A 71,879-nucleotide genomic window follows, 5' to 3' on the forward strand; every position below is an offset into this window, starting at 1 on the left:
TGAAAGACAGAACCCTATACAAGGCCCTGGGGAGTTGGGATATATTTCTTAGGCCAGAGAAAAGGGTGCTTCCTACTCAAATCAAATTTTATTGGCACTCCAACATCACTTCCAACTGCAACTGGTCTCCCACCCAGGGACTGACCAGGACCAACCCTGCTTATCTTCAGAGGCAAGCCAGCAGTGGGATGCAGGGTGGTATGCTGCTGGTTTATATCAACACTTTGTTAACTTCCATTAACTCTTTCAGAGTGAAAAATTAATGGGAGGTGCCTCAAAATCATATTTCCCAGCATGAAACTAAGAAGATGACTTCCAAAGAGTGGCTGGGGGACCAATACACGCATCAACTTCGGGACACACTTGTGACTTGAATGATGCAATTCAGTTTCCACTTTTAAATACTAAAACAAGCGTGAAATTCAAATGAACAAATCCCCCTGATCTGTTCCCACACAATCATGTCTCGGAGCTCTACTGATAATTCCTTTGACCTCGTGGCTTGGTTTTTACTTTGACATGCCCTGTCAACTGTGGGACCTTATATAGACAGGTGTGTGCCTTTCCAATTCATGTCCAATCAATTGAATTTACCACAGGTGGACTCCTATCAAGTTGTAGAAACATCTCAAGGATAATCAACGGAAACAGGATGCACCTGAGCTCAATTTCAAGTCTCATAGCAAAGGGTCTGAATACTTATTTGGGTATTTCTGTTTTTTATTTGTAATATATTTGCAAAAATGTCTAAAAACCTGTTTTCGCTTTGTCATTATGGGGTATTGTGTGTAGATTAATGAGGAACATTTTTTATTTTATCCATTTTCGAATAAAACTTTAACGTAACAGAATGCGGAAAAAGTGAAGGGGTTTGAATACTTTCCTAGTGCACTGTATGTATTCATTTGTGCTTAATTTGCAGTGCTTAATTTGAACACATAGTGAGAGCGAGAGGGGGTTATCGAGGCGGCTCTGTGATACTGGAACACATGAGAAAGTGACAAACACAATGCAGCAGCGCAGAGGACAGAGTGAACACCCAAGTATCCTACTATCAATGGTGGTGAAACGGACAGCGCTCTCCAAGGTGCTGATTAATTTGCAGCATTTTAGACATCACTACAGAACACCCGCCATACGTATAGTCTACAGCAGGGATGGTCTGCTTACCCATATGTGCGTACCCTAATTTTATGCAATTCTACTCATTTTGCCATGGGGCAGAGAGGAAAATTATCTGTTTTTTAGCAGAACACGCATTTGAGAATATATAGACCTCCTTCCTATGTGGTAATATGAAGCACATATTCAGATTAACGTCACAGTACAGAACACGTTTGTAAATGAAAAATATGTTCCTACCTTAGTTTTCAAAACCTTCCACAACGTCTCTCCCCATGTCAAGTTCATTTTAACTCCTGACAGTGAATTTCTTGCTCAAAGCAAAAAATGTGGCTATGATGGTTAGCCTCCTTGTAAGGCTGTTTGGAACACTGGCTGTAGTGTCTATTTTTTCATTTTGAGTGTTAACTATAACCTGGGTGTCCTCTTTAGCCTTGTCTACCAGTCTTTTCTAGACCCAAGCTCCCTACCTTTTTGCATGTTGTACAGCCCAGCTTTGAAATTTGCATGACAAGCCAGGGGTTATAAGTTTGTTTGTTCTTGAACTGAGCCTTCGTCCAAATCGCACCTGCTCCAAGCACTATGTCGGTGGATACACAGTGAAGAGCAGGTCTGGAATCAGTGTGGCAGGATAGGGTGATTACACAGAAGGATCCCCGCACTTTTACGTGATGTTATTTTGGGGGAGGGAGAAATAACGAGGAGGCAACTTGATTTAACTCTGGTCGCTTTTCAAAGAATTTTTTCAATTAATAAATCATGAGGGACCGGATCCAGGCAAATAGGTGTCGGAACGAAACAAGTCAAATCTGAGAGATGCCGGATCCTGTTCCGGCAGGATCCAGCTCAAATTAAGCACTGGGATAAGGGTTAGAAGTATACTTATTATTATTTATTTTAAGTAGCTAAAAAAGTAGTAAATAGTTGCAAAGTTGCTAATTAGCTAAAATGCTAAAGTTGTCCCTGATGATATTCACCCATTGACTTCGACCAACAACTTTACCTTTGTTTTTGCCTTAAGATTCTGTGTTATCTAACCATACCAAACGTAACCATATCATACTAATTTGAGTGTCCCAGGTTTACATTTACAATATTACGTCTAGTCTATGAGAGCAGGCTGGAAAGATTTTCAGGGTGTGGCATTAAACAGCCTATTTTCACAATACTGCATTTGTGAAAAAATATAAGTGCTGTGAGTTCTATGCAAGTGCTACTGAAAAAACACTCCATCTAACATACATGCAAATTATGAATGAAACATTTGCATGTTGTTTTTAATTATTTGAGTGTGACAATGTAGCAAAGCACAATATTATGGAAAACTTAATTGATTAATTATTTTCCTTATTTTGGTGGGATAATAGTTATCTTTGAAGAGATCTTGAATCTGTTTTAGTTGAACCTTAGGAAATTGGTCTTAATGGCCAATGTCTAGATTTTATTTCACAGGCTGACAGTTTATGGGCAAAATATGGAGTCTGTTAGCAAAACAAACCGCAAAGCAAACCCCCTCCAAGTAGAGATTGACAAAGCAGGGAGTTTGGGAGAAAGGAGGCTGAGAACAGAGGACAATCAAAGGCTGTTATTTTAATCTGGGCTGCCTCAGAGATTAGCAGACCACATTGTTTTAATTGTTTTAACGGGAGGGAGTGATGCGCTCGCTTATTATGGGGGGATCCTTTGCGTAAATCTCCCCAAGTTCAATAGTTTCAAAAACTTGAGCCCTTGGACCCCCCTCTTTTCCCTCATCCCACCTAATCCAGGCTAATACCTTTCTTTCTATTGGCTAATGGTTGAGTGGAGCTGGAGTAAATGCTTCTTAAATAGTCGTGGGTTGGTGGGTGAGAATGGTTTTCGGAGAATTAGATCCATGCCGTGGCGTACGAGGATAAGGCCTGCATTTCGAAAGTATTGGACTGTATAGGTGGACTTCTTTGACTCTAAAGCGCACGAGAATCGGTTACATTTCTGCTGTTTTGTGAGCTTTTCAGGTAAAATAAAAAATACTGGAACTTTTACACACTTCATCACTGGAATATTTTTTTGGGGTCTGATCTGTATTTTGAAAATAGTTGTATGTTGGTAGCCTACTGCAGCAGATTGCCACTAAATCAAGTGGCAATGGTTTATGCTTAGAGAAGAACAACTTTCAATTACCTTGAATTATCAAGAAAGTTGAAAATGTATATTTACCGTTTACTGTATTTTTTTGTTGTTGTTGTTGTGAGTTTAGACTGTAAATCAAAATTGCACCGTGCAATTTTGCACAGTGCAAGCGTCCTACATTTACAGTAAGCTATATAGGCGACATTGTATGCTTAGTTATTATGGTGTAATGCCAATAAAATAAAAACTGTTATTTTCTCTATATTCATTTAGGGGCGCTATGAATGCTTTGAATTTCTGCGGGGGATCCAACAGTGGAGTCTATCCTCTACACAGCTTCAACTCCGTCTATTTCGACCACCACCAGATGGCAGACCAGTACCAGGTTTATTCATTGGCCAATGCCTCCTCGGTTAACACGTTCTCTGTTGCTGAAAGACTTGCAGGTATTTAGACTAGACTACTTTAATTTATGACAGTGTCTGCAATCGATGCATGCAATCAAACAAATGCAGATGGCAACATTTTTCACACACACAAAAAAAACATTAAAAAACATTTGTAGGCTGCCAAAATGCTGGTATTTTCACGTTTAGCCCGATATCTGAAATGCCAACTGGCTGGCTGTTTCACCAGTAATCTTGTTGTGGCTTTTCCTCTGTCCCCACAGAGTTGATCCTGGAGGCCCGTTATGGGAACCAGCAAAAGCAGCGTCGGAGCCGCACAGCCTTCAACGTGTCCCAGCTACAGGCTCTAGAGAAAGCCTTCCAGCAGACCCAGTACCCTGATGTAAGCATGAGAGAAAGACTGGCAGTCTGCATCAACCTGCCCGAAGCTCGCATTCAGGTCAGTAAAGGTCGCTCTTCAAAAAGGCCAGCCAGTGTGCATTTATTCATTCATTCATTCATAATATTTATTTGAACTGCTGCTTTTACTAATGTTATTCTTGTAATATACAGTGCCTTCGGAAAGTATTCAGACCCCTTGACTTTTCCCACATTTTGTTAGTTACAGCCTTATTCGAAAATGTATTAAATATTTGTATTATTATTATTATTTATTAATATTTCTCAACAATCTACACACAATACCACATAATGACAAAGCAAAAACAGGTGTTTTTAAATTTTTGTTAATGTATTAAAAATTAAAAACATGAATACCTTATTTACATAACTCTTCACACCCTTTGCTATGAGACTTGAAATTGACCTCAGGTGCATCCTGTTTCCATTGATCATCCTTGAGATGTTTCTACAACTTCATTGGAGTCCACCTCTGGTAAATTCAATTGATTGGACATGATTTGAAAAGGCACACACCTGTCTATATAAGGTCTCGCAGTTGACAATGCATGTCAGAGCAAACACCAAGCCATGAGGTCAAAAAAAATAAAAACATTTCTGCAGTATTGAAGGTCCCCAAGAACACAGTGGCCTCCATCATTCTTAAATGGAATAAGTTTGGAACCACCAAGACTCTTACTAGAGCTAGCCGCCCGGCCAAACTGAGCAATCGGAGGAGAAGGGCCTTGGTCAGGGAGGTGACCAAGAGCCCGATGGTCACTCTGACAGAGCTCTAGAGTTCCTCTGTGGAGATGGGAGAACCTTCCAGAAGGACAACCGTCTCTGCAGCACTCCACCAATCAGGCCTTTATGGTAGAGTGGCCAGACGGAAGCTACTCCTCAGTAAAAGGCACAAGACAACCCGGTTGGAGTTAGCCAAAGGGCACGTAAAGACTCTCAGACCATGAGAAACAAGATTCTCTGGTCTGATGAAACCCAGATTGAACTCTTTGGCCTGAATGCCAAGTGTCACGTCTGGAGGAAACCTGGCACCATCCCTACGATGAAGTATATTGGTGGCAGCATTATGCTGTGGGGATGGAGAGACCTGAAAATAGCTGTGCACAACTCTCCCCATCCAACCTGACAGAGCTTGAGAGGATCTGCAGAGAGGAATGGTAGAAACTCACCAAATACAGATGTGCCAAGCTTGTAGCATCACACCCGAGAAGACTGATGCTTTCATTGCTGCCAAAGGTGCTTCAATGAAGTACAGAGTAAAGGGTCTGAATACTTATGTAAATGTGATCTTTTATTTTGTATAAATTAGCTAAAATTTGCATTGTCATTATGGGGTATTGTGTGAGGGGGGAAAAACAATTTAATACATTTTAGAATAAGGCTGTAACATAACAAAATATGGAAAAATTAAAGGGATCTAAATACTTTCCTGAAAGGAACTGTATATAAAAGCTGTAGTGCTTTCAGATATTACTTTTTAAAAGCTTTATAAACACTTCAACCCTTCACCAATAACTAAATGATATGCTCCTCCAGGTGTGGTTCAAGAACAGAAGAGCAAAGCTCCGTAAGGGACAGCGATGCTCCCCTCTTCGCAGAGAGCAAAACCTGGAGGAACCACATCAGACCAAGGCAGGAGGGGAAGAGAGCACTACTAAGGACTCCAAAACACAAAGCAAATTCGCTCCTCTCTGGGAAGTCAGTGATGCTCCCACCATTTCTTGTCCTGGAGACGCCATTGCAACTCAGGTCCACACAAGATTACATTATCCTCCCGTTTTTCCCTTTGTGTATGGAGAGCGGAACCAACTTCCACATCATCATGCTTTAGGGATGCTGTCAGCTGGCCTAGATTTCACCCCCAAATTCTGGCCCATTCTACAGCAACACAGTCCGGCATTAGGAGTTGCCCCACCGGTTGGTAAAAACTGCAGCCTTTCCCTTCAGACTTTCTTTCCCAGTAAAGCTGTACCCCACCCCAACCTGGGTCTATAACTTTTCTGCAGTGTGTGATGGCAAAAAGGGACTGGTACACTGGTGCACTAGTATCAATACGGACACATAAACTACTGATTGTATACTTTGACACTGTACATCTGTATGTATGTATGAAGGACCTCTGACAAGTGATTATGTCTGTAGATGATTAGATTGATTAAGAAAGACTCAAGACATGTTGTGAGCATTCAGGATCGCAATCAGGAGTGGATTGCTACATACTTCATTTGCATAGAGCTGTTACAGTCAGTTTTTACTCACTTATGACAAGCACTTAGGAGAATAGAGAATTGAGATGTGGTTTCGGGCACTTTTTTCACATCATATATTCATTTGTTCAAGACAATTTTCTGTAATGTCTCAAGGTATGATTTAAAAAATTTTTTAACTAGGCAAGTCAGTTAAGAACAAATTCTTATTTACAATGACGGCCTACTGTGGAACAGTTGGTTAACTGCCTTGTTCAGGGACAGAACGACAGATTTTTACCTTGTCAGCTCTGGGATTCAATCCAGCAACTTTTCAGTTACTGGCCCAATGCTCTAACCACTAGGCTACATGCCGCCCCAGTGAATCTTTAGGCCTATCCTACATTAATTTCATGGTAATACACAATAAAATCATAATTCAACTCTGTGTGAAAACAATTATTTTTAATGTCTTTTTAGTTTCTATTTGTTTATTTTTGCATATAGAAAAATAATAACCCAGATGAGTTTGGGTCTCTGGTCTAGGGCAGAAGAAGGCAATAACTCAAGCAATGGGTGGTCAAGGTGTTAGAACAGAGGGTAAATGACTGGGATGTGCTCCAACAGATTCTTTGCAGGGAGGGAGTGCCAACCAGATACCCCTGTGTCAGGACAGCCAATAAGCCTGGCATGGGAGGCTACCAGCCAGGTGACCAGAGGTAGCAGATGGTGGTTTTAGGCCTACAGCACACATCAACTATAGAGCTTCAGATCGAAGATTGTTAGATTTACTAGTCAAAAGCACAATAAAAGCTTGAAATAAGGGTCATGGCAGAGGAGGACATATTTGACCAAATTCTCATGCTGTGTAAATCAGTAGGACATGCCAATTACTTGTATGTCTAGTATGTTATATAGCCCCCTCAAGACACCAAAGTTAGACAAACAAATGCTCTTGATGTTTCATGATTTTGACCAAATGACAGTCCAGTAGTTCACAAAAGCTCAGAATTTGTGCTTCATAAATTGTATAGCTGGAAACTGAGCCACAGCATCCACACTCGAATATTTTCATGGGTTATTGAGCTGTATGGATTTTGGTTCTATTCTTCAAGCAAGGTGCGCTAGTTTACCAGCGCAAGGATAACGGTAGGAGTGAAAGATGACGCTGAATGCTTGCTTATCGGCTGGGAGACTTAAAGAGACAGCAAGACCTAGCGAGGGAGAAGAGATAAAATCTCGTAAATACATGACCATGTTGATACATCCACTTTGAAAATACCCGTTGACAGGTAAAATACGTTTCTTTGATGATGCATGGTTAAGTGGGGGAGCTTTTTCCGAAGGCAATCGCTTTAGCCGTAAATTAACGACCTAGCTGCAAACTGGATTTATGTTGTGGGGATTAAGGAGTTGCCCACTGATATGTTTGGGAACTGAAAACAAACGCAGCTAATTTAGGTGAAATGAACTTTGTTAATTCGCTTTTACGTACTTCGTATAATGTGTTTGCAATATTAGAAGGGTTTGTCTTGATTAATGTGTAATTAAGGTTATGGCAATGAATATTTGATGTTCTATGCAGTTTAGCTTGTTCTACTCGGCATTAGCTTGCTAACGTTAGCTAGTACGTGACTGATCAGTGTGTGTTGGGAACAAGTAGCTACTAGGCCAGGATATGTTCGATGAGTAGCTAACTAATCAACAATTTGAATAGTTTGACAAGAAAACAAGCTGGTGATAATGTATCAGTATTGGCCACTTCCAATTACATGTCAGCTACCTCACCTCAGCACGCTAGTACTAGTAGTAGCTAGTTCGCTAACGTTAGCTAGGTAGCACTACGGACGGTACGGTAGCTAACGTTAGTTATCTAGCTTGCAAGTCTGAAACGATTTCATTATTATTTTTTTTCAGACTCCCGTTTCTGTAACTTCTGCGGAGTATTTACGGAGTTGACAAGTAGAAAAATATGGGAACTACAGACTGATCACAAGCATTGTCATCTTCGTACGGGTACCAGGTTAAACTACCTTTCCTAAATGGGCCACACAACTGACAGCAACTGCCATAGAATCAGACTAGATAACTCGGTAGCTAGCATGAACTCTGCACGACGAAGAGAATGAGCTAGCTAAATTAGCGAGCTAGCTCGATGTGAGGCCTTCATTAACCAGTGGAGTTGCCTTCATCACATAAGCTAGTTTTATATTTGGTCAGTAATCTTACTTGTTAGCTAATTTACTGCAGACGTTATTGTTTCGTTTCTGTTACTGTTAGGATTCAACTATTTGGAAAGAGAATAAAGCAGGTTACTAAGGCAAATAGCTAACGTTAGCTAGCTAACACAACATCTCGTGAAAATTAGTCGCGCAAACATTTGACCAGGCATTTATTGTTTCTTCAGTGTCAAATTGGCTACCAAATAGGATTAAATGCAATGGTTCATATAGGCTATATTATTCATAGCTAGTTAGTATTTTTATATTGCTTGAATGATGACTATATTGTAAATACATGCTGGCTAATTTATGTATGAAAGGCGGTGATTACACTCGTAACCACTTTGGAAATTTATGCCAGGTAAAAAAAAATGTGACAAGGATATTCAACTGTTTAACTAGTTCCTAGTTCGTCAACTGTTATGTTCTGTTTCTGTGGCTTTTCAATTTCTCAGTTAAACAAAGTCAGTTGGAATAGATGGATGTATTAGCACACTGACTCAAATTCTTTTATTTTTACTGTCCGATTTTAAATATGGTTTTCCTATTAAAACCAGCCGCACTTCCTACCCCACTATGTTTACATTACTGGGATGGAAGTAGTTTGTATTCAGTGCTCTCACAATTTCATAATTTGTGGTGGTGGATACATTTAGCAAGTAATGGGGTTTCCATTTCATTGATAGACCTTTTAATGACCAAGACTTGTCCAACTACATAGAGGATACAGTGATTTAATAATTGACCTTATCTACTCTGAACACATGCTTCTGTTTGTCTTTGCACAGGTGAAGGCACACACACACATTCCTACATCTAGCCTATTCTACTCATGTAAATTCGTTTATTCTACTACTGCAAAAAACTTGCACTGGGTATTGGCCAAGTTAAATTGGTTAATGTTGTGTTTTACTGCTTTTTTTACATGCTATTTCAATGATGAACACATATATATATATATATATATATATATATATATATATATATATATATATATATATATATTAGTTAAGCCCTTTGGCTTGCCCTCTCCATTTCTATGTATCCCCTTAACTCTGATGTGAATCATTTTTCAGTGAATCAGTTTTTTGGCAGTCATTGATCATTTTAAGTGCATTTCCTGAGGAAAGCATAGCTGCCTGCTGATATTGCTGGCATTACCTGCTCTCCATAAGTATCAGCAACATCACAGTTCCCAAGGGAAGGAGAGGGAGGAAAGCTAGGCCTCAGGGTTATACAGAAACTTCCATGTATGCTATTAACTATTCAAAGGCTTTCAAATCACACTACCAGTGAAAACTGATATGTTGTGGATGAGTGTGCCAAAGGATAGGCTAGGTAGCACACTCCAGTTGAATTTGTCAAATTTTACATTCCTGTGAATCAGTCACGTTAGATAGTCTTTACAGCTAATAGTCAAGGAACACCATTTGTCCAAAGCCATAGCCCTATAGTGTTGGTTTTTGGATGTTCAAAACTGATACGTCCTGGAAAGGGGTGCATTGTTCTCATCACAACACTCAGTCTAGTTTGTGATGTTTCCACCCGTATTGATTGCTTTATTGAATTCACTGCATGTACCACTCAGAAAATGGATCCCATTTCTACTTCAGGCTAGAAATGTATGAATTACCAGTAACATACTAGGCTTTATAAAATTGTATCTCAGACTATTGTTGCATGTAGATTGCTGCATTTTTAAGGCTTGCAATTAGAAAAGACATGTCATTGATATCTGACCATTGCAAATGTGTATTTGGCAAGATGTTCTGTAATGGATTGTTACACCTAAGGGCTAATTCAGTTTGTTTGTGTTTTTCAGATATCCAACTTAACAGAACAGAACTCTACTGCAGTATCTCATCATTGTTGACTCTGCCTCCACCATTGCCTCTTCCGCCGTGGCACTGGAACATGAAGAATGTCTGCTGTATTACCAAAGACTGACCAGAAGGACGCAATGAGGGGCTCCGGGGAAAGTTGCCAAGCTGCATTGTGGATCCAGTAGCTGGGATTCAGAGTGCTTGTTGTGTTTGTGTGTGTGTGTGTGTTTGTGTGTGCGTGGGTGCATGCTAGCACAACCTGCTCACTTCAGGCCGGGACATGCTACTCTGAGACTGGAGTTGGACAAACAGAGAAGAAAGGAGTCGACCACCATAAACAAGAAGGGGAGAGCACGCGGTACAACATTGGCAGATAGACATACTGTGTGTTTTGGTTGCAGTTTTACCCCTGTGGAAGTGGCTTTTAATACACTGCATATTTCTATACAACACCTTTCCTCTGTCTTTGTATCGCCTTCCCCCTCCCCTAAGAGTCCTTGTTGTTTTGGCCCCTCTGTGATTTGCATGGCCGGAGAGTAATCGTGGAGAGGCCAGGGTATCACAAGCTTATGGATTTTGACAAGAAGGGGAGTAAAGGAGAGACAGAGGAAGGGAAAAAGATGTCTAAGGCAGCTGGCAGCAGGACTGGACATGGGGGCCGGGGTACAGGGACCAATTCTGGGGTTCTTATGGTTGGCCCAAACTTCCGTGTCGGAAAAAAGATTGGCTGTGGCAATTTTGGAGAGCTGCGGCTGGGGAAGAACCTCTACACCAACGAATATGTGGCCATCAAATTGGTAAGGCCAACATGTTTGACTAAACGGCATGGCTGTGGTGTGTTTCTGTTTGGATGCACTCCTCCATTAATCATCCTCACCACTGTCTTTTTCAAATTACATACTGTAGGTCTATATTTTGCCATCCCCTCCAATCTAACATTCCTCTATGCTACTTCACTACAACTAGTGCAGCTTGCCATTGGTTTGCTGCATTGTGACATTCATTTTTTGTTGTTGTGTTATTAGATTTGTGTTACTGTAGTTTGGCCAAGGTAATTGAATCCAGTTTCCTTACAGCAGCAGAACACCCCACCCCTGATGACTTGTTGACCTTTAAGAGACAGGAAACATTTTAGTGCTGACAATCTCTTTCTCCCACAGGCAAATATTTACTTATCTGTAGCTTGTCCCATGCACTGTTAATGAGTCAACTATGCTCAATTTGTATTATATTAAAGAGAAGGAAGAATAATTAACTTCCCAGGTCATGATATACACACCAGAGAAACGCCCACTAGAACTCCTTGAGGGAGGTAAGGGAATTGTTGCACAATATCACTATGAGAACAAGTCAACTACAGTACTGTCTCATGGTGTGTGCATGCATGTACACACACATCGGGGTTCTTACCTTTTAGCTCAAAGGTGAAATGGAATCTCAGAGTAAACCAGCGTAGGGGGCTCAGAGGTTGCAAGTCAAGATTTTAATTCTGCAGCCTGCAGAGAGTGGGTCTGGGAAACCACATGAAATGGCAAGACCCATTTATTTTCTGATTGGTGAAGGGAGGCCTGGCCAGAAATTGAGCTTCCTCTGCAATATATAGAGCGTGGGTCTGGGAAACCACATGAAATGGCAAGACCCATTTATTTTCTGATTGGTGAAGGGAAGCCAGCCAGAAATTGAGCTTCCTCTGCAACATTTTAAGTTTCTGCTTTCCTCCAGTCATGTAGAAGCCTGAATGTCACCGTAAACGCTGGTATATCCATATGTTTTAATGGGGTCATTTAAAGTTGCCAATTAGAAGTCTCTTGGAAAAAGGCCTTGGTGTAATTCTGCACTCTACCTCGAGAGGTTGTTTGTCATAAATGGCGTCTGAACGCTGCACTCGAGTGTGGGCTTGGCGTCAACACCTACACAGCCACACTGGACCGTGTATGATTATCTTTACATTTGTATTTCCCAGGGAGGTCATTATCTCTGACTAGACACATATTGAAGGCTTTGCTAACCGCATTGAAAGCCGAGGTTAGCGCTGTAATTTAATCTCTTTTACTTCTGAAATCCTCCGCTGCGCTGCTTCTCTCTGTCTGAAACGTTCCATCTGTTTTGGGTATTTTTATCCTCATGTCCATTTTATATCCGGCTCTGGCATTATTTCCGTAACATCGCTGGATATTGTGCCACTGTTGCTCCATGAGTACATTTGAAGTGAACCAAAGAATTTGTTTCAATGGCGCTAGTTACTAGCTAGCTACTCTCACCTTTCCTAATAAGGGCAATGGCATTGTGCCCCGTTGATTGATCTCATCAGCTAGCTAGCAACATAGACCTGTTCAGCCAGGCAACAGATAATGGCATTACTGAACTGTTACTGGGCATCCCTGCCCGCAAGACTGTTTTTCTCCAGGGAACTTTAGGATTTTATGTGCTGCTGGTTTGACTTGTGTCCTCTCCTCTGAGGCTTTGACCCATGTGAACTCCTCTGACCTAAGTTTGGGCATGAGTGGCGTGTTTTGCTTTAGCTCCCCTGGCTGACCTCCAGTCTAGTGCAGCTCTCCACATGTTTGTGCGTTCCCCTCCCTGGTCACTCAAACATGGGTTCTTCCACCTCATGCACAAGGAAATAGGATTTCGAGACCCACCATCTCAGATTGTGCTAAAATAATTTCTGTAGTTAGAAACCGATGAGATTAGCATTCCTGAAACATTATTTTAAAATATAATTTGATCTGAGAAATTAAGATAGTTGATTGTACCTAAATCTTAATTTATGGGATTCATAAAATCATCTTATTTTTAAACCATCATTCTTCCTAACAATGAGTAAGGGCAATTTCAGCATTACGGATATGACATTTACACACAATGTCTCACAAAATTGACTTATCAGGCATAAATGTTAATTTCTACAGTGCATTCAGAAAGTATTCAGACCACTTTTTCCACATTTTATGTTACAGCCTTATTCTAAAATGGATTAAATTGTTTTCCCCCCCTCAATCTACACACAATACCCCATAATGACAAAGCAAAAACGTGTTTAGAATTTTTAGCCAATGTATTAAAAATAACTATTACATTTAGATAAGTATTCAGACCCTTTACTCAGTACTTTGTTGAAGCACCTTTGGCAGCGATTACAGCCTTGAGTCTTCTTGGGTATGGCTCTATAAGCTTGGCAACCCTGTATTCGGAGAGTTTCTCCCAATCTTCTCTGTAGATCTAGAAAGATGTCTGGTTGAATGGGGAGTGTCGCTGCACAGCTATTTTCAGGTCTTCAGAGATGTTCGATCGGGTTCAAGTCCGGGCTCTGGCTGGGCCACTCAAGGACGTTCAGCGACTTGTCCCGAAACCACTCCTGCGTTGCCTGTGTGCTTAGGCTTGTTGTCCTGTTGGAAGGTGAATCTTCGCTCCAGTATGGGAACCTGCTTCAGAGCGCTCAGGACTTCATCAAGGATCTCTTTGTACTTTGCTCCGTTAATCTTTCCCTCGATCCTGACTAGTTTCCCAGTCTCTGCGGCTGAAAAACATTCCCACAGCATGATGCTACAACTACAATCTTGCCTCGGCGCACGACTGACAGTTCCTTCAACCTCATGGCTTGGTTTTTGCTCTGACATGGCAGACCTCAACAATTTATAGAAGTATTTGAGTTTTCATAATAAGGCTAGAGGAAAATGTTGTTATGGATGTGACAGGGTCCCAAAAGAGACCAGACAAATGACACTGCACTCCATTTCAAATGTATGTTTTAGTCGTTTCTTTCTAGATCATTAATGACTGTTTGATAATAACATTTCATATTTAAAATAAATCACCTACTGAGTAACAGAATAAACATACAACACCTCAATTCTTATTATTATATATTTTTTTTATATGAGCTCATGCTTTGTATTAATGTTACACCCTTTAATCTGCCAGCACAGGCTCTATGAAATGGTACCTCCTACCCCTGTTGTCCACAAAAGGACACAGGGACTAGACAACTTGACCTGCAGCCATCCAAGCCGTGTTGTCCTTGGACATCCGATGTGGTCGTTTCTCCTCAAGAACTGCTTTTCAACAGCATCAGTCAGTCTTTCTGTTACCTGTCCCACAAACTGCCCTTATATCCATTGAGTATACCAAACATTAGGAACGCCTTCCTAATTAAGTTGCACCCCCCCCCCCCCCTGTTAAGTGAAACTGTTAAGTGTGAAAATCCCAGCAGCGTTGCAGTTCTTGACACAAACTGGTGCACCTGGAATCTACTACTATACCCCCATTCAAAGGAACTGTTTTGTCTTGGCCATTCACCCTCTGACTGGCACACACACAATCCATGTTTCAAGGTTTAAAAATCCTTCATCTACACTGATTTGAAGTGGATTTAACAGGTGACATCAATAAGGGATCATAGCTTTCACCTGGTCAGTCTGTCATGGAAAGAGCAGGTGTCCTTAATGTTTTTTAGACTGTATAATCCTCGGCATAATTAACTAGACTTTTAATAAATATATTTTTTTGACCTTTTATTTAACTAGGCAAGTCAGTTAAGAACAAATTCTTATTTACAATGACGCCCTAGGAACAGTGGGTTAACTGCCTTGTTCAGGGGCAGAACGACAGATTTTTACCATGTCAGCTCGGGGATTCGATCTAGCAACCTTTCGGTTACTGGCCCAACGCTCTAACCACTAGGCTACCTGTTGCCCCAAACAAATAAATGCCTTGTTTAAATAAATATTCAATATCTGATTTGCTATTATTACCAATCACTACCCTTCTTAGAGGCTTTTGAAAAGCTCCCTTGTCTTGGTAGTTGAATCTGTGCTTGAAATGCAATACTTGACTGAGGGACCTTACAGATGTATGTATGGAGGACAGAGGAATTGTTAGTCAATGAACTGTTTCACACAGTCCATGTAGCTTATTATTTGATTTGTTAAGGCAAATGTTACTCCTTAACTAATTTAAGGGTGGAATACTTATACAACTTATCTAAAATCTTCCTCCTTGACATTATAGTATTTTGCAGTAGATTGTTGACAATTAAATCCATTTTAATCCCACTTCGTAACAATAAACCCGGTCTGTAATAACAACTTGTTTCAAGGAGACCACCATAGTCCCCATGCCCAAGAACGCCAAGAAATGCTATAGCCATGAAATACTTTGAAAGGCTGGTCATGGCTCACATCAACACCATCACCCTGGACCCACCACAGTATGTAAGAATGCTGTTCATTGACTACAGCTCAGCATTCTACACCACAGTCCCCTCCAAGCTCAGGACCCTGGGACTGAACCCTCTGCAACTGGATGCTGGAATTCCTGATGTGCTGCCCCCTGGTGGTGAGGGTAGGCAACACATCCACCACGCTGACCTTCATGGGAGCCCCTCAGGGGTGTGTGCTTAGTCTCCTCCTGTACTCCCTGTTCACCCACAACTGCGTGGCCGCTTAAGACTCCAACACCATCATCAAGTTTGCTGACGACACGACGGTGATAGGACTGATCACCGACGATGAGGCAGCCTATAGAGAGGAGGTCTGAGACCTGGCAGTGTGGTGCCAGGACAACAACCCCTCCCCTCAACGTCAGCAAGACAAAGGAGCTGATCATGGACTACAGGAACTGGACGGGCAAGCACACCCCTATCCACATCGATGGGGTTGTAGTAGAGGAGGTCAAGAGCTTCAAGTTCCTTCTGCGTCCACATCGCATCAATAAGAGAATTAACATGGTCCACACACACACACACACCCACACAGTTGTGAAGAAGGCACGACAGCGGCTCTTCTCCCACAGGAGGCTGAAAAGATTTGGCATGGGCCCTCAGATTCTCAAAGTTATACCGCTCCACCATTGAGAGCGTCTTGACTGGCTGCATCACGGCTTGGTACGGCAAATGCAAGGGACCCGACCGCGTGGTGCTACAGAGGTTGGTGAGTACATCACTGGGCTCGAGCTCCCTGCCATCCAGGATCTCTACCAGGTGGTGTCAGAGCAAGGCCCAAAACAATTATCAGACTCCAGCCACCCAAGTCATTGACTGTTTTCTCTGCTACCACACGGCAAACGGTATCATTGCACCAAGTCTAGAAACAACAGGACCTTGAACGGCTGCTAAACAAGACTGCTAAATATCTAATCAAATGGCTACCTGGACAACCTGTATTGATCTTATTTTTTTGTTGTTGCACCAACTCTTTTGCACTGACTCTATGCACACATACTGGACTCTGCCCATACACTAAGTACTGTTTTTTGAACATCGACTCGGTACTGGTACACCCTGTATATAGCCATGTTATTTTGACTCATTATTTGTAATTCACTGTGTATTTGTTATTGTTTTTCAAATATTTTTTTACTCTGCATTGTTGGAAAAGGACCCATAAGTAAGCATTTCACTGTTAGTCTACACCATGTGACAAAATACAATTTCATTTGATGATTGCTTTTTGTCCCCTCAATTTTGATGCGAAAACACCATCACCCACTAATTTGTCATTTTGTGTTTGATCTAGTAATGTGTCAATATTTATCTTAAAATGTGCCATTACATATCCAATGTGTGAGCACAACTTTGGATTTCACCCCAAAGTTTTTACGGAGTGAACTTTTTTCTTCTCCTGCTTCGGCCATGCAGTGCGGGTAGCTGTCCTCGTTATATAGGATAAAGTTGATCATTTCATATCTATAAATGACTATACACTGATTGTTTAAAGCAAAACTAGCAGAACTATTGCTGATGGTGAACCTGAACATTTTAAATAAAATCTGACGTAGCCCAAGCCCTGATCAGCTGGTAGGCTAGAGCGAGATGAGTCGTCACCGGCAGTAGCTTGGGCTACTTTATTCCGGTTAAACAGTTTTCAACAGCGCATTTAACAATTCCCAAATAGACAAAATACTTGTATTTGTTATTTAGATGTCTTTAAGCCAGTCACATTCTGGCATTTGAAATGAACAGCACAATTTCCCTGTATAATGATCATAACTATTACATTTTGGGTAAGATTCACAGTATTTTCTCTAAACCTAGACAAACCTATTGTATTATTATGTTGCCTGCCTCATGCCTAACAATGAAAAAAAAAAAAAATATGTTTACTTTTTTTTATTTTTTTTTTACATCTTGTCCAAGACAGCACCTTTTATTTATTGGCGTCACCCAATAGGACATTGTCACACCAATGTACAACATGCAGTCAAATTTTACTGTTAAAACAATGATACTTTCAGAAGTTTTGACCACTGTAAAAATGCTTCTAAACATCACTCCTAAACATCAGTAATGGATCCTCATTAAATGATTTGAAGTGTACTCATTCCAATTACAGGGACCCGAAAGAGTCCTGTATTGTATTTTTTTTATCACCACCTCCCTGAATCGGGAGTGGATCATTTGTGTGCCTGCTGCCTTTCTTGGAAGTAGTAGCTGTTTCTCAAGGCTCCCTCTCTGCAATCGAACCCTGATTTCCCCATTACCTATGGTCACCATGGTAGGCACAGAAACTACCATTGAAAGTTGATAGGGGCAGACATTCGAATGAGTGCCACGAAGGGTCACCAAAAGCGGCCGGGGCACCAGAGAGCACCCTGTATAGGTTTTGTCTAATAAATGCATGTGTCCCCGAAGGTCAGTGCCATTTCTTGGCGTTCAGCCACAGTTATCCAAGTAACATTGGAGCGATCAATGGAACCATTACTGATTTAATGAGCCATTCACCGTTTCACTGTATTGATCATGTGTACTAAGACTAGCATGGCTTAATCTTTGGGACAAGAAAATGGCAGGATCAACAAGTAGAGCAGGGGGGTGCGGTGTCCAAAAGAGGCACGGCTGATGGGGCCCTCACAGGGTGGATCATGTATGCTTATCGGTGAGGAGGAGTGAAACTGGTAGGACACACAGAGGGACCAAGGGGATGGATGGTCTAATGTGGGGAGTGAGAACCAGGAATGGGAGCCCCACAGTCAGCCTCCAATATCTGCCTGCACCATTACTGTGCGAAGTAAAAGAACTAGACCCTGCCCAGAGGGCAGAGACAGACCCAGAGGTCGCCGGAGCGGTGTTCACCTGCTGAGAGTGAACACAAATATTGTGCTCGGAACCATTTTTAAAAGGATCAAAATTGCAGCAGGATACAAATGGGTCTAATGAGCAAAAGCTATTGGTTTTCTACCCAAAGTTGCAAATAAAAAATGTTGTGATCCATTTAATAAAAACAAGTGACCAGCAAAGTGGACAAGAGTGTGGCAGTACAGGGCTCTATGCTGACCTTTTTTAGGAGCACGTGTGCCTAAGTAAAAAATGTAGGAGCGCACACATTTAGGAGCACAAGCTTGATGGTCAGGAATCTGAGTTCAGTGTATGCACCATGGCACTCTGGCTGCGCTACGGTGAAGTGATCATTACAACAAAAATCATCTGGGTGATTTAAAAGAAATATTCCAAGGCACACTGGTGCTCCTAAATAAAATGTCCATGGCACACAGCCAAATATTTAGGTGCATATGTGATTTTAAAATGGTTGCAATGTGTAGCCTTGCAGGAACAGCGGCATTTTGTGGTTGTTACTTTAACACTAAATTATGCTAAATAATGCAGGTGACTTCAGTCGCTAATTTCTCTGAACGGGGGGGGGGGAAATTACCAGTTTCACTGGGAATACTTTACAAAGGATGAAGAAGCAATACTCTAAGCCACAGCTTCATTTTAATACATTTGCAAAAATGTCAAACTGTTTCACTTTGTCATTATGGGATATTGTGTGTAGAGTGATGAGTAAAACGTTTAATTTTATACATTTTAGAATTAGGCTGTAACATAACAAATGTGGAATAAGTCAAGGGGTCTGAATACTTTCCGAATGCACTGTAACTTCAATGCGCCTCAAATATTTCTCTCTCATAGAACACACAACAAGCCGACTAGGTAACTGGATAAACTATTCTACGATGGGGTTGTCTGTTTCTATTCATTACTCTTTTTGTTTGCAGAGGAAAAGTTCATGTGGACTGTTCTTGCGTCTTCAAAGTGTGCCTCCGTAGAAATATATTTTCATGTTCCATATTTCTTTAGGGGCGGAAGCAATCATTTTGCCGTGATGCAGTGGAAACACTGCTCTTTGCAAAATGATTTATCTTAATTATTATTTAACTCTCAATCAGATTCTATTCGATTTAGATTGAACTTGTATGTTCAACATCACAGCATAGCTGAAATATACTGTATATGGTGTGTAGAAATCCAGAGGGAGTAGCCAGCAGAGATGGATGGGATGAGGGAAACTCAGGGTTGGAATGTGGAACTGGAGATGAGTGAGAGTGAAATTGCTGATTGAGAGGTAAAATGGCGGTAAAAAAAATATATATATTTTTTTAATGACACTAAAAAAGGTTGTTACAGCCAGTGCCTGTTTTGAGGATGGCCTGGTGGTTGGGAGCGCTGGACCGTTGGCCAAGAGGATGCTGCCTCGGGTCCCCGAGTCGTCTGGGTGGGGGATCCATCAATATGCCCTTGAGCGGGGCTCTTGTCGGTTGCTCTGGATGGGAGCCTCTGCTAGATGTCTAAAATGTAATGTAAATGTTGTATGGCTTCACTGCAGGTGGATTGTATGTTTTAAAATTCACAAAAATTGTAAAATATACTAAAGAAGCTCCATACTACTTGTCAGACATGGAGAAGTGATACCATATACTGGTGATGGGGGGGGGCTTTTGACCATTTCATTGGATTACTCAATGGTTTGGTCCAAAATTGGATGTTTGGTTACTGTATTTATTGAATATTATGTGAATCCTATAAATTAGAATAGCCAATTTGGGTGCAATCAATGAACTTAATTTCCCAGAGAAATCTCAACAAAATAAAGTTGCCGGAATGCCAAACTTATCGATTTATTTATTTTATTTTTGTACTTTTTAACCCTTTTTCGTGATATCCATTTGGTAGTTACAGTCTTGTCCCATTGCTACAACTCCCGTTCGGACTCGGGAGAGGCGAAGGTCGAGAGCAATGCGTCCCCCGAAAACACGTGTCCGTAGTGACGTCTCTAGCACTGTGATGCAGTGCCTTAGACCGCTGCGCTGGTCGGTAGGCCTAATCTTATCTATTTCTAACTACAAAAAAGATTTCAGAACAGTCTGACATGGTGGGTGTCATGTCTTGCTGAAATGACATGGAACGACTCTCATGCAGGCCCTGAATAACCCAGTGAATGTTTCAGCCCTTTGTAATGTGGCTTCTGTTTTAGTTGTCAGTATTAGCCTCTGTTCATTATGGACTGGCAAGTGTCTTGTATATAATTTTCTGCCTCATACGAAGTTGTATGAGCAGCATGCGATTGGGTGGTGGCTGAACCTGGGACAAAGGTGAATGCCAGTGTCACCCTTGCCAGTGAGAGAGAGGGACGTGCTAGTTGCAGCCCTCAGTCAGACTATCTGGAACTGCACTGCACAGAGAGAAAAGGCAGAGCGAGAAACTGCTGAGCGCTGAAAGGTCGTCTTTGTTGGCCAGCCATTTCCACACACAGTGGTCTAGTCTGTGGTTCAGCTGTGCACTTTCTCACACTGACGAATCCTTCAGTGATGGAAGCAGGAGCCCGCTCCTGTAAGTACACTGCAGGCTTACAATCTGGGGGGGAACCCAAGCCTTAAAGAAACACATCCTAACAACTTTACAGTAATTGCAGCTCATAATTCATTTAAGCCGTTTACTTGGAAAAACAGCCATGACATTTTTCGTCTGCTCTCCCATGGTGACTTGTGATTTACGGATAACGTTTCTGTACATAAAGATGATCTATTATGCTGTTTGATATCCATTAGCCTTTTTCCTATCACATTTTTATTAGGCTACTACTCATTCTCTTTTACTGCCCCGGAGAGCTTCTCTTTTCCTACTGAAATCTCTCCACGTGCTACAATCTTCCCCCAGTTAATGTGTCCCTCTTTCCTGGTTGGCACCCTTTTTGCCGTTTTGAGTGGACTAGGGATCTGGCGATCAAGGTCATGATGCCCTGGTGCCCCCTCAATAAATCTGCCATGGATTTAGACATAAGGGACCTCTTCTCCCCGTCGCACACACACACTTAGGGCGAAGACTGTAAATAGAAGTCAGCCTCCATCCCTCTATAAGGAAGAGGTGTGGGGGAAATCAGTCTTGTCTTTCATTTCTCCCCCTCCTGTACAGTCATTTATTGACAGCTGGAGATAGAGAGGATGGGAGTTGTTAAACCTGCCACCTATGAGGCCCATGTTATTTGCAATAAACCCCGGGCAGGCTTGTGGGCTGAATCTGCTGGTGACCGTGATGGACAGCTTCTGCTTTGACTGGCAATAGCTCATGGCTTTGAAGGAGAGTGATAAGTCAATTACACTTCCATGGAGACTCCCTGTAAGATATTTCCCCGTTGCTGAAGGACTGATATTTGAATGACCTCATAGTGCTCATTACTACTTAGTGGATATGTATGTGGAGACCAATATGTGTAAGATATTAAGGACTTGCGAGAAGGTGAATTGTGGTCAACCGTAACATGGAAATCAGAGTTGCTGTATCACATACCTATTGCAGCTTGTGGTGGTTGTTGTAGTGTGTTAAAGTACAAACGCTCCATCAGCATGTTGTGCATGAGCGAAACTGACATGTTGATGATTGAACTGCCTATTTTTCACAAGCCAACCGATTAACCCTGTGATGTAAAAAGGCTGCTTTTAGTGAACAGGCTATTCACGTAATCAATGCCCAACACATACATCAAGCTGTTGCTCTGGAAATGGTTAATTATGACCTATAAAACCCAGGGTTGTGTTTGTGGGGAGAGAGAGCTGTGTAGTAGCAGGGGGACACTGGGAGTAGTAGTCGTTCCATTAGCTATTGAGGTCCACTCCTCCATCTCGTGTCAGAGCGGAGCCGCCTGTGTCACTGGTGCTAGTGTTCTTTCAGTGGCTGGGGGGCAGCTGAGGCAGACATGTTTGAAGCGCTGCTATCACGTGGTGGCAGCTGCCGGCTCCATCTGAAACCTGATCTGAAACAGGAGAAGGGCTGGACACAGGCCAGCTGTTGCTCTCTCACATTGCCTCTTCCACACCTCTGGCAATTAAAGCTGAAGGGACAGCCCCTTGCACCCTGTTTACTAGTATTATAGCATCACTCATTTCCTTATGCAGGTCTGGGCACAGTGGCGATACCTGGGATTATGCTCTGTTTGAATGTTCAGTCTGCTCTCTAAAATGATAAATATAATTTCCATTTTTATGGTTTAGTATTTCACTATAGCAGTGAGGATATAATCAGGGATGCCCATTTCTCTGAACTCTGCACCACGTACAGTGCCTGATTGATGGTCAAGATGAGGATACACGTTAGTATATTTATTTCCCACGTCTTATGTAATGGCAGTTTCAGTAATATGCTGTATTACAGTGAGGATCTTCTGGAGAAGGGTCAAGAGGCAGTCTCCCGGGATCCGTGGCAACAGGATCTCTCTCTCCCTCTGTCAGCTGCGATGGAGCTACCATGATCAGATTTAGATGATCAGCTGCATCCGTAATCCACCCAGAGATCCGTAGCACAGTTTTCAGACCAGCTCAGGAACGCATTAATGAGTTAAAGTTAAAATCTGCCATGATCATGAGATCTATGACATAATGAGATGTTGACGAGCCTAAAGCGTGTTTCTTGGAATGAAAATGCTAATGGGGCAAGGCAAGCTTGATAGGAAAATTATCTCCCTTACAACAACTACTATGCTACTACAGGCTTGGCTGTGAAACAGACTGGCTGATCCTTTTTAGTTAGTCCTTTGTTGGAGAGCGGTCTGTGAGCAGTGTGGTGGTGGTGGCAGCTGAGCAGGAGAGGGGCTGCAGCAGGAGGTCCAACACTGAAGTTCCTTTTAGCCCTGGCTGCAGGTCAGCTGCCCCAGTCCCCAGACTTGCCTGGTCACACTCCATGTCTGCTGTACATGCTCAACTAAATAATATGCTTATAGAATGTTACAAAAATCACAATTTATGAAAGGATATTGACAAAAAGGTAGCCTATTTTTCTATTTATCTTCTCAACCCCCCCCCCCAACAAAATTGGATTTTCCACACATAATGGGCTTTCCATACATAAATCCAACACATTTTGGGTTTAACAGACACCTGTGTCCAGTCCAGCTGACGAGTTTCTAGGAAGAATACATTTGTTTCACTGAAGTACGTAAGCCATTAGGCAGCCTATACGTTAAAATCTTTACATGCCCAAATGCGTGATTTCATTTGAATATTAGATTTAACCTTACGTTACAGATAATCTGCTTTTGGACTGCTCATTTCCTGAAAAGAGCAGCTGTAGGGACATCCTTAAACGCTTAAGGTTCCAAAACCTCTATACGAGGCGGTGTCAGAGGAAGGCCCAAAATAATGGTGAAGGATTCCAGCCACCCAAGCCATAGACTGTTCTCTCTGCTACCACGAGGCAAGCGGCACCAGTGCTGCTACTATCTTATCTATCCTGTTGCCTAGTCACTTTATCCCTAACTACAATGACTCTCGAAGTATTCACACCCCTTGACTTTTTCCACATATTGTTGTGTGGCATTAAAATGGAAAAACCCCCAAAACATTCCTTACCCCAGGATACTTCAACTGACTATCTGGGACAATAAAGATAATGGAGGACTTTGTGGCTGTGTAAATGTTATAGATTTATTGATGGGAGAAGCAAACAATAGGCTTATGTTTTGGCATGAATCGCCTTCATCAGAGCCGTCGTTAGCCATGAAGTGCTTTGAAAATCTGGTCATGGCTCACATTAACACCATCATCCCGGAAACCCTAGACCCACCAAATTTGCATACCGCCCCAACAGATCCACAGATGACGTAATCTGAATCGCACTCCACACTGCCCTTTCCCACCAGGATCCTGGATTTCCTAACGGGCCGCCCCAGGTGGTAAGGGTAGGCAACAACACATCTGCCACGCTGATCCTCAACACCGGGGCCCCTCGGGTGCGTGCTTAGTCCCCACCTGTGCTCCCTGTTCACCCACGACTCCAACACCATCAAGTTTGCTGACGACACACAAGGCAAGCGGTACCGGAGCGCCAAGTCTAGGTCCAAAAGGCTCCTTAACAGCTTCTACCCCCAAGCTATAAAACTGCTGAACAATTAATCAAATGGCCACCCGGACTATTTACATTGACCCCCCCCACACTGCTGCTACTCGCTGTTTATTATCTATGCATTGTCACTTTACCCCTACCTACATGTACAAACATGTACTACATGTACCCCCTGTATATAGCCTCGTTATTGTTATTTTATTGTGTTACTTGTTATTTACTTTAGTTTATTTAGTCAATATTTTCTTATCTCTATTTATTGAACTGCATTGTAGGTTTAAGGGCTTGTAAGTAAGCATTTCACTAAGGTCTACACCTGTTGTATTTGGCGCATGTGACAAATAAAATTAGATTTGAGTAGGAAACATGTGGGAAGCACCTACTGTATGTATCCTCGCAGGGGAGTGTTCCACTCGTCATGTCAACTAAACATGTCAATAATATCTATACTGTCAGTAGTAGTAGTAGTAGTAGTAGTAGTAGTAGTAGCAACTACACAGGTTATTCAAACAGGAGTATGATCATCATTCAAGATTCCTACACATACATTCCTCTTGAATAACAAAAGACTGAGAAATAAACAAAGAAATGTATTTACAAAAAAGATAAGAGCTGTTCATTCAGACCCTTCGGGCTTGCCGCAATCTAAGCAGTCGATTCAAAGTGCCCCTCTCTGTAACAATTTTCTCACTATATTGCCACCTCTGGAGGAAAGAGAAACTTTCTAAATTCCCCAGAATTTCAAGGTAGAGGCTGAGCCATGACTGGCATTTACGTAATGCCGCACAATCGCATAGTCCATAATTTTGGTGCGGATAGCTGTTATGTGTTCAGCTATTTTTACTTTGAGTCCGCGATTTGTCTGACCGATGTAAACAAGCCCACATCGGCATTTGAGCATGTAAACCACATTGTTGAGATTAAAATTGATTTAAGTGGAATTTTTTGCCAACGATCTACACAAACTACTCTGTCAAAGTGGAAGAAAAAGTATAACTTAAAAAAAGATATATGGTAAATAAAACACTATCTTGATTAGGTAAGTATTCAACCCCCTGAGTCAATTCATATTAGAATCACCTTTGGTATAGATTACAGCTGTGAGTCTTTATGGGTAAGTCTCTCTAAGATCTTAGCACACCTTGATTGTACAATATTTGTCCATTATTCTTTAAAATGTTCTTCAAGTGCTGTCAAGTTGGTTGGTGATCATTGCTAGACAGCCTTTTTCAAGTCTTGCCATAGGTTTCCATGCCAGTTTAAGTCAAAACTGTAACTAGGCCACTCAGGAACATTCAATGTCGTCTTGGTAAGCAACTCCAGTGTATATTTGGCTTTGTGTTTTAGGTTATTGTCCTGCTGAAAGGTACATTTGTCTCCCAGTGTCTGTTGAAAAGTAGACTGAACCAGGTTTTCCTCTAGCTCTATTCCGTATTTTCTATCCTAAAAGTGGAACAGTATTGCTTTCGTCCCTCTCCTCACCCCCACCTGGGCATGAAACCGGGACCCTCTGCACACATCGACAACAGTCACCCTCGAAGCCTCAATACCTATCGCTCCACAAAATCCACAGCCCTCGCAGAGCTAGGGAAACAACTACTTCAAGGTCTCAGAGCGAGTGACGTCACCGATTTGAAACTCTACTAGCGTGCACCGCTAACTAGCTAGCCGTTTTACACCGGTTACTCAAGCATACCTATAACATAATGCAGCCACCACCATACTTGAAAATATGGCGTGGTGCTCAGTGATGTGTTGTGTTGGATTTGCTCCAAATATAACGCTTAGTATTCAGGACAAAAAGTAAATTTCTTTGCCACATTTCTTGCGGTATTACTTTAGTGCCTTATTGAAAACAGGATGCATGTTTTAGAATATGTTTTATTCTGTACAGGCTTCCTTCTTTTCACTCTCATTTAGGTTAGTGTTGTGGAGTAACTACAGTTTTTGATCCATCCTCTGTTTTTTTTTTCTCACAGCCATTAAACTGGAAGTTTTTTTAAATCACCGTTGGCCTCATAGTGAAATCCCTAAAGGGTTTCCTTCCTCTCTAGCAACTGAGTTAGGAAGGACACCTGTATCTTTGTAGTAACTGGGTGTATTGATACACCATCCAAGGTATAATAACTTCACCATGCTCAAAGGGACATTCAATGCCTTCATTTTTTTTACCCATCTGCCAATAGATGCCCTTCTTTGAGAACCATTGGAAAACCTCCCTGGTCTTTGTTGTTGACTCTGTGCTTGAAATTCACTGCTCGACTGAGGGACCTTACAGATTGTATGTGTGGGGTACAGAGATGGGGTAGTCATTCAAAAATAATGTTAAACACTATTATTGCACACAGTGAGTCCAAGCAACTTATGTGACTTGTTAAGCACATTTTTACTCCTGAACTTTAGGCTTGCCATAACAAAAGGGTTGAATACTTACTGACTCAAGACATTTCATCTTTTCATTTTTAATTAGTTTGTAAGCATTTCTAAAAACATAATTCCACTTTGACATTATGGGGTATTGTGTGTACTGTAGTGACATGTCTCAATGTAATCCATTTTAAACACAACAAAATATGGAAAAAGTCAAGAGAGGCACTGTACCCCCACTGGTCAGTTTATTAGGTACAGCCATCTAGTACCGGGTCAGACCCCCCTTTGCCTCCAGAACAGCCTGAATTCTTCAGGTAATTCTACTAGGTGTCGGAAACGTTCCACAGGGATGTTGGTCCATGCTGACGTGATAGCATCACGCAGTTTCTGCTGATTGGACAGCGGTATATTGGTACTGTGAACAGCCCGTTCCATCTCATCTTAAAGATACTCTATTGGGTTGAGGTCTGGGGACTGTGCAGGCCACTCAAGTAAACTGAACATGATGTCATGTTCCAGGCCATGTTTTCTACTCCTCAACTGTCCACTCCAGCCCATCTGTGACAAGGACCAACTAGTTGTGCATTCCAAGATGCCGTTCTGCACACCACTGTTATACTACTCCATTATTTGTCAAACCACGCTCAGTCGCTTTGGTCAGTCGTTTTGCCCATTCTAACGTTCAATCAAACAGTAACTGAATGCCTCGATGCCTGTCTGTCTGCTTTATATAACAAGCCACGGCCATGTGCCTCACTGTCTAGGAGCAATCCGTTTTTGTGAACAGGGTGGTGAACCTAATAAACTGCCAGGTGAGTGTATTTGTACATAGCTACCTCAATTACCTTGTACCCCTGCACATCAACTTGGTACTGGTTACTCCCCTTAATGTATATAGCCTTGTTATCTTCTACTTCCTCTATGTAGCCATGTTATTTTCTACTTCCTGTATATAGCCATGTCATTTTTTACTATTTATTGTTATTTGTTAATCACTGTGTATTTATTCCTCGTGTCACTATTTCTACATTTTTATTTCAATGTTTTTTCTTTAACACTGCATTGTTTTAAAAAGGACCTTTAAATAAGCATTTCATTGTTAAGTCAACAGCTGTTGTTTACAAAGCATGTGGCTAATAACATTTTATTGTTTGCGCCTAAGCACTTTATTCCATCTAAGTGAAAAGGTTGTTTGTAATGCTTCTAGTGCGAGCTCTGTGAGTATCTTCTTTTAAAAGGTTGGGTGTGGAGATTGGGCATCGAGAGGGTCTGCTATAATTTTTGAGAGGGAATGATAAGGAATTTTATGAACCATTAAACATGGAAAGGTAGGCTACCTACCGCGATTGTAGATATTATTTCCTGGGTTGGTTTGGTCATTTGCATAGTTAACTGCTGGGATGAGTCTAAGCATGTAAAGCCCCATAAGCCTCTGTTTTAGGGTCCTGTGGTTTTCAGCCATCTGTTTTTATTTATATATTTTTCCCACGTCCTCCCTAGTGGAGAGGCTAAGCCTCCCTCCACTGATGATGTCACAGACAGTGCCCCGCCCTGACCTCCCTCACCGCCCAGTGCCTGGTCATGTGTCCAGTTCAGTTCCACTAAACCAGTCTCTCTCTCCTCAGATATCCACTTAAGATGGACGAGATGTGCCTAATGTTCAGCCTGGGAGCAGGATGGGGCTGTGTCTTAATCTTATTTTCATCTCCTTTCCTTCACCTGCACTAATATGAAAACACTGAGTAGACTGGTGCTGGATGGAGGAGAGCTGTTGAGTAGACTGGTGCTGGGTGGAGGAGAGCTGTTGAGTAGACTGGTGTTGGGTGGATGACAGCTGTTGAGTAGACTGGTGCTGGGTGGAGGAGAGCTGTTGAGTAGACTGGTGCTGGGTGGATGAAAGGTGTCGAGTAGACTGGTGCTGGGTGGAGGACAGCTGTTGAGTAGACTGGTGCTGGGTGGAGGAGAGCTGTTGAGTAGACTGGTGCTGGGTGGAGGAGAGCTGTTGAGTAGACTGGTGCTGGATGGAGGAGAGCTGTTGAGTAGACTGGTGCTGGGTGGAGGAGAGCTGTTGAGTAGACTGGTGCTGGGTGGAGGAGAGCTGTTGAGTAGACTGGTGCTGGGTGGAGGAGAGCTGTTGAGTAGACTGGTGCTGGGTGGAGGAGAGCTGTTGAGTAGACTGGTGCTGGGTGGAGGAGAGCTGTTGAGTAGACTGGTGCTGGGTGGAGGAGAGCTGTTGAGTAGACTGGTGCTGGGTGGAGGAGAGCTGTTGAGTAGACTGGTGCTGGGTGGAGGACAGCTGTTGAGTAGACTGGTGCTGGGTGGAGGAGAGCTGTTGAGTAGACTGGTGCTGGGTGGAGGAGAGCTGTTGAGTAGACTGGTGCTGGGTGGAGGAGAGCTGTTGAGTAGACTGGTGCTGGGTGGAGGAGAGCTGTTGAGTAGACTGGTGCTGGGTGGAGGAGAGCTGTTGAGTAGACTGGTGCTGGGTGGAGGAGAGCTGTTGAGTAGACTGGTGCTGGGTGGAGGAGAGCTGTTGAGTAGACTGGTGCTGGGTGGAGGAGAGCTGTTGAGTAGACTGGTGCTGGGTGGAGGAGAGCTGTTGAGTAGACTGGTGCTGGGTGGAGGAGAGCTGTTGAGTAGACTGGTGCTGGGTGGAGGACAGCTGTTGAGTAGACTGGTGCTGGGTGGAGGAGAGCTGTTGAGTAGACTGGTGCTGGGTGGAGGAGAGCTGTTGAGTAGACTGGTGCTGGGTGGAGGAGAGCTGTTGAGTAGACTGGTGCTGGGTGGAGGAGAGCTGTTGAGTAGACTGGTGCTGGGTGGAGGAGAGCTGTTGAGTAGACTGGTGCTGGGTGGAGGAGAGCTGTTGAGTAGACTGGTGCTGGGTGGAGGAGAGCTGTTGAGTAGACTGGTGCTGGGTGGAGGAGAGCTGTTGAGTAGACTGGTGCTGGGTGGATGAAAGGTGTCGAGTAGACTGGTGTTGGGTGGATGACAGCTGTTGAGTAGACTGGTGCTGGGTGGAGGAGAGCTGTTGAGTAGACTGGTGCTGGGTGGATGAAAGGTGTCGAGTAGACTGGTGCTGGGTGGAGGACAGCTGTTGAGTAGACTGGTGCTGGGTGGAGGACAGCTGTTGAGTAGACTGGTGTTGGGTGGATGAAAGGTGTCGAGTAGGGATGTGACAAATAAAAATGTTTCCTTCGTGTTTAAACTGCAATTTGTTTTTATTGGTTTTCCATTATCATAAAATTCCATGTGAATTCACAATGCAGCTGCGATGCTGCCAGAAACGGTTTGGGTCTCTCTCTTGCATTTCTCTACCAATTTTTCCAACTGTAACGACGATGACGTCATGGTGGAGAGTCGACTCCAAAAGAATTGTTTCCACGATTCCTTGCAGGTCGACTCCTATTTCTGAGTGTCAAGATTCGATTCCGCTATGAATCAACTCTTATGATTCAGTATTTTTGGAACAGTACTTCCGGTAACATAAACACTTGCATCTTTCATAGCGAACTAGCGAGGGGAAGGGCACAGTATAGGCAGGTCGGCCACCAGGCACACAGTCAGAACCATACACTAGGCCTTGTGGCAATCAAAAGCTGTATCTCACAGCATTCCATTGCATCTCGCAATTTCTTGGCTTGCAATGTCTCACAACTTCAGTAAAGCAGGGTCTATCATCAATGAATAGGCTAGGATATTCTAGACGCAACAGACCGAAGACTGAACACACACTCGCATCATTTGTAAAGAGCAGGCGAGCCAGTGTGAGGGAGAGAGAGGAGGGGGCAGGCAGAAGGAACCGTCTGTATACGTCTTGGTAATCTGTATCTCTTAATGTCTTGTCTTGCATGCCTCACGTTCACCAAAGTAGGCAAAAGTTTGCCTCTTCCTCTCCGGTTTTATTGAAATGACACAAAGTTCCCCAGCCTGTATAGCCTATTGTCTAGTTAGGCTATAACACGGAAAATAAAATACCTTTTTCTTAAAGTTAAGGATCCCAATTTTGTGAAACGGGTGAGGCTGGTGCTGGTTGGATGAGCTGTGTGGAGGAGGCTAATGCTGTCCTGGGTGGCTGATGTGTCTAGGGCCCAATAAAATCTGTGAAATGTTTTGCCTGGTTCCGTTTTCTCCGTTTTTAGTTTTTACAGGTTTGTTTTTCCTCTTGCAAGCTACATTTGTTCATAAATACATAATGCCCTTGCATCATCATCGTGGAGGAAGGATGTTGTGTTAAGTTGATGATGATTTACGTTTTAGGTTCTTAGCTCTACGTGGTGTCTAAGCCTGAGGGATCTTGGGAATGTTATAGTAAGCATGGATGCATCGCTTAGTTGTCTCATGGAATCTATGAAAAGGCCTATACTGTTTCACATACAACATATTGTTTTTTAACCATTTATCACCATAATGTTGACGTTGATCCACCTATTGAATATGTTAATAACCACTACGTGTTTCCCATTACTAATGGGGTTCTCTTTCTTTCCTTTTTCAGGAACCGATAAAGTCCCGGGCTCCACAGCTTCACTTGGAATATAGATTTTATAAACAGTTGGGAAGTTCAGGTAAGCACATACAGCTACAGTATTATAACGGTTTAATAACGCAGTGTTCGCTACTAGGCTCAGCTGGATGGATGGCGATCTTCTCTGCACACGTATCTGGGAGATATGAGACCCCTGTCCTCCTCCTACAGGTGGTTGTTCCCTAGCAGGCCCAGGACCTTCATGCCATCTCTCTGTGCTGTGATCCGTGGGGCTGTGCTCTGCTGTACCTCCAGCCCTTTGATGTGGCCGCTTGGCTTCAGAGGGGAGAGGTGGGGCGGTAGGATCAGGTGGTGGGGAGGGACAGGGACCTGGAACAGCCCACGGCAAAGCTTGGCCAGCCTGGAATGCTTAGTGTTTGATCCTCTCACTGCTTAATTCTATCATTGAAAAATCTCTCTGACATTGGGCCACTTTAAAAAAAATGTTTTTTACCAAAGTGATTAGTACTATACTTTTCATCATTAGTTAGTTCAAGTCACTTTCTATGAGCGTTTGATCTGTTAAGAAAACAACTGGTGAATATATTGTATTTACGGTCCGTAAATAGATTGTATTGTATTTGAGGGTAGGTAGGGACAAGCTGACCACTTGTATTCTAATTCCATTAAATGTGACTGAGGACACTGGTCTTTGATCCTTTTGGCTTTTAAAGAAAGAGATAAACAGCTTGGGAAAAGCCTGTGCATTCATTTGATCACTGGAGTGGAAGGCCACACGCAGACACACGCACTCTAAGACGAGTGTGTGTGTCACTGCGCCCAGGGATGTTCTCTTTCATAAGGCAAGTGTGTATTTCTTTCTCATAGAGAGCTGATCACCTGCCAGCTTGCTCTCGGTCCCTGTGCCAGAGCAGCAGCTCCACAGTGTTAATAGGGAGTTGGAGTGCAGGGCATTAGAGGTGTCCTAGGCTAGTCTATTTATAGATGGCCTTCAATGTGCAGTAGGGCCATTATCGTATATCTACTTCCATCGCTCGTCTCAGCAATGCCTCTGGCCTGCCTGAAGAAGAAAGCCCAGGGAAACTCCCGTGATGTACAGGGAAAAGGGCTGGCCTATCTCTGTCTGTCAGCTATCCTTTGTTGTGATCTGTCTGACTGGGCCAGTAGTTGTATTCCCCATCCCAGGCAGCACAGCATAGCACAATGTACTATTTATCTTCCTTACACCTATTTGAGAACAGTCGATCGAAGTTGCTTGTGGATCCTCATCCATTCATTGGATAGTGAGTCTTTATCCCCACCCCTTGGGCCAGCCCATTGAAGGAGTCCATGTCCTCTGTAGTGTTTCCACTAATGTGTTATACACATCCTGACTTCCCTCTCCTCCTCCGGCCACTGTGGCAGAGGGACCACCAGAGAGAGGCCTGCTACAATCTCATAGGCTGAGCTAAAGATGGAGCCAGTGACAATGTTGGTCCAGCTTCCCTCGCATTATAGAATGGAGGGGGGAAAGTGTTCCTCTTACTGGTTGCTACATCTATTGAAAAATTGTGTGGAGTAGTGAGGAATTATCAAGTCTTCTTCTGCTTATGATTCTTCTGTAAAAATGATTCTGTATGGTACAGATGGATACAGGCGTCTAGTCCTTTTACAATGTGAATGTGACACAATTTAAGCCAGGGTCAAGCCCTGGTCTGAACCTGGACCCCACTGCCACAAATACTGGAGCGTTGTCAGCTGTACATGATGCTTAAGAGGAGCTTATCTTAAGAGTGTTAATTCTCGCCTGCCCTGGAAAGCACCCAATCACTAGAACAACACATTCAGCTACACACACTAGCTGGTCTGGCCACACCCCAACCCCAACATTAACCAATGAGCATGGGGTGTCTGAGACGACACACTTTTTACGTCACTATCAATAATTTAACTGGATGACTGGTTGACTGAGCTCACACAGTCCTGATAGCATGTTCTTCACTTTGGTCGCATGCAGTGATTTCATGTCTCCTTATGAGATGATTTAAGATTTCACTGATAATATCAGTGCATGTGAATATTTAGTAACTCATCGTCAAAGCTTTGCCTCGCAGCATTGCCTGCTCTTACACCAGTCATATGTGTCCTTCTACAATGCCCACTGCCCTGGTATCTTGGGAGTGATAAATCAATCAGTGCCATTTTGAGTATGAGTTTGCAGTGATCTTCTGTGGTCCATCCAGTCCAGAGCAGTCTGGATATTTTATGCGCTGCCTGCCTGGGATGGATAACATAATCTACCACTGAGTCACACAGGCTCTATGCAGGGCAGACCGGCTGGATGATCATGTTTCAGCCCGGCTACATCGCCACAGCCCGGCCTAATGAAATCAGCGCCTCTTTTTCTCTCCCCGATGCACTCGGCATTCTAAATGTTTAATTGAGACCGCCTCCCTCTCGGGCTCGGCCTAAACTTTGACATTTCATTGTAGGGCAACATTGTCTGCCACAGTGGCCAGACTGAGAGGGGCCCCTGTCTGAGACAATACTCTGGATTGTTCCAGACACGTTTCACTTGTGTTTGGAGAGAGTGGGTTGTGAGCAGTGCACAGAATGGCACTGGAAGGCAGCAGAATAGACTTTGAAGCTAGTGGTGCTGCGGACAGCAGCCAATTATATCTGCTGTCATAAATCACGATAAAGAATAGTTTCTAGGAAACCACTCACCCCTTGCATAAGTGCTTTTATTACAGGCATGATTGGCTAGGGTTATTTTTACACTGGAATAGCATCATCCACATAATACTTAACAAATATGATTAGGTCTAGCTTTTGTCAAAGATAAAATCATTCTCTTTTGAATGGTTTCTCTGAAATTGACATTTATTCTAGGCCTTTTCCATTTCAGTTGAAGCTTTTCCCCAGCTGTTATCTTTGTTGTGTTTACAGCTCTAGAGTTCCCCAGTAGGGAGTGTTGTAGGTGTAGTCAGGGACAGTTGTTCTAGCGTAGGCACTTTCCAATTGATCAGTGCATTGGCAGGGCTGCTGAATGCCCTCCCTCTAGATTTGGGCGGGCTTTGATGAGTCAGCTTACTTGTTGATCTTTTGTCGCTGCTGCCTCGTCCGCCATCGCCATCATTACCAGGCAAGTCCTGCTGCCGAAAGCGCCCTGGGACAGCTGTGTGGATGTGTGAGATCTGCACTGCTTCACTGTGGGAGTGACATGAGGGGTGATCAGGTAAATCCTGCTCTAATCTCTCCCCTCCTCCCCACACTCACACAGCCTCCCGGCCAGCCTGCCATACTATTAAAGCTGCTGATCCTGTCCTCTCTCTGACGGGGTCGGGGTGCCCTCGGGGCGACAGCCGCCTGCTGGGAGGGGAGCATGCAGTCACTTTGGCACAACTGCCAGCCAAGGAATGGAATGAAGGCCACTGGTATCAGATACTGGTCTGAACTGGTGAGGCATAACCTGGAGCTGTATGTGTCCTTGGAGGCTGGACCATAAGGTCATGGTGGCCATGGGGTCACAAATGGCCATTGCCCTTTGTTCTAGGGAATAGAGTTACTGTTAAACTGGAAGTCTCCTCTTCAGAGAATTTTTACTGTGATGATAAACTCCTAAATTCCTCCCAGGTCACACATACAACATGACCAAAAGTATGTGGCCATCTGCTCGTTGAATAAAAATCATGGGCATTAATATGGAGTTGGTCCCCTCCTTTGCTGCTTTAACAGCCTCCACTTTTCTGGGAAGGCTTTCCACTAGATGTTGGAACATTGCTGCGGGGACTTGCTTCCATTTAGCCACAAGAGCATCCCAAAGGTGTTTGATGGGGTTGAGGTCAGGGCTCTGTGCAGGCCAGTCAAGTTCTTCCACACCGATCTCAACAAACCATTTCTGTATGGACCTTGCTTTGTGCACACGGGGGCATTGTCATGCTGAAACAGGAAAGGGCCTTCCCCAAACTGTTACCACAAAGTTGGAAGCACAGAATTGTCTACAATGGCATTGTATGCTCTAGTATTAAGATTTCCCTTCACTGGAACTAAGGGGCCTAGCCCAAACAATGAAAAACAGCCCCAGACCATTATTCCTTCTCCACCAAACTTTACAGTTCGCACTATGCATTCGAGTATGTAGCGTTCTCCTGGCATCCGCCAAATCCAGATTTGTCCTTTGGACTGCCAGATGGTGAAGCGTGATTCATCACTCCAGAGAACGTGTTTCCACTGCTCCAGAGTCCAATGGCGGCGAGCTTTACACCACTCCAGCCAACGCTTGGCATTGCACATGGTGATCTTAGGCTTGTGTGCTGCTGCTCAGCAATGGAAACCCATTTTATGAAGCTCCCGACGGACAGCTCTTCTTCTCACGTTGCTTCCAGAGGCAGTTCGGAACTCAGTAGTGAGTGTTGCAACCAAGGACAGACGATTTTTATGTTCTTCGGCGGTCCTGTGTGGCCTACAGAGCGTGTCTGTGATCTTGTGTGGCCTACCACTTCGCAGCTGAGCCGTTGTTGCTCCTAGACGTTTACAATTTACAATAACAGCACTTACAGTTAAGCGGGGCAGCTCTAGCAGGGCAGAAATTTGATGAACTGACTTGTTGGAAAGGTGGCATCCTATGACGGTGCCACGTTGAAAGTTACTGAGCTCTTCATTAAGGCCATTCTACTGCCAATGTCTGTATATGGAGATTGCATGGCTGTGTGCTCGATTTTATACACCAGTCAGCAACGGGTGTGGCTGAAATGGCCGAATCCACTAATTTGAAGGAGTGTACACATACTTCTGTACATATAGTGTATGACCACATGACAGGGCGTGTTGGCAAAAAAAAAAATCCCATCACACGGCATCAACGTTGACACGTTTTTGTTTACCATCCATGTTGTTCTAATCGAAACCGCCTTCCCACACACATAGGCTGCTCAATATCAACATGGCTCTGTAGCCTGATTTCATGTCAGCAAGTCAAAGCCCTACTACCCTTTTTTAACTACCACCTTTCATGCATCCGTAGTCCCTCCGCCTCTAAGCTTTTTTAGAAGGGCCTAATGCTTTTAGAATATCTGTGGCTCTTATGATGCTAAAACAGATGGTTAGTAGTTAAGCCTTTTTTAAACCCTTAGGATGCTAGCACGCTCCCTGTAAGTTGTGTGGTCCCACTCATATCATGTGTCCCTGCCTGTCTCTGTGTTGCAGAGGGTATTCCTCAGGTGTACTACTTTGGGCCATGTGGGAAGTACAATGCCATGGTGCTGGAGCTGCTGGGGCCCAGCCTGGAAGACCTGTTTGATCTCTGTGACCGCACCTTCTCCCTCAAGACCGTCCTCATGATAGCCATACAGCTGGTAAGATTTGAATTGTTGTTTATGTAAGTGTCTTACACACAGGTGCCCAACCCATATTTTATAATGATGTTATCTCTATAGTCTATAGATGTGCCGATGGCTCATTTACAGTGTTTGCATTTGAAAAGTGCACTGAGAGAGTTTGAGATCTTAGCTTGTCTACATGCTCAATGCTCTATCTCCCAGATAACGCGGATGGAGTTTGTCCACACAAAGAGCTTGATATACAGAGACGTGAAGCCAGAGAACTTTTTGGTGGGGCGGCCGGGCAGCAAGAGGCAGCACACAATCCACATCATCGACTTTGGGCTGGCCAAAGAATACATCGACCCCGAGACCAAAAAACACATCCCGTACCGGGAGCACAAGAGCCTGACAGGCACGGCGCGCTACATGAGCATCAACACACACCTGGGGAAAGGTGAGAAATGATCATGAAGACACGCTGCTGTGTTATTGGAAAGATGGTTCTTTTCTTTCCTAATCCTGTGACCCTGTCCTGGGCTGAAGTTGATTATCAAGTTTTCTATTATGTTCAGTAAGAGCTGAATCCCAACTTGAGATCTGTATGCATAACTTCATGTAGATGGATCATGCATTGATTGATGCATTTTAGATTTTCACATTATGACCTAAGCCTTATGGTGTCATATATATATAGTTGAAGTGGTGGATAATTGTGTGAGTAACAAACTCTTCTTCTCCTCCAGAGCAAAGCAGACGGGATGATCTGGAGGCTCTGGGTCACATGTTTATGTACTTCCTGCGAGGCAGCCTTCCCTGGCAAGGCCTGAAGGTATACAGTTTCATGATATCTACATGATCTCAGACACTCACCCTGTCACTTAGCCCCCCAGTACAAAATAACTTCTCTCATTCAAGACCCAAGTGACATTTCAAGGCCTCAGACTCTAGAAAGTGTTTACAGTATTTAGGGAAGAGGACGACATGCTAGGGGAAAATACAATGTAAATAGTGCTGTAACCATACACAGGAAGGATTTTCACCTCCTAAGATTTGAATCGTCTCTGTGTAATTGAATTAACAATGGAAAAACATATTCATATAATGCAGTTTCTACATTTTTTAAATTGTTTTATTTCTATCATTGTACAATTTATACTGGATACCACCGTTTAGCTCATACCTTTTGGTCTCTGCAGTTTTTAATAGATGTAAATGTCATCTTATTTTACCAACATAAGTCACTCCCACACTTTCCCCTTTGAGGTCCTCTCCACCCAGGCTAGTGTCAGGAAGAGGACCTGTGTGGCAGCGTATAGCTATCCAACTGTAGAATATCATGGTAGAACTCAGAACTATTTTTTGGGGGCTCCTGAGTGGCGCAGCGGTCTAAGGCACTGCATCTCAGTGCTAGAGGCGTCACTACAGACCCCGGTTTGATTCCAGGCTGTATCGCAACCGGCCGTGATTGGGAGTCCCATAGGGTGGTGCACAATTGGCCCAGCATCGTCCGGGTTAGGGATTGGCTGGGGTAGGCCGTCATTGTAAATAAGAATTTGTTAAGGATCGGACCCTTTTTTTTACATTTTCACCTAAAATGACATACCCAAATGTAACTGTCTGTAGCTCAGGGCCTGAAGCGAAGATATGCATATTCTTGATACCATTTGAAAGGAAACACTTTGAAGTTGGTGGAAATGCGAAATGAATGTAGGAGAAAATAACACATTAGATCTGGTAAAAGATAATACAAAGATGCATTATTATTATTATTTATTTTTTATCATCTTTGAAATGCAAGAGAAAGGTGACAATGTACTATTCCAGGTTAGGCACAATTTGGATTTTGGCCACTAGATGGCAGCAGTGTATGTGCAAAGTTTTAGACTGATTCAATGAACCATTGCATTTCTGTTCAAAATGTTGTTTCAAGACTGCCCAAATGTGCTTAATAGGTTTATTAATACATGTTCAAGTTCATAACTGTGCTCTCTCTTCAAACAATAGCATGGTATTCTTTCACTGTAATAGCTACTGTAAATTGGACAGTGCAGTTAGATTAGCAAGAATTTAAGCTTTCTGCCCATATCAGATATGTCTATGTCCTTGGAAATGTTCTTGTTACTTACAACCTCATGCTAATCGCATTAGCCTACGTTAGCTGAATCGTCCCGTGGGGGGACACCGATCCGATAGAGGTTAACTGACTTGTCTAGTTAAATAAAAAAAATAAGAACCCCCCCTGTATAACAGCCTCATGTCAATGGGATGACTCAAGATATAAAATGGCTTACGAGAGGATTCGCATGTGGATGCGAACTAAGACTCTTTAATTTTCTACATGTGAACATTATTCCCATTCAATTACACTGCCTCCAGCTATGTATTGCCCCAAATTTGGCATAATATTTTGCTTTCTGCAAAGCTGTAGTTTTTCGACTCTACTGTGCTGTGTGGGAATTAAAGCTAAAAGCGTGGGAGAATAATTGTTGTACTTTGTTGATTCCAGGCAGACACTTTGAAGGAGAGGTATCAGAAGATTGGAGATACCAAGCGAGCTACTCCAATTGAAGTGCTTTGTGAAAGCTTCCCCGGTCAGATTTGATTGGTTTCATTTGGAATGTGTTACTCCTTCCTTTTTGTTTAGGTCTAGTTCTAGATCAGTTTATGCAAATGTAGTAATTGTGTGTCTTCGTCCTGCAGAAGAGATGGCCACCTATCTGCGTTACGTGAGGAGGCTGGACTTCTTTGAGAAACCTGATTACGACTACTTACGGAAACTCTTCACTGACCTCTTCGATAGGAACGGCTATGTCTTTGATTATGAATACGACTGGGTTGGCAAGCCACTTGTGAGTCTCCTTCATCACTTGTTTCTTTTCCCTATTCAAAGTTTTGAGGGGACCACTTGACCCCTCTATCTGCAGATTTTCATTTGTCTTTTTCTGTAAATAATCAGACGGGATGAAAATTGATATTTCCTGTGATGTCTTAGCGGTTCAAGGGCCTATTTATTTTTTATATATTCATATCTTCATGTTGTGGTCGGAGTAAAGTATTTTATGTCCTAGATAAAATGCTGTGTCATTTTGTCCCCCACCATAGCCTACACCGATAGGCCCCATCCCCAGTGACACACCCGCTCAGCCCAGCAGAGACAAAGCACAACAGCAGACCAAAAACCAGGTGACCTCACCGCCGCCCGCCACACCCACCCACCTTGTCAGTGGAGTTCCCCCTTGTCTCAGAGGCAACTGCCAACCCTCCTGTCCTGCTCTCAGCTTCCTCAAGAATATGGCCTCTTTTACAGTGTTACCTTTATTCACTCCATCCTCTTTAATCTACTCTTTACTCTGTTTTTGCGATTGAGCAAGAATGACAGGGAACTGATGGCCCTATTATAATTGTGGTTAAATGTTGTAGCATCATCTTTGAAAGTTCAACTGTTTTAGCATTGGAGGGTTTTGTCTTCAACCTTGCTCCTTAAAAACGAGTCATTGCTTTGCAAAATGCAGTGCGTTGTTCACATCAGCAATGACAAAGCAGTTTGCTTCGTGTGTGGCAAAATTGCATGCTTTCTAATCTCTTCCTGGTTCTATCAGCATGCTATTTGAGCCTTGATCCTACTACACTGTCATCAACATGACACATCATGTTTTTTAGACCTTATTAGTCTTTTCCAATCTTTTTCTCTAAAAAAGCACAAGGTTTTATAATTGTCCTTTGCCGTGTACTCGCGGCTGTAATTATGACTCTCCAGTACAATGTAATGAGTATCATCATTTATGAACATAAACAGGCAACACGTTGCATAGTACAAACAATCACAGAGTTTATTACAGAAACCAGGAATAGAGTCACAGCAATGACTAGCTAATTCAGTCAGGACAATAGACAGGAGATTGCTGCGGGCTGGAAGAAAATCTAGATTTTGGAATAAAAGACTAGATACTTAGTGTTTCTGATCAAGGCTGTTTTCACTCCTGCATGAGGCAGTGGGCTCTGCTTGGTTTTGCTCCATTTTCCTTCTGTTAACAGTCTGTTTTAACAAGCCTGCTTCTTCTTCTGAGATGTCTTCTGTATTTATTTTCGTTTGTTTGTTTTTGTTGACTTTCTTTCCCCATTCACTCCCCCATCACCACCACATTACCTTCCACCTCTTCACTCCTGCCCCCATAACCTGCCTCCCCCCCCCCTGTGCTCTTTGCGTCAGTCTCCTGAGCCCAAAGGAGATGAGTCTCAGCGTCAGCCCTCTCCAATGACCAATAAGGAGACACTGGGGTCGCATCTCACGGCCGAAAGGCTGGGGGGCTCTGTACAGGTACTGCTTGCTGCGCATGGTGCTGCATGATGGTCTGTCCACCCCAGCTTTCTCTGCCTGTCTGTCTGTCTGCCGGTCTGTCTATCTGTCCGTCGGTCTGCTCGGTCTGTCTGCTCGCTCTGTCTGCTCTGCTCTGCTATGCTTCACTCATCTGCTCCAGGCTGATAACAGGGGAGGGAAGCTGTCAGGAGAACCATGCGGTCACTGTCATTGAAACCTTTTATCAGGACAGGAACCCCCCTCCCCTCTCCCTAGAAAAGGGATCTCATTGAGTATGAACAGTCTCAGCGCTGACTCCACTTTGAAGGGATGAAGGGGCAACAGCAGCTCAGAAGATACCTCTGTTTAAAAACATTTGAATATCTGACTGGATATTTCATATCTATAGTCCTTCATGGTGCTATTATGACTTGCTTTAAATGGTAAGTGATGTACAGTCTCCAGTCTCAGATTAGAAACTTTTAGGATAATTAGTAAAGCAAATGTGCCATCTAGTGTTCTGGAAGGGAATTGCACCCTTTGGAATTATTACCTCTTTTTGCCAACTAGTAGATACATTTACAATGTAATGTGGTCAAGGGTAACAATTATAAGCTAATGCTTCAATTAACTCATTTCCTATGAAGGATTAAGTACAGATAATGTATCATGATTTGATCATATATCCTAAAAACAGACATCCTGTCTAAAATTCCCTGTGTTCACCTGTACAGGTGATGAGCTCGACGAATGGAGAGCTGAACACTGACGACCCGACGGCAGGACACTCCAACGCTCCCATCACTGCTCCCACCGAGGTGGAGGTGGCTGATGATACAAAGTAAGACAGCTGTCTTTCCCTGGGGTTGACTGGCTCGGTCTCACTACCTCTGGCAGTCATTGCAAGAAACACACTGTCAAATAGAAATATGGGTTCTGAACCCATTCATTCAAAATACTGTTCAAACAAAACATTGAACAAGTTGCACACATTTAAGGCCTCTAATGTTGAGTTTACATTACATTTTTAACATTACATTTTTTCATATGCATCATTAATTTACTTTGAAACTAAATGATAGTATATCCTTGCCTGCAGGTGCTGTTGTTTCTTCAAAAGGAGAAAGAGGAAACCCCTCCAGCGGCACAAGTGAAGAGAAGAACTTGAAACATTCTGGTCACTGTCAAGTTTTAAATGGAAGCAACTACACAGATCACCCATCTTATCTCTTTCCCAATCTCTCTTTCTTTCTCTCTTCTCTCTCTCAGCACTCCCCTGCTACAGACGTGTAAAGGAATGTTGTCTTACAGACTCTGGCTCCTTTAAAAAAAGAAAAGAAAGAAACATTTTAAAGTTCCTGCATAGTAAAGGGAGATTGAGAGAACGTTAAAAGCTGTAAAAATGAAACGTGAATACCGTGACGTGAATATATAAAAAAAATATACTGTTTGAAACAGTTGTTGTATTTTAGATTCCATACAGAACATTTTCTGTTCAACAGCCATTGATCTGAGGAAACTGTCAATGAGTCAAGTGAAAGAAATCTGTTCCATAGAAATAGTCCTTTATTTATGGGATCAAGGTAAGAAGCAAGAATGAACAATACTAACTCTGGAATCACTGAGCGCAACAGGAAGCATTTCATCTAAACCAGAATTGGAGGATCTTTATGCATTTTTTCATTTTTTTTGTAATTTAATCCTCAGTAGTTTTCAAAGTTGACTTCCTGGATTGAAAACAAACTTTTACTTTTATGTTGTAGTGTTTCTGGAAATCTTTGTAGCACAGTCACTGGCCTCAGGTACTGTGGAAGATTGAAAGAAACAGATATTAAGCTCTTTTCTTATTATTGCACTTTTGAAAGAAAAAAAAGTACAGTGGAATACTAGGTTTGAAATGAACAAACAACAAAATAAAGACTGATCTAGGAATAGTCCTATACAATGCTTAAATCTGAGTAAGGGCCGAAATGTCAATCTACATGAAAAATAAAGACTGATCTAGGAATAGTCCTATACAATGCTTAAATCTGAGTAAGGGCCGAAATGTCAATCTACATGAAACAAGATGTCTTTCAGTTTTATTTCTTACATCAGAATCATTTACCAGGAAATCATAGTTTGTGCCTTTCCAAGTAAAATGTTTAAAGCTCAAGTAAGTGTCCTGCAATGACATTTTATCTGAACTTATTCCAAATGTTGCTCATTGACTGCGCGTGTGTACTTTATCTCTCTGAAAGCATTGTCGATGTCTGACATTCCCAGGGTGTGGTCCTATGTCTCCACTAATGACTGTATGGGTCTCCACCATCACAACTACAGTCTATCTCCTCTGCTATGACAATCAAGGGATCTTTACAGTGGAGGTTAACTCTATGTGCACTTTCTGGGGAAAAAGGAAAGATTTTAAAGCTTGTGTATTGCGAGCTAAGCAATTCTAGTCATTGATGACGGCAGATCAAAGTTAGTAGCAGCAAGCAAGCAGTTTTTTTTTAAAGACAAATGAAGCGACAGCCCATCAATGACAAGTTTCCACCAGAAGTATTGGATGCACAACTGTTTTTCTTTTGAAGTTCCTCGCTGCATTAGTTACATGCATCTTTGCCTGAACATTGTAATGGTCTATGTTTGTCATGGCCTAACATGAGATGTTACCACAACAACATGCTCTGTCATCTCTACAGTATATACAGTTGTCCCAAATGGTTTTGATCAGAGATGACTGCAGTGTGGGGCCGTGCATATATATATATTAGTTCACAAGCAAAGCCGCCTTGATTTTTTTATTACTGTATAGATTTACACAGTGGACAAAACATTAGGAACACCTGCTCTGTCCATGACAGACTGACCAGGTGAAAACTATGATCCCTTATTGATGTCACTTGTTAAATCCACTTCAATCAGTGTAGATGAAGGGGAGGAGACCAGTTAGAGAAGGATTTTTAAGCCTTGAGACGTGGATTGTGTATGTGTGCCATTCAGAGGGTAATGGGCAAGACAAAATATTTATTTAAGTGCTTTTGAACGGGGTATGGTAGTAGGTGCCAGGCGCACCGGTTTGAATATGTCACGAACTGCAACTCTGCTAGATTTTTCATGCTCATCAGTTTCCCATGTGTATTAAGAATGGTCCACCACCCAAAGGACATCCAGCCAACTTGACACAACTGTGGGAAGCATTGGAGTCAACATTAGACAGTATCCCTGTGGAATGCTTTCGACACCTTGTAGAGTCCATGTCCTGACGAATTGAGGCTGTTCTGAGGGCCGGAGGGGTGCGACTTAATATTAGTTCCTAATGTTTTGTACACTTAGTGTATATTCCCTGTTACAAAACACTGCTTTATCACTTTGCCCTTTTTAAGTAGCATACTGTATGCTGGTGTCATTGTGGTTACGAGTCAAGGTCATGTGACCCAGAATCTATTGTTGTAATGAGATCAGTCATAGATGTTAGCTTTTTCTGGAAAAGTCGACATGAGGGCATTGGGTTAGGGTTGCTAAACAAAACTATGACAATATCAATAGCAGCTATATGTGAACATTTTCATAAACGTCTCAAACTGAAAAGAGCAATATAGACGTAATTGAAAATGTGTTTCACTAGACTAAATGAATGGAGTTAAGTGGTTAATTCATTGGGTTAAATTGAGATGTTTCATGTAGTAGAACTGTCTCCGACGTTGTTTTCCAATGATCATTTTTATCATAAATCTATTTGATTTCCACTATGTGCTGTCTACCGAGGGAGGTGGTAGAACTCTTCCAGTTCTTTTCCTCCTAATTTAACCCCTGGCTATACTGTGAGTGCTTTGGTTATACAATATTCAACAGGGACACAATATTCAACACAACAGAATGAATATGAGTTTCACCAATACAAGAAGCTTTATAGTCATGTCATGATCATTCTGATTCGGGCCAATCTCCATTAGGATTATGTGGTTTGAGCTCTGGTGCACCACTTGTCACTAGGTTTTACTCAAATAACCCACAAATGCATAGGACTTTTGCAATATGAAAATATCACAGATTGTAATCACATGATGCTGTTGATCAACCTGTATGACAGTGTATTCAGCATGTTATTTGAGCTATTTCAGTGAAGTGAGAGGGAAGCGAAACATACTGTATGTAGGAGGCTCAGCCTGTTCAAGGCTAGATTACATTGAGTAGTCTGCACTTGGATGATATTGGTTTCTACAGGACTGGAAATGCAAATTGGAGAACCATGTCAAATTCATGGGTTTCGTTTTAACAGGCGGCATTGAAGACATGAGCACTCACTCTAAACATAATTTTGCCAGTGGATAGGAGTCTCTGGCTTGTGGGTGCAGGTTGAGACTCAGCCTGCGTAAAGTGTCTTTTGTTTTAGGTCCTAGTTTGACCTAATCCTATGTTAAATCGTTTCAGCTGATCAAGCAGGGAAACAGTTTGATCTAATCCTAATTTGGCTGGGTTCAGTTTTCTAGCAATATTGTTGAGCGTTTTTGGAGTTGCCTTGCGCAATTAAATGTATCCTTAGCTCGTTTTTGGGAATATGAAAGGAACTTTTTTTAAATCACTGATATTGAAGTGAAATTGTTGGTAACAGTTATGTCTGACCAGTTGCTCCCTAATGAGCGGTCTTTACCCCTCTTCAGGCGGTTGTGTTACGCAGCTGGTCACTTTTTGAACGACCTTTGCGCGTCATTATGGTTTACCTACCTATTGGTCTACTACCATTCCGTGCTTGGGTTCAAGAGCACATATGCAGGTGTATTGCTGTTTATAGGTCAAATAGCGGATGGTGTCTCCACGCCCCTTGTCGGTATCGAGTCGGATCGAACAGCTGGATGTGGAGCATATGGCAAAAGAAAAACATGGCATTTAGTCGGTAAGTATGACTTCAATAATGATAATTGATTAGCCTGGTTTAACTAAAGTTATGTAGCAATTGAGGGGTTACCCAGTAACACTATTAGGTGAGTGCACCTGTGCCATAAAGATCCAGACCATTTGGCAGAGGCCATAATTCGATACTTACATGCAGGTAGGCTAGGTTACACTCTCCATCTGTCGAAAATCTCTTGCACACATGAGAATAAGAACAGTTCCAACAAGCTTGAGACCGCTGGCAGGTTTCAATTGTCCCAGGTTTATTAGACTAAAGAAATATCGCAATAACAACAAATAAAATCATTGCGAGATGTGTAGGCCTAAAAGAAACTGCAGAGGATACGTTTTCTAAAGATCGACGATATTTGTATCTGTTAGACGGGTGTATTTTTATTTTGTCGAACTTCCTTTATTGCGACAAATGATGATGGAAACCGATGTTTTTCGAATAAGTAATTGCCGAATACTTTTTAAGGTACACGGGGGCAAGTGATGTAATCACAACTATAAATTCCAATCCACATTTAATTCTAAATGCCTACTCCTTGCAGAATATATTTTTTCAACTATCAAAATTATGTTTCTTTGCAGGACAAGGATTTTCCTGTATTTCAAGAATGCCTGAATTGCTTGCCCTTGCTTTTCTTGTTGGCTGGCAAGTTCCACCATCCAATTATTTCAGATCTACAGGAGTGCAAGTTCACCAAGGCGCGAACCCAGGCGTTATGTTGGCACATACAGTACCAATCAAATGTTTGGACACACCTACTCACTCCAGGGTTTTTCTTTATTTTTACTATTTTCGACATAGTAGAATAATAGTGAAGACATCAAAACTATGAAATAACACATGGAATCATGTAGTAATCAAAAAGTGTTAAACAAATCAAAATATACTATGTATTTCAGATTCTTCAAAGTAGCCCCCATTTGCCTTTGAAAGCTTTGCACACTCTTGGCATTCTCAACCAGCTTCATGAGGATTTTTTTTTTCAACAGTCTTGAGTCCCATGTAACTCAGTTGGTAGAGCATGGCGCTTGCAACGACAGGGTTGTGGGTTTCATTCCCACGGGGGACCAGTACGATAATGTATATGCACACTATTGTAAGTTGCTCTTGATAAGAGTGTCTGCTAAATGACTACATTGGAAATGATGCAGGGTATTGTTGAATCTATTTTCTATGCAAACTGTATAACTGTAGACAAAAAAAATCACTGGGCAAGTTAATGAAAATATAGCTACTGTTGGGATCATCTCACCACTGCCACCAATGTAGTATTTGAGGGGGAACAGGCAGGACTTGAACCAGCAACTTTCTGTGATTACAGGGTGAGTGCTCCTCTGGGGGGTCAAGGACAGAGGTGTACCTAGTAAGGGTGCCCAGCTTTAGGTTTTGAAATGTCCCATGCATTGGACCATTATTAATGTAATTATGAAATAATCCCAGTAAGTTTACACGTAGGACAGCAGGTAGCCTAGTGGTTAAGGGGGTTGGACAAGTAACCGAAAGGTCGCTGGTTCGAATCTCTGAGCCAACTAGATAAAATCTGTATGTGTTCTTGAGCAAGGCACTTAACCCTAATTCCTATGGATAAAAATGTAAAATATAGTCATATTGTACAGGATTATACTGTATTATAAAAACCATCAATTAACTAATAATCGTATAATAACTAGACCAGCTGATTAAACATCATTACAACAGGCTCATGGAAAAAGGATTTCTTTGTCCTGTCCACATTTCTCTTTATTGTTAGTTCCATGCATGACTAACTCTCATAAGCTGGATAGTTTGTTTACCCTGACCTCATCCTTCGTATCCCTCCACCCTTACAGGCACTATCAGTGTACTTATCTCCTTTCCCTTCATATTTAACCCGTGTCTGGGATGTGGCGACAACACTCCACAGTGGGTGTGGCTCACCTATTTCACCCCCTTCATCATCATCTTCCAGTTTGGCTGGGCCGCCACCCAGATCTCCCACCTGTCACTCATCCCAGAGCTGGTGTCCAGTGAGCATGCCAAGGTGGAGCTCACTGCCTACAGGTGAGCCGAATAGGCTACTTTAGCAGGAGGTAAACAGCAAGCTAGTGAGGTGACTCTTATCGCCCTAAATAAAAGCATGTATGAGGAAATCAGTTTAAAGTGAAAGAAATAAGGTACTGTACCAGCGGAGGCTGCTGAGGGGAGAATGGTTCATTATAATGTCCAGAATGGTGCAAATGGAATGCCATCAAACTCCTGCAAATTGTGTGTTTGATGTATTTGATACCATTCCACTCCAGTCATTACCACGAGCCCGTTCTCCCCATTTAAGGTGCCACCTTACCACCAGTATTACACAGTCTAATTATTAGTGATATCTTCTGATGTAGTTTTACAACCTTGTACCGTCTCTCTCACTGTGTAGGTATGCGTTCACGGTGGGGGCCAATATTACAGTGTATGCTGTGGCCTTGTTACTCTTTCACTTCCAGGCCCAGCAGACTGGAGATCCCTCTGTCACTGACAGCTTGGGCATTGTTGACATCCCCATATTCAGGGTAAGAGCTGCCCTTCCTGACCTCACTGTTTTACAAACGGTACTCTGGTACAATACATTTGAAATGGGAAGATCATTTAGTCCTCTGGGTGTTCAGATTGTTAGTCATGATGGCTGAATGTAGTCTGGGTACCTGTCTTTTTAACTAACATTCCACTCTTTGTCACTCCTGTCATTTGCCAAAGACAGGAGTGGCAAGGAGAAGAATGTTAGTTAAAAAGACAGGTACCCAGACTACCCACTGGGCACACACTGGTTGAATCAACGTTGTTTCCACGTCATTTCAATGAAATTACATTGAACCAATGTGGAATATACATTGAATTGACATCTGTGCCCGGTGGGTAGGCTGCTCTCGATTGTAATCCTGGATATTACTTTATCCTCGACTCTACCGATTGGGACATTTTCAAAGATGAAAACGCCAACATTCACGATTACGCTGACAGGGTCACATCTTACATCAGTGTTTGTGAGGAAAACTGCATTCTAACCAGCACTTTTGTCAAATTCAACAACTACAAACCCTGGTTCATGCTGAACTCTGAGCGCTGCACTCCGCTAAAGAGATGGCACATAGGTGTAACAACAAAGATGATTATAGAACGCCGAAGCAGCTGCTCAACAAGGGGATTAAAGTGGCCAAAAGTTGTTTCAAGGAGCGCATCTAACGACTGCTCGTCTGTCTGGAAGGTTCTCCGACAGATCACAAACTACAAACGAGTTCCACTGTCGTTTTGAAACACAAAGTGCCCTCGGCCATCAATAGTCTCCTCAGCCATCTTGCCCCTCAGTTGACAATACCCTCAGCCGTCAGGACTATACCTGCACCCATCCCATCTACTTTCTATCAATCATGACCAAAACCGCCTGCCAACCTGAGCAGTTTCATCCGACATGCTGTGTCCCTCATAAACCGGCCATCGGGTTCATAGGGATTCGTTGATTTTGCATTGAGCCGATTACTGCACCTAGTCATCAATGACCTCTAATGCAAATCTGCACTGTAGCGCAAATGCAGTATGTCGACAACGTTGCATATGTACTGTATATATTCGCCACGGCGGCATCCCTCTACTATATATCTCTATGTCCCCTCTGTATATTGTATATTCTTTCTGTAATCAGCCTATACTCCAGAGTTTTATGTTTACTGTTCCGATATTGCATATTCTGTATGATGTCTGTGTCAATATTCTCTTTTGTATATTGTCTATTTCTGGCAACGCCTTCTCTAAGGCAAATTCTGGGTATGGGTAAATGTTCTTGGTGAATGAAGGTGACGATTCTATATATTGTTTCTCTCTGTCTTTCTGTCTCTCTCTCGCTCTCTCTCTTTTGTGTCTGTCTTTGTCTCTCCCTTCCCTCTCCTGTCTCCTGCCATCAGGATCTGTCCCTCATTGTGCTGGGGATCGGGGCAGTGTTTTCTTTCGTCTTCCACCTGGGCACCCGAGAGAGGGTTCCTCACAGGGAAGAGCCAGGCGCGCAGAATGATGAGAGTCAACCCCTGATCTCCCCAACTTCCCATAACACCATACCCCAATCTCTCCTCCAATGGAATCATTGGCTGAAGGAGCCTTCATTTTACCAGGTCTTTCTCTAATCTGAGTGTATGCAATATAAATGACCTTTAGGTATTGTGGAAGTGTATTTTAAACTGTAAACCTGCTTCTTTTGGTCCAGGTTGCTTTTCTGTACATGTGCACCAGGTTGACAGTCAACTTGTCCCAGACCTACGTTTCCATGTATCTCATCAACTCCTTATTGCTACCAAAGGTAAGGCTACATGCATATATTACATTATAATGGTGCCATTTATAACCATTCTTCAGAATCCTTTGTGCTTGTGAAACTTGCTGACTGTTTAGTAATGTTGGGCTCATTTCCTTCTCCTTTTCCAGAACTTCATTGCCACCGTTCCTTTAGTGATGTATGTTAGTGGGCTTGTGTGTTCTCTGGTCATGAAGCCAATCAGCAAGCTCGTAGGCATTAGTGTGAGTTTTTCTGTCTGTGATGTTTTAAAACTGTCAGAAAAATCATATAAAAAGCCCTAGTATTAAGTTTCCTGTATACCCATTTTTTATTTTGTAATTCCCGCTCTCCTTAGATGACTTATTTGCTAGGCCTTGTGCTGATCCTGGGGTTTTCCTCCTGGGTGTTGGTGGGCATGAACATAGGGAGGCTGATCTATGGAGCTGCTGTACTGCTGGGTGCAGGCTCTGCCACTATCCTGGTCATGTCGCTCTCCATGACAGCCAAACTGATTGGAGAACAGACGGTAGGAACACCCTGCATGTTGTAGCTAGATGATTTTCCTCCACTGTTGTCATGGCGTTTCTCACAATGTCAAAGGAATTAACTGTGACCTTGTTCGGCAGCAAAGTGGGGCCTTTGTGTACGGGGCGATGAGCTTCACAGATAAGGTGGCCAATGGCATTGGTGTCGTCATAATCCAGAGACTGCATCCCTGCAAGTGAGTATGGACCAGACTGGGATCTGTTCTTCTAAATATCCCTTCTTTAGCGCGGTTTGCAGACCCCAAGGGAAACCAGGGTACAACTTTACGAGTAACTATCGCTCTTGGTTGTATACAGTTCACAAGACAGCTGTCCAGAAAGTGTGTGGTTCTATCGTGATGTCATGGTGATTGTGACCGGGGGTGTGGCCTTAGCAGCAGCAATTTCCCTATGCACCCTCCTCATCTGGCCTATTAGGATCCGCCAACGTAAGTGTCCAAATCAGTTGTTGGTCATGTTCCGCTGCTCAGACATTGCAGAAGCATGCCAGATCTTACGCCTGTAAGGTATTTCATGTATCGAAGAACCACATATTTTATAGAAATCTGGTGACTGCAGCAAAGTTGATGACGTGGCACGCAACCATTGGTTGATGCATGCAACGTCTGAGCAGGGGAACGCTGATGTTATCTCTGAGTGTGTGCAATATCTGGTTATTGGGTTGTGAGAGTATGATCTTGGTGGAGGTGGTGTTGTAACTTACTGCTCTGTATTCCAGTCTCACAGTAAAATCAGTTAAACGGTGGGAGATCTGCTCTATAGAGAGGTGTTTTTCTTTTTTGATGATCAAATTATTTTTGACAGGGGAAGGGTTAAAATTAGTTCGCATGCAGCTTGAAGGTATTTAGGTAATATGCTTAGCTTTTTATATTTGCAAGCTTGAGCTACTAATTCCAGAAATATTTTGACTTGGATTTTGTATTTGCTAATTACAAATAATGTCTTATCCAAACTTTTTGTTTACTGCCATAAGATATAGCCACGTCTCCATCTAGTGGAAAAAATGTTAAACTACACCGCAGTTTGATATGGCCCTTGCACACAACAGCACTCAGACATGGGCACACTGGGCACACATGGGCACACAAATCTCCTATAATGCATTAGCTATGTATTTCCTATCATTGTTCTCTCCTCATAGGTTTACCCAGTACTTCTGTCCAGATGGAGGCAGAGGACAGAGAATGAGACTACACAGGAGTCAACTGAAGAACAGAGATTCATTACACTGATTAATCTGTGGGGAAAACATTGTGCCTGTTCACAGGACAAAGACCAGGAGACTTTCAGTATACCCATTGGAAATACAATAGGAACTTTACAGCAAGACTTTAACATCCCCATATCTATCTATACCTTTAAGTGATTTAGATGTAATGCATTTATGGGGAATTTATGGGGAAAAATCATTTTTAAATGTTTATTTAACTAGGCAAGTCGGTGAATAACATTCTTATTTACAATGATGGGTACAATATTCTACTTTATAATAATACTGTCTACTTACACAGACATGTCAATGTTTTACACTTAAAAGGGAATCACTTTTTTCTCTCTTTCTTCCATAGATGTTATGAAATAATACATAACAGGGTGTGTTGTTTATTGTCGCCATTATTTCCTTCAGATTTTCATTGTACAGATTTTGAAATTGTCAGTCACTTAGAGATGTAAACTGTTTTTGGATGATTCTTTTCAGATTTAAAATGTTAATGTCTTGTTTCCTTTAAGATTTTGAGAGCTTTTGGACACGTTTGCCTGATGCATGGTGGAAAGAATGACAAAATGACCACAATGCCTAGTTTCTGATGAAAATGCAGATGGGTTATCTCAGAGGAATAAACATTTACGTCTCACTCACATCTTCACAGAGAGAGATGAGACAATTCATCATCAGTACAGTTGCATACTATTTTCCACAGGTGGGCTCCCTGGGTAGGAATCGCAAATGACCACGTTGCAGCTTGGATTTATGTGGTTGTTAAGGTTGAATTTAATGTTGTGAGTTACACATTGTAACCATTTGGTGAGTACAGTCAGTTGAGTCCAAAGGTTATGAAATATAATCAAGAGAAGCAAAGAGAGAAAAGGTCCTTTCATTATTCTCTGTGAGATGGGCTTGTTGCTCAGCCTACAGCCATCTAACTGATTCCCCAAAGCACTGTTTAGAGATGCGGTCTTGGGTAATTTGGAGGGCGGGCGTCATCACTGCTTGTTAGTTGAACCACTAATTGGAGTCTGTGCTGGCAATTGGTGGGGGACGGGAGCGGTGGTACACTGTGAGTGGTCCCCTCAGGGGCTATAGATTTGGAACAGTGTTGTACAGAAAGCACACCATCATCAGAGGCTTGTTCAGGAGTCCATATGACAAATTAATTTTTTAGATTACATTTTTGTTGCCCCATTTAAATGTTATCATACTGTATATCAAGATAGTCTACACGACATTCTACACCACTAGCTGCTTCATCAGTTGTTTTTTTCAGTTGTGTCTTGGAAAATGAACCACCTCCTACCAAGAAGGCACATATCACACAGTCATTTACTTGTCAACTGTAGGCCTACTTGTCAACTACAGCTATCATGCTTCCTTCAGGAGGAATATTTAATCAGTGGATAAATCCCATTAAATCTGAGCTCTTTCTCATTAATGTGTCAGATTGACCATAAACCACCTCCTACACACCATCTAATTAGTGTTTAAAACACACAGATACATAACCTCCAATAGAGTTAGAGGGAGTCAGAGAACAAACACATTTTGTTCAGTGTTAACTGATGAATGTAAACAGCAGAAATTCCCCCAATGTGTTGCCAGCGATAAAGCTATAAGTGCTTGGTGAGCAATTGTATAAATAAGGAGGCTTGATTTTAGGACAGCAGCATGTTTGAAAATTAACTTGGCCAACCCATCTATTCTTGATCAAAAGAACTACTGGTGTCCATTGTTCCAATGTCAATGCTATGTCTCTTTTATGCTCTGTGGCCCCTCGAAGCTATCAAATTCTCTCAAACAGATGTAATTATAGCCAACGTCTCGGTTTCTGAAGATATTTCATGGCTTAAAACAGCAACTTGACATTTACATTAGTTCTTGTGTCCCAACATAACTGTGGCAAGTCACGACAGCTGCTTGAGTTGCGCTCTTGGATCTGTGACACGCTGACCTATTCCTGTGTGTTTGCCCTGCTGCTTTGAGTTGAGTACCTTGAGTTGAATTTGTTTTGCTGTCACACCTGATTCAACTTTTCACCTGATTATCAAGCCCTTGATTAGGTGAAACAGTTAAGGAGATGTTTGACTGGCCTAAACTACGGACTACTGTGGATGAAACATATACAGTCACGGACAGTTTATTAAGTACACCCATTTGGTACCGGGTCAGACCCCCGTTTGCCTCCAGAACAGCCTGAATTCTTCAGGTAATTCTACTAGGTGTCGGAAACGTTCCACAGGGATGTTGGTCCATGCTGACGCAATAGCATCACGCAGTTTCTGCTGATTGGACAGTGGTATATTGGTACTGTGAACAGCCCGTTCCATCTCATCTTAAAGATACTCTATTGGGTTGAGGTCTGGGGACTGTGCAGGCCACTCAAGTAAACTGAACGTGGTGTCATGTTCCAGGCCATGTTTTCCACTCCTCAATTGTCCAGTGTTGGTGATCGTGAGCCCACTGGAGCCTCTTCTTCTTGTTTTTAGCTGATAGGAGTGGAACCCGGTGTGGTCATCTGCTGCAATACCCCATCTATGACAGGGATCGACGAGTTGTGCATTACGAGATGCCGTTCTGCACACCATTGTTGTACTGGCCTTGAACTGCACAGTTATTGGTCTGTTTGTGGCCAGCCTGTTAGCTTGCACGATTCTTTCCATTATCCTTCGACCTCTCATCAATTAACTGTTTTCGCCCATAGGACTGCCGCTGACTGGATGCTTTTTGTTTGTCGCACCATTGTCGGTAAACCATAGACACTATCGTGTGAAAATCCCTGGAGGGTGGTCGTTTCTGAGATACTGATTCCGGCGGGACTGGCACCGACAATCATACCACACTCAAAGTTGCTTAGGTCACTCTTTTTTCCCATTCTAACACTCAATGAACAGTAACTGAATGCCTTGATGCCTATTTGCCTGCTTTATATAGCAAGCCATGGCCACTTGACTGTAGGAGAGATCCATTTTTGTGTAGGGGGGTGTACCTAATAAACTGGAATGTATCTTTTTTTATTATATACTTTTTATATTTTACATAGAAACAGGAAGACAATGCTGAAGTTAACTCATTAGTGGTGTAATGGGTGCAAAAAGCCACTCAGGTCAGGTGCTGCAGTCAAAATGTGGATGATTGACGGCTCAAATGCGTTGCATGGGCCAACCAACAAGACAGAGCGCTTGCTCATTCGATTGAATATAGAGCGTCACGAAACTCCCGCCAACTTGAAAGTCGACTGTAGGCATACACAGGTGAGATAGCTAGCCAGCCATGAAGATAAAGTAGTCTACTATTTGCCAGTCATTGACAAGAACATTGCTAACATTTTACATTCAAATAAATGAATCAATTTTCACTCGACGTTTAGAGGAAACGCTATTTCAGCTTGTGTTTACAGGAAAACGTATTTGTTTGAAACTAAACTTAGCTACGTAACCACAAAAAGTAGGCCAAAAATGTGAAGGCTGCAGAAGTGCTAGCTAGCTGTTATACGCTGCTTATTTAGCTAAGCAGCTAAATAGATAGTCTCATTAAAACACGTTAGAACACATAATTACGACGTAGCAGAAAGTCTATGCATTTTTTGTTTGACTTCAAGTAGGGCTTATGTAGCCAGTAGTCTACTAGCTATGTTTGTTATTGCAGGAAAGCCCTGGACTAGTGTTGGGACCATAGCTATTGCCTAAGTAGCCCACTAGCCTACAGTAGGCCTATGTTGACTCAGATACTGGTTTTGTGTTTTCTTCAGTTGAAGACTACTGAGGGTTCTATTGATGTCTACACACTACTACTGTCTATTGATGTCCACGCACTCCTGGACAAATAATATGTATTTTCTGGTGAGTTATGGAGGTTGTTTGTTGAGTGCCTGATTGAATGGGGTTACATTTGTGAGTCATGGAATGATGCCCCTTTTGTGGGCACAACAATTTCTCAACTTTTAGCCTTCCTTTTGAAACTATTATTATTTTTATGGTTGGGGAAACATCTCTTTATGGTATGGAAAGAGTGTTGCCACAATATTACCACACTGTCCTGATGAAACTCTGCGAAAAGAGAATTAGAGGAGGGAAAAGGTTACTGTCGCAGTGTGTCATTATTTTCAGAGTAAGGATAGGTCATGATTCATTGTGGATGGCCAAAGAATGTACATGAGTTATGATGCCAACTCAGCCAGCAAAAGTCCAGATCAGACCTGCTGGAGCTGGAATTCAAACAGTCACATTTACTACCATATCATTACTCCAGCGTACACACTTACAACAGCATGTGTGATCCAACAACAGCCTATAAAGGAGGGCTGGGTGTTTTTTTTTACCCTGAAAGAGCTTTCACCAGCCATTAGAAGTTGCATATCACCTCATGAGGATATTTCAAATGACTCTGGTTTTATTTGCGGAGCGCCACCACAGTTTAGTTGTGGTTTTATGTTTGAATAATGCCAGCCTTTTCCACTTTTCAAGCCTGACATATCATTTTAAAACATTGAGTCTGTCTCAGCCAATTGTCCCCAAGAAGGTTGGTGAAATGTCATCCTCGTCTGAGGTTTGCCCTTTTTCTATGGTCATGCTTGCTCATAAAGTCAGAGTAAGCATGTGGTTCGTTTAGACAGTGGTTCATGCAGACCTTCTGTTTTCTACTGAGAAGATGCTAACTGAAGTGTCTGAACCAACAGCATGCTCTGAGACACTGTGGTTGGACTGATGCCATTGCCTGGTTTATGCTCACTTGTATTTTTCATCACAACACTTAGGGTTGTCAAAAACAAAGTGATAGTTGAAAAATGCAGTTTTAGATTATGAGAAAGAAGTCTGCATTGTCCATACCTATGCAAAGTAGACGTTAGTCTTTTTTAAATTTCAGTGATTTTTTTTAGATCTACGTATTTCATAATGGATAGTTAAACCTGTGTGGTGGTCTTCATTTTTTATCTTTTTTTTGGCACAATTTTTAAAACATGAAACATGCAACAACATATTTGGTCATTGATATCTTTGACCACAGAAACAGTTATGAGAGAAACAAAGGAAGAATAACACGACAAAACGAGTAACCTACATCTCTTCTATGCACATTCAGCATTTATGTGGTCAAAACACATGTTAATGAATCAAAGGCTGGTAACCTCAAGCCTGGGGAGTGGGGAGGATTTGTGGAAGAGACATTTGTTTTCTACACTCTTTAAAAGAAAAAGCCATTGCAGAATGCCTGCTGACTACACTCCGATGAAAGCATGTAATGAGTTTCTCTCATTTAAAGTCCAAAAAGAAGGAAAATCTTGGAAGACAGCCTTGTTAACTGACTCCAGCTGTGTGGTTATTATGGGTGAGAAGCTGCTCTCTCTGATGGCTTCCCTTGGCTGGGGGGGAGAGAAAAGCCACAGACCGGATGCCCCTGTATCATAAGCTCACTCAAAGCTATATAGAAAGGGGCTTGCAAAGTTTAAAGCACAGCCTCTTGCTTGTTTGAAGTAGGATTGCCTCGTGGGGTCCACTTATAACTTGGGGGTGATTGTTTTTAGGAATGGGTCGTTTGAACATGGGTCGTTTTGTACTTTCTGTTCAACAAAGGTTAGCCTATATGTCTTTTTAGGATAGTCTCAATTTTAATATGTTCTGTACTGTTGTTTTTCTTTGAATATCTTCCCACTCTTGTGTTTTTTCCAAACGTGTGCTTGATATACTATTCAAACGTGTGTGTGTGTGTGTGTGTGTGTGTGTGTGTGTGTGTGTGTGTGTGTGTGTGTGTGTGTGTGTGTGTGTGGGTTAGTACAGCTGGAATTTGGTAGGCTGTCTAGCAGCCTGTGGTGGTGGTGTCTATATGGTCTGGAATGAGTGTGTGTGTGTGTATGGCTGCAGTTGGCTGCTGGTGTCCTAATCTTCCTGGTCTTACCCACTCTCTGTAGACTACCCAATCTCTCTGAGAGCCTTGCAGGGAGGTAAGGAAGGATGAGAGAGGGAGATGCCGGAGAGGGCTGGTAGCTGTGTGCAAGTGACTCCTGCCTGACTGTGAGACTGGAGTTGTGCTGAGCGTCCGTACTTCACTGTACCGTTACATCTGGCTCTCCATGGAGCTCCCCAACATCACACATATGGGTGGCAAGGCAGCAGACAATGCTATCAAATGGCAGCTGTGCTATGACATGACGGCCAAAACCTGGTGGATGGTGAGTTCACATGAAAACTAATTTGAGGTCTTTATGTATGGTCAGTGTTTTAAGTATTCCTGAAATCATAATTTGTATTGCCTTTATCCACCGCTTTTGTTAAAACTACCTTTGGTTTGAAGTTGGATTTTATGCTATCTGATATCTCACTGAATATTGTTGTGCGTCCAGATGTTTCAGTTGCTTTGTAGTTTACAGATTTATTATAGTTTAAACAAAAATGACCATAGAAATACCCGTCATTCGTAATAACGTTGTTTGGTGTTGATATTATTCCAAAATGCAAAGTTTGAACATGCATGAATTCAAAAATGGTTAGGCCTAGGCTAATTGTTTATACTAAAACTTAATATACAAGTGGTCAAAACAACAGTGAATGCCTATACTAACATCGTGAACGTCACTGTGTTGTCTGTCCTGTGCCAATATACAGAACTTTGTGCTTTGCAAATATTTTGTTTTGATCAAAATATGTGGCCACCATCACCATGATTTATAGCCCACTGAATACATTGCATGATAGTTTATTTTCTTTATTTCTTGGTAAATAGTATGAAAGTCAATATGTTGATGAATCTACACAAACCATGTGGGCAGCAGGTGTCCCCTGATGTCTTCAGAGATATTACATGCATCACCACACACAAAAATACACTATACATTCAACTTATAGAGACAATAGTTCCACTGTAGTTCATCGATTGATAACTATGAACTAAAATCTATATTTTAGTATTTGTTCAGGGGAAAACAATTGACATTGTGTTTGTTTCATTACTCTTTCGTTCACAGATGCAGAATAAACTAGGTCAAGGTCTTTCTTTTGACCTAAATGCATGACTTCTCTCTTCGTGAGAAACTTGAGACAGAGTATGCTCTTACAACTGATCAGCTAAAAAAAATCTGTCTGCTTACACTACCATGTAGATCATAAGTACTGTCATGCCAAAACCACTCTCATGCACGCATTCACACATTTTCTCATGTTTTGTTGTTGTGTTAGCTCAATTGCGACAAATCTGTGAGTCTATATTGGATTACACTGTCAAATGCATTTGAACACAGACACTATTTTCTGTCCCCAAAATGTTGGAGAAGCACAACATAAGAAGATAAACGTACTTTTAAGTTGTACACGAAAACTCATGTCAGTTTCAGTAAGAGCGGACTACATCCTAACTGCAGTTATGTGAACCTGGTCACAATTTGGCAGTCATATACAATATCAGTAGTTATGTAAATAATCAAGCTCTCAAATGTTTTGGGTGTTATCATTATGCTGAGTCTATACCATTCCTACTGTGATATGCATATGCACTGTCCTATGGGTATGCACTGCACAGTATTTGTACATTCTACTGTAAATCAAATGTATTTTTATTTTATTTGTCACATGCTTTGTAAACAACAGGTGTAGACTGAGAGTGAAATGCTTACTTATGGGTCCTTCCCAACAATACAGAGAGAAAGAAAATAGAGAAATAATAGAAAAGTAATAATAAATACACAATGAGTGGCAATAAGTTGGCTATATACACAGGGTACCAGTACTGAGTCAATGTGCAGGGGTACAAGGTAAATGATGTAGATATGGACATATAACTAGGAATAAAGTGACTAGGCAGCAGTTCCTACACTGTCTACTAAAGTCTGGCCTTCTCCTGTCTTCTCTCAGCCAGTTTCCTTCAGAATGGTCTGTATTTGCTTAATGTCCAAGTTCCCAGTTTTGATTATTTATTCATCTGTAATAAATTGCGTTTTTTTTCTCCCATATTATAACAAAGGTGATTGCTATCCTCCCGCTCGTTCTCTCTTTCTGCATTAGCCACCCGCACTTTTGTTTAAATCAGCTTGGCAATTAAGACTTGCTACGAGGCCTAACTAATAACTAATCAAAATGCTGCTCTTTGATTGTTTGTCAAACCCACTATGAGAAATGAGCTGTCTCACTAGCTGGTGTTTCACACATGTTCTCCTTTGTCAACATTAGCTGCTTGAGTTACCTTTTGATCCTGCCTGTATGTGTGCGGAGCCGTTTTGCTGCCATTACCCTGGAAGTACCCTTTTGGAAAACATAAAATCAAAATTGCGTGCGTGCCGCCTTGTAACTCAATTCATTCAATTCATCAGAGTTTTTTTTCTTCCACTGCACATATGAAAAGATTTTAGAGCTAATGAGTAGTTTAGTTCCTTCTCTCTGAATGTGAATCTAGCCTATATGATTCATTCTCTTCATTCCATAAAGGCCTACAGTGCCTTCAGAAAGTATTCATACCCCTTGATTATTCCACATTTTGTTGTGTTACAGCCTGAATTCAAAATCGATTAAATACATTTTCTCTCACCCATCTGCACACAATACCCCATAATGACAAAATGAAAACAAGTTTTTAGAATTTTTTGCAAATATATTGAAAATGAAATGCATAAATATCTTATTAACATAAGTATTCACACCCCTGAGTCAATACATGTTAGAATCACCATTGGCAGTTATTTACAGCTGTGAGTCTTTCTGGGTAAGTATCTAAGAGTCAAAAATGATCTGTCAAGTTGATTTTTGATCATTGCTAGACAAACATTTTCATGTCTTGCTATAGATTTTCATGCCAGTTTAAGTCAAAATTGTAACTAAGCCACTCAGGAACATTCAATGTAGTCTTGGTAAGCAACTCCAGTGTAGATTTGGCCTTGTGTTTTACGTTATTGTCCTGCTGAAAGGTACATTTGTCTCCCAGTGTCTGTTGGAAAGCAGACTGAACCAGGTTTTTCTCTAGGATTTTGCCTGTGCTTAGCTACATTGTTTATTGTTATCCTAAAAAAACTCCTTAGTCCTTGCCGATGACAAGCATACCCATAACATGATGCAGCCATCACCATGCTTGAAATATGAAGAGTGGCACTCTGTGTTGTTTGATTTTCCCCAAACATATCACTTTGTATTCAGTACATAAAGTTAATTGCTTTGCCACATTTTCCTTATTGAAAACAGGATGCATGTTTTGGAATATTTTTATTCTGTACAGGCTTCCTTCTTTTCACTTTGTCATTTAGTTTAGTATTGTGGAGTAACTACAATGTTGTTGATCCATCCGCAGTTTTCTCCTGTCACAGCCATTAAACTCTGTAAAGTTTCAAAGTCCACAATTGGCCGCATGGTTAAATCCTAGAGCGGTTTCCTTCCTCTCCGGCAACTGAGTTAGGAAGGACGGCTTTGTTTGTAGTGAATGGGTGTATTGATACACCCTCAAATAACTTCACCATGCTCAAAGGGATATTCAATATCTGCTTTGTTTTATTTTTACCCATCTACCAATTTGTGCCCTACTTTGCGAGGCATTGTAAAATCTCCATGGTCTTTAAACACTATTATTGCACACAGTGAGTCCATGTAACATATTATGTAACACAGGGGTTGAATCCTTATTGACTCGAGGCATTTCTAAAAACATAACTCCACTTTGATATTATGGGGTATTGTGTGTGTTTAGGCCAGTGACACGAAATCTCATTAATCAATTTTAAATTCAAGCTGTAACAACACAATGTGGGAAAATTCAAGAGGTGTGAATACTTTCTGAAGGCACTGTATGCCTGTGTGACAGTTACAATAAACAGACATTGCTGTTGCTAAAGATTGACAAGGGTTTAGGTTAGTTGACTGGTCTCAGTCAACAGCCATCTCTAGCTGAGGCTGAGCACAAACCACTGTCTTGCCCTAATGGCCTGTTTCTTTACTTCTGAATAACAAACTCATGCCAAAACAGCCATTATGCCCAGTCGAATGCATGTCTGTGTACTACTGGAGCTTCCTGTTCCCCCCATGCAAACCTCTGCCAAGATCATTAGGAATGGGTGACACATGTTGGACTGGGTTGTGGTTTTGGGTAAAAGGCAGTACAAGCCGGAAAAAGAAGTTCACCTTCCAAAAGGGGAGATACAACAAAAATCCATTTGGATTTCAAAAATAGGGATGTGAGAGGATGTTCCATCCAGACATTCATATTTTCACCTTATTATTATGTCACTGTTTACTGCACATGTATTTTTATATAGAGGTTTACCGTTATTTTATTTTTATTTATTTAAATAAATACATTTTAAAAAATTGACCCCTTTTTCTCTCAAATTTCGTGGTATCCTATTGGTAGTTATAGTCTTGTCTCATCGCTGCAACTCCCGTACAGACTCGGGAGAGGTGAAGGTCGAGAGCCGTGCGTCCTCCACAACACAACCCAACCAAGCCGCACTGCTTCTTGACACAATGCCCACTTAACCCGGAAGCCAGCTGCACCAATGTGTCGGAGGAAACGCTGTACACCTGGCGACCATGTCAGCGTGCACTGCTCCCGGACCGCCACAGGAGTTGCTAGTGCGTGATGGGACAAGGATATCCTTGCCAGCCAAACCTTCCCTAACCCGGATGACACTGGGCCAATTGTCCGCCACCCCATGGGTCTCCCGGGCGCGGCCGGCTTGCGACAGCCTGGACTCGAACCCAGAATCTCTAGTGGCACAGCTAGCATTGCGATGCAGGGCCTCAGACCACTGCGCAACCCGGGAGGCCTGAGGTTTACCATTATTGATGTGCTGATTCCAAAGATTGTCATGGAAAATGAAGTGTGAGGACTACAGTGATATTCCAAATTGGCCTTGATTTACTTTATAATCAAAGTTTCAGTAACTTTCAGTTGACCAATACTTGATAGTCTAATTGCCAAAGTCTCTTGCCTCTGCGTTTTATAATGTAGACATGTCCCAAGTACCAATGTTTACATTTTTGATTCAGTCAAATCTGATCTACACCATGCTTAAGGGAACCAAATAAAAATCCTTAATCAAAGAAACATCTCTTCAGAATGTAGGATTTCCAAAAGTAGGGGCCAAATGGTGGGAGGGAATTAGTGTTGGCTGTAATGTCTAATGGGTTTGGGAAATTAAATACCAACATTTACATGACCAAAAGTTTGGTGGACTTCAGGCTCATGCAGCATTACGCTATAGTTGCAGCTCAGTGAAAATCTGAATTTGGGCTGGGATTTAAGACCCCCTACTGTGCCACTCTGGAGGAATCCTTCCAAGTTCCTTATCCCTCTGACAGGACATTTATAAACATGTTAATGAAAGTGTACTTCTTTTAAGTTCTTTGCATCTAACATAAAAACGAGTTAATGACAGTTTATTCTCAGGGTTTGTACTGTATGTCTTTTAGTACAAGGGTTTGTATTGAGGAATTACTCAGTGATGATTGAATAATGAATGGCAACATGAAAGAACTCTTGTACTGTAACTCAGCTTTAAGTGTAGCTTGATTAAATCGTATTTTGGACGGTGCATGAGAGGCCTTTGATCGTACTCTGAAGTCTTTGTGCATATTGTCCAGTCAGTGCTTTCCAATGCCGGATGTTTATATGAGCCAATTTTGCATTTATTACCCAATAATGTACAGTGCAGCTAGCTGGGTGATATATCATGAAGGAGGTCCTAAGAGATAAACCACATTATCTTCACTAGCTTTCATCAGGAAGTCTGGAGAGTGAGAGAGCCTTTCACTGTCTGTACACAATGTGTCGCTGTGCAACCAACCCCCCAGCATGACACATCTGACACTCGTTGTTTTGCTTGCATCATTGTCCAGCATTGCAGTGTGAATTTAGAACAATGTGCGTATTTCCTCTGCTACCATCCGTGCCTAGTTTTTTACAGCCCGACTTCATTAAAGCGTCCTCTGGATGTTGCTGTTCACCACAGAGGGCAGTAAAATGTATCCTTATGCTGGTGGATCTCCCTCCTCAGCCCTTCTCCTATCCTCTGGGGGAACAGAGTCAGCCCTGGGATTGTGGTTCCAGGCCATGACATCAGATGTCTGGAAACTGACGTGAATTATTCAGAGAACCATAGGCTACTTCAACAAGGCTAAACTTAGGGGAAAATAATGGTTATTCGAGAAAATGGTAACAGTCATTTATCTGCCTTGACATGCGATTCCGACATACAGGAGGAGCTGGCATGACAAAAGAAGATATTGTTACTTGCTCTCTCTATTCATCTTTTTTAAAACCTTAACAAAACTGGGCACTTCCCCAAAAAATGACCTTCCTGACATCCTCTTTGAGTGATGAGAAGATGCTGGAGGAGGATGCACTCTTTTCTTGACCAACTCATAATTAACAGCCCAGGCTAAGCACAGAAAGGGCAATCTCCAAACTACAGATTATCCCTCTCTTTAAAGAGGCCAAAACATTTTATTTTCAGTTTCTCTGCAAATCGGACAGTATAATCCTCACACCATCTGTGCTATCAGATCTTAAGGAATGCACGCCATGTTGTGGCAATCCTTCCTAGTTACTGTACACTATATCCCCTGTTATCCTTTTCCCTCTGGTCTGTTTTGGCTTCACTTGGCCCAAGATATTATTCATTGAAGGGGCAATCTGCAGTTGCTACATCCATCAGAACCCAAAATATAGGTTTGTTTTACTCCAATGTTTGGAAACAAATACATGTAAACAAACCCTATTTAGCCTCAAAACATGGTTAAAAGTATAATGTTGGTATCATGGATGGTCAGTCCTTGCATCCATAGCTCTGTCTATGAATTTGAGTGGTTACGTTTCTCCAGCCCAATTCCTCAGCTTTTTACCCAAAACAGTGGCAGGGATATCGCTTTTTTATTGTTTCAACTGCTGATTGCCACTTTAAGTACATCACTCTGTGCTAAGTATCATCAAAGACAGTGCAGTATAAAGATAGGCAGAAACTGCTTCTCCAATAGAAATCCCAGATTACTTTTGTAAGCGATGCCATGGCGACGCAAGCTAAGCTCATGCGCAGGAACACGTCATTGGGTCTAACGGCGTGTTGGGCCGAGCAGCGCAAAGTTGTTTTTGATGAAAATGTTGGAGTGATAACATGTTCAACTACTTAAGACATTGGCTCGAAACTATGTTGTACCTTTAGAAAATGAATAACTAAGGAAGAATTTTTCACTTCTCTCATTGACTTCTCAAACCCTGCCCTGGCCTGCTTGGTCTGTTTCAAAAGTGTTCCCGGAAGTCTTGTGATGTTGCGTCTCTCTGGGTTTAAAAACACTGTGGTATCATGGTGTCTGCAAGACAGAAGTTGTATATACTTTCAAGATAGAGCTGGGTGATATGGACAAAAATCTGTATGATAAATTGACTGAATTATCCCGAGAACGATACGTTTCTAACTTTAATGTGCACCAGTTAACCTACTTTTGTATATTACCATACCCTTAGAACTACTACTAATACTTTGAATGTTGTAACTATCAATTGTATAACTACCGTTATCGATAGCCCATATTAGCAGAATTATTTAATTTCAAACGTCACATTTCTCTAGTATAGGCTACTTGTGGTGATTATCAATATCTGTTAAATGTCCTCGATAAATCGTTGTTGTCGAAAATGTTCAGTTTATCGTCCCAGCTCTATTTCAGGACATACTCTACAAAAAATGGACTTTATTTGGTTGCACTCAATTGAATTTGATCATGACACACACAATATGTAACATTCTGTATCATCTATATAGACTGTATTAATTGGAAAGGGACATTACTTTGTTCTGTAAGACATGAGTGGTCATTTGCTTATCAGTAGTATTATAAAAAAGGTATTCTATTCAGCTGGTTCGGCCAGATGATAAATCAGTTGTTTTTGATGATGTTTTCATGTCCACCGTCCTATACAAATAAACTGTGACTACAAGGATGTTTAAAACATATAATAGATTATATAGCTTTATAAACAGTCCTTTCATATGGATAGAATAGGCCTACTCAGTACTCACTGATGCTCTTAGTGTTGAAGTGAGCAACGGTATGGTACCGATTCAGAACTGAGTTATTTGTTAAATAAGGGAGTGGCACTTGCTGCTTTACATTGAGATAATCCCAACTAGATTGAATAAGGGAGGTTTAAAGTTTTAGGGCACTTGCCTGTTCAACTTTGGCCTTCCTGAGAGTTTTCTGTTCTATCCCAGCTTTCATTAGATTGAATTGGGTATTAGTGTAATTATCCTTTTTGGAAATTGTGCATTTAGCGTGATTAAGTTTTTGGATTACTTGCCGGATTTGTGTGGGACTTTCTTTGCACTTTAGAAAAGTTTGAACATGTAAAAAGGGAGTCTAAGTGTTTACAGAGTGCAAGTTATCCTCAATGAGTGAGAGCCTGGGCATGGTTCACCTATTTGAAGAGGCTTACATATTACCTGGCTTTAGGGCATTAACCTTGAATTACAAACATCACCCTTAGAGTGGGCATTACCAGAGCTTGAGTTTATTTGAATGTGTATAGAGAGAGGATACCTTCAGTTGGTTTTGAAAGGTCACTGCTTTTGTTGACTACTGAGGTCAGGTAAACTAACCTGTTGAATCCCACTAGTTGCAATAATATGTGGACTAGGATGTTGTAATTAGATATTTCATCACCAGTAGAGGGTGGTAATGAACCTCTTCTTTTTTTCTGATCATATTTCTGAGTCTGGAGTGGAGACTCAACAGTAGGTGTCACTAGATAGTCACTGAATGTCCTGACATTTTTTAATTACAGTTTGTTTATTTCTTGGTAGACTAATTTCATGACTATTTGCTTCCAAAATACTGAATTTGCTTTTGGTTTATTATCGTGCACTTTTTTGTTTTCTACTGATAGAATGGTATGAACTCTCAGTTCTGCTCAGTCCCAGACCTGTAGATGTTGTTTTTCATGCAGTAACTGGTTGCTCCCGATGTAGATTTTACATATGGACGTCCTGCACTTTAACTTTCAGCCTTTGACGTTCGAATAGAGAGCAGAGATCACAGAAGAGGACCACAGACAATACATTTTTAAGTTTAGTTAGATAAAAGACATTTACAGCAAAAACATTTGCACATGACGTCAATTGCACATTTGTCTGATTTTATTGCATTTTGTTTCTTGGCATGGTGACATGACTGAATTTATTTCATTTTATTTTTACAGAGCTGCAATAAAGATTAAGTTAAACAACCTAAACATTGATATACAAGCATTAGATGAGAGAAGAAAATAGCATTAGCTCATGTGGAATATAGAATGAAATCAGAAAGTCAGTTAAAAGGTATTCTGTGATAATCTAACTATTTATTTCATTACGGGACCATCACTTTTGTTCACAGATTTGCGAGAAATGCCCAGTTCAGGTGAAATGGAAAAAGGAATGACAAGATAGGTACAGAAACAAGACCAGCCTTGTGTGTTGTGAGACTGCTGTGTGAGTCTTCCAGGCTAGTCAGCACTTGCACTTCGGGTCCAACTCATAGAGCCAGACGTGCTGGTGTATACTTAAGCAATAAGGCCCGAGGAGGTGTGGTATATGGCCAAGGGCTGTTCTTAGGGACGACGCAACGCAGAGTGCCTGGACACAGCCCTTAGCCGTGGTGTATTGGCCGTATATCACAAACCCCCGAGAAGTCTTATTGCTATTATAAACTGGTTACCAACGTAATTAGAGCAGTAAAACTAAATGTTTTGTCATACCCATGGTATACCATGGCCTTCATCCAATCAGAATTCTTGGCTCAAACCACCCAGTTTATAATGTACTGTATGGCCCCAAATAACCTTATAGGTCCTTGGTAGGAGAATAATGACATAATGCTTCAAAAGCTGTCTTGTGAAATAACTCGGTCTACTTGACACATACCTTTATCTCCCATTGTTCTCTCTAAAAGTAGAATTCTAGCAACTCACTTTTCCAAAGTCATCCATATTTCTAATTACTCAGTCAGCAGTACAACTCTTACTCATTTTGTCCTTTTATTGTATTTCTGTGCAGTAAGCAAAGGTTTGAATTATAGATTTACGATTATGTAATAACAGGCCTTGACATGAACTAACATCAGTACCTAATGAAAACCCTTGGATTGGCTGTACCTAATACGTACATTAGCTTATTACAGCATAATCAGTGCCAAATTACTGCAGAGTAATCATTTTCTAATAGCCATTAGTTTTGTCTCCAAGGAGATTTGGATCATGATAAATTAAACCTCTACATTATGCAAATTGATGTGGTGTGATTCTGGGAAAGGGAGCTGAATAAGTCTACTTTGTGGTCCTTTTGTAGCTCAGTTGGTAGAGCATGGCGCATGTAGCGCCAGGGTAGTGGGTTCAATCCCCGGGACCACACATACGTAAAATGTATGCTTGCATAACTGTAAGTTGCTTTGGATGAAAGCGTCTGCTAAGTAGCATATATTATTAAATTAAAAGCACTCAGATTTTCATTTTGTACCAAGCACCCTCAATTATTATGACAAGGAGGGTTGACACTGCTCTTTTCATTGTCATTTACATTTTTGCTGATACTGTTTGAAAGATGCCTTTAGCCTCTAAAGAGGGTCGTTTTGAGCACTATATGTGTTTTTACTCTAGGTATTTTAACGTGATTCAGGCTTATTATACATACCCATCTCAACCTTGTTCTGTAGATCTACTTACTGTACCTTATCAGGTCAATTGCAGCTGCTTCCAACCCTCTTGCAGGACAGAGAGTTTTATCTGGCCCAGTAGTTTCCTTGGTCAGGGTTACAGCACCTCATGGGACAATTCATTGTTTTTACAAATTGTCAAGCTTTTATGCTTTCGGCTCATGCCCTGTATAACAATTTGGATCTCTCCCCTCAGCTTTTGTACCACCCTTTCCACCTCTGCCAGTTACAGATCATCACTTCAAGACTGTAGGTTGTGTAACTTTTTCACTCTTTGAAGTGATTTATGTCAGTTCTTTTAGAAGACAATGTAGATAGCTCCCTCTCAAAAGCTATCCTGGTGTTCCAGTCCAATCCTGAACACTTTCAATCTACTGACAAAAGCTATCCTGGTGTTCCAGTCCAATCCTGAACACTTTCAATCTACTGACAAAAGCTATCCTGGTGTTCCAGTCCAATCCTGAACACTTTCAATCTACTGACAAAAGCTAGGTTTCCATCCAATTGGTGACAGATTTTCATGCGAATATGATAAAAAATCTGCATAAAAACAATATGCACAATATCCCACCAGAGGTGCGTTTCCAGCAAACTGGATAAAAGGCTGTGTGTGATGACGTATTGTACATAAAAATCACTATGGCAGTAAAGTTCCTGTGTAACGAACAGAAAACTTAAATAAATGGGTTTCCAGACAAACGTTTGCTGATAAAGTGGACGGGGGTTGGTTATATGATGAGATATGGACAAGAGCATGATCATTTTAGTTGATAATTGGCAGCCAGACACTGATCATCATGTCACCAGCTTTCAAATAATAGCCCACCCTCGATATTTAGCCTATTGGAAATTTGCATGATCACCGTCCACTTAACTACCATGTGAAGTTCATAACTTATTTCATCTGCCTTTAAACTTTTCATGCTTTTCCACATAGTGTTGGTAGGCCTACAACGTATCATGTCATCGCGTGACTACAAGTTTACTTCACTGATTATCATATTAATATTTGCGCATAGAGACAATTCCACTGACATTTCTCACGTAGTTAATTTTACAGACACAAAAAGATCCCGCTATGTCGAACTAACAAATTGTCTGTCGACATCCATGAAATTGTACAGAGATTTTGTGTTACCGTCAGCCTAGTCTTTTTTTTAGGTCTATACGTCAGGTAATTAATCTGCATGAAATAGTTGGATGGAAACCTGGTTAATGACAGATTTCTTTTCATCAACTTTTCCTAGTTGGACAAGCTCCCATTTCTTTGAAGTTCTGGTTGTTTACGTTGGTTCTTGTCAATACCGGGACCACACCAGTGGATGATGTAGCGCGTCTCCCTGCCGGCAGCACGTCTGAAGTTCCCCTCCATTAATGGCCTCCCATCCACATCTCTCTGGTTTGGAGGATTTCAGGCTTGTCCACTGTATTTCTTGCTGGCCCAACACCAGCGAGACACTATATCTAGGAACTTCCAATACCATGTCAGTCGCTTTAGTCCTTCTAAATCTGACTAAATCTTCTCCCACCTTCCTCAAGTTGCATATATAAGCACTTAGAACATCTAGACCTCACTGTCTGTCATGTTCCCAAGCAGGAAGGAATATGTTTTTTTGTGCAACGAGAGTACATAAGACCCTTACTGACCCTCTGCACCCACATTGTCTAAAGATTGTTTAAAAAAAAGTTACTGTGGGGTTGCAGAATCAAAAACATTTATATATAAAAGCAAGGCTGCTTGACTTGAACCATTTAGTTTTTAATGGAATGGTTTGGCTCACTGAAGATGACTGTAATGTGCCACAAATGGTCCAAATTGGGAAAATTATGCGCAATTTTCTCTTAGTAATCATTCAGAGGCTGAGCGTAGTAAAACACTTACCTTCACTGAAAAGGAGAGAGGTCTTGGCACTCTGCATCTTGGCAAGTATTGGTCCAATTTGGAGAGAGTTTCCAGAACTTTTCTCCTTTTTCTACTTTTATCTAGCTTGTGTTTTGGAAAGCGAGGCGAATCTCATTCTGCAGAGTTTTGAGCCAGTAACAGGTCAGTAACAGAAAGCCTTCTACTGTGTGTGCTGTTCTACAGTTGTATGACACATAGACCCACTGACATGTGTTCTCACTCATGAGCTACCTGAGTACCCTACACTAAACCAACTGTCAAGTGGCATAAGCATCAAACTGAATGCTGTGTACTATAGTTTGACTCCCTGAGGCAATAACCGGTCTGATGTCTTTTCCCGTCCATCCCCGGGGAATTATTTCATTATTTTACAGCTTGTAGATGTGATCGTAGGTTGGTTATTTAATTATCTATAACATCTGCAGGCTGTTTGTGCAGGGGATAAAAAGTGCTACACTGTACAGATATCAAACCACTTCATTAATTACACCACACAGAAATCTGTGTAGCCTATAAGTAGGCCTACTCTTTGTTTGCTGCCAATTGATGGTTATCTGCTTTTCTAAACTAAACAAAAGCTGTTGTAGTACCTCTGCTTGCCAGCATCTGGGGTAGTTCACCATGAAGCACAGTCAAAGTTCTACAACAGTTCTAGTTTTATGTATGCACAGAAATACTTTAATATATCACTCATAGATACAAGAACAATGCTCTTAGATTCCACTTAGAAATACTATAAAGTATATATCTAACACTGTTGACTTAAACCCATATACGTACACTATATATATATATATATATATATATATATATATATATATATATATATATATATATATATATATATAGTACAAGATGATGTGGACACCTCTACAAATTAGTGGTTTTGGCTTTTTCAGCCACACCAGTTGCTGACCGGTGAATAAAATTGAGCACACGGCCATGCAATCTCCATAGACAAACATTGACAGTAGAATGGCCTTACAGAGGAGCTCAGTGACTTTCAATGTTGCACCGTCATAGATTCCACCTTTCAAACAAGTCAGTTTGTCAAATGTCTCTGCCCTACTAGAGCTGCCGCTGTCAAATGTAAGTGCTGTTATTGTGAAATGGAGACATCTAGGAGCAACAACGGCTCAGCCGCGAAGTGGTAGGCCACACAAGCTCACAGAACGGACCACGCGTGTAAAAATTGTCTGTCATCAGTTGCAACACTCACTACCGAGTTCCAAACTGCCTCTGGAAGCAACGTCAGCACAAGAGCTGTTCATCGGGAGCTTCATGAAATGGGTTTCCATGGCTTAGCAGCCGCACACAAGCCTAAGATCACCATGCGCAATGCCAAGCGTCGGCAGGAGTGGTGTAAAGCCTTCCGCCATTGGACTCTGGAGCAGTGGAAACTCTTTCTCTGGAGTGATGAATCACGCTTCACCATCTGGCAGTCCAACGGACGAATCTGGGTTTGGCGGATGCCAGGAGAACACTACCTGCCCGAATGCATAATGCCAACTGTAAAGTTTGGTGGAGGAGGAATAATGGTCTGGGGCTGTTTTTCA

General features: G+C 42.0%; 3 protein-coding genes across 6 annotated transcripts; all 3 read left to right on the forward strand.

The window, feature by feature from the left end:
- The first annotated feature begins 2,977 nt into the window (after positions 1-2,977).
- Positions 2,978-6,253, forward strand: LOC115159005 (diencephalon/mesencephalon homeobox protein 1-like). The gene is made up of 4 exons (XM_029708414.1): positions 2,978-3,116; positions 3,505-3,677; positions 3,902-4,077; positions 5,574-6,253. The coding sequence occupies exons 2-4, from the start codon at positions 3,512-3,514 to the stop codon at positions 6,030-6,032; spliced, it is 801 nt and encodes a 266-aa protein (XP_029564274.1). The 5' UTR covers positions 2,978-3,116; positions 3,505-3,511; the 3' UTR covers positions 6,033-6,253.
- Positions 6,254-7,382: 1,129 nt separating this feature from the next.
- csnk1g2b (casein kinase 1, gamma 2b) lies at positions 7,383-42,986 on the forward strand. 4 transcript variants are annotated; one of them, XM_029707155.1, is made up of 12 exons: positions 7,383-7,515; positions 10,268-11,065; positions 31,241-31,310; positions 36,419-36,567; positions 36,754-36,988; positions 37,278-37,363; positions 39,041-39,125; positions 39,235-39,383; positions 39,637-39,753; positions 40,745-40,852; positions 41,566-41,672; positions 41,931-42,986. In XM_029707155.1, exons 2-12 carry the CDS (start codon positions 10,838-10,840, stop codon positions 41,983-41,985), a joined length of 1,389 nt encoding a protein of 462 aa, XP_029563015.1. In that variant the 5' UTR covers positions 7,383-7,515; positions 10,268-10,837; the 3' UTR covers positions 41,986-42,986. The 4 variants fall into 4 exon arrangements, with proteins under 4 accessions (XP_029563015.1, XP_029563014.1, XP_029563013.1 ...); XM_029707154.1 differs by lacking the exon at positions 40,745-40,852 and having other exon boundaries at positions 39,637-39,717; XM_029707153.1 differs by lacking the exons at positions 41,566-41,672; positions 41,931-42,986 and adding an exon at positions 8,141-8,239 and having other exon boundaries at positions 7,384-7,515; positions 40,745-41,558.
- Positions 42,987-44,959: 1,973 nt separating this feature from the next.
- LOC115158339 (major facilitator superfamily domain-containing protein 12) lies at positions 44,960-52,635 on the forward strand. The gene is made up of 10 exons (XM_029707156.1): positions 44,960-45,710; positions 47,552-47,762; positions 48,127-48,259; positions 49,646-49,849; positions 49,942-50,034; positions 50,160-50,252; positions 50,366-50,536; positions 50,637-50,731; positions 50,853-50,983; positions 51,697-52,635. The coding sequence occupies exons 1-10, from the start codon at positions 45,431-45,433 to the stop codon at positions 51,741-51,743; spliced, it is 1,458 nt and encodes a 485-aa protein (XP_029563016.1). The 5' UTR covers positions 44,960-45,430; the 3' UTR covers positions 51,744-52,635.
- The last annotated feature ends 19,244 nt before the right edge of the window (positions 52,636-71,879 follow it).

This window comes from Salmo trutta, chromosome 22 (assembly GCF_901001165.1).
Source record: "Salmo trutta chromosome 22, fSalTru1.1, whole genome shotgun sequence".
Classification (NCBI taxonomy): Eukaryota; Metazoa; Chordata; class Actinopteri; order Salmoniformes; family Salmonidae; genus Salmo; species Salmo trutta.

What these genes read in the sequence shown, in the direction of transcription:
- csnk1g2b (XM_029707155.1), top strand. Translation starts at nt 10,838, where the DNA reads ATGGATTTTGACAAGAAGGGGAGTAAAGGAGAGACAGAGGAAGGGAAA. An exon ending in ACTGGGTTGGCAAGCCACTT is followed by an intron (nt 39,384 to 39,636) that starts GTGAGTCTCCTT and finishes CCCCCACCATAG; the next exon opens with CCTACACCGATAGGCCCCAT. An exon ending in GAGGTGGCTGATGATACAAA is followed by an intron (nt 41,673 to 41,930) that starts GTAAGACAGCTG and finishes CCTTGCCTGCAG; the next exon opens with GTGCTGTTGTTTCTTCAAAA.
- LOC115159005 (XM_029708414.1), top strand. Translation starts at nt 3,512, where the DNA reads ATGAATGCTTTGAATTTCTGCGGGGGATCCAACAGTGGAGTCTATCCT. An exon ending in TGTTGCTGAAAGACTTGCAG is followed by an intron (nt 3,678 to 3,901) that starts GTATTTAGACTA and finishes CTGTCCCCACAG; the next exon opens with AGTTGATCCTGGAGGCCCGT. An exon ending in TGCCCGAAGCTCGCATTCAG is followed by an intron (nt 4,078 to 5,573) that starts GTCAGTAAAGGT and finishes ATGCTCCTCCAG; the next exon opens with GTGTGGTTCAAGAACAGAAG.
- LOC115158339 (XM_029707156.1), top strand. Translation starts at nt 45,431, where the DNA reads ATGTCTGACCAGTTGCTCCCTAATGAGCGGTCTTTACCCCTCTTCAGG. An exon ending in TTGACATCCCCATATTCAGG is followed by an intron (nt 48,260 to 49,645) that starts GTAAGAGCTGCC and finishes TCCTGCCATCAG; the next exon opens with GATCTGTCCCTCATTGTGCT. An exon ending in GCAAGCTCGTAGGCATTAGT is followed by an intron (nt 50,253 to 50,365) that starts GTGAGTTTTTCT and finishes CGCTCTCCTTAG; the next exon opens with ATGACTTATTTGCTAGGCCT.